This window comes from Rhipicephalus sanguineus, chromosome 1 (genome assembly GCF_013339695.2).
Source record: "Rhipicephalus sanguineus isolate Rsan-2018 chromosome 1, BIME_Rsan_1.4, whole genome shotgun sequence".
Lineage (NCBI taxonomy): Eukaryota > Metazoa > Arthropoda > Arachnida > Ixodida > Ixodidae > Rhipicephalus > Rhipicephalus sanguineus.
In genome coordinates this window covers 260,220,731-260,292,819 of record NC_051176.1, presented here as the reverse complement: position 1 = coordinate 260,292,819, position 72,089 = coordinate 260,220,731, and the positions used below count along the sequence as shown (strand labels likewise).

At 43.1% G+C, this 72,089-nt stretch overlaps 3 protein-coding genes and 1 non-coding gene across 4 annotated transcripts; 2 read left to right on the top strand and 2 right to left on the bottom strand.

Annotated features, from left to right (window-relative positions):
* Positions 1–331: 331 nt before the first annotated feature.
* On the bottom strand, positions 332–2,031 carry LOC119378832 (E3 SUMO-protein ligase PIAS3). Its single transcript, XM_037647854.2, has one exon. The coding sequence runs from the start codon at positions 1,947–1,949 to the stop codon at positions 444–446; it is 1,506 nt and encodes a 501-aa protein (XP_037503782.1). The 5' UTR covers positions 1,950–2,031; the 3' UTR covers positions 332–443.
* Positions 2,032–13,576: 11,545 nt separating this feature from the next.
* Positions 13,577–62,643, bottom strand: LOC119378830 (GDP-mannose 4,6 dehydratase). The gene is made up of 11 exons (XM_037647852.2): positions 62,518–62,643; positions 62,327–62,403; positions 57,237–57,369; positions 39,697–39,806; positions 39,415–39,607; positions 39,127–39,231; positions 38,928–39,055; positions 31,531–31,649; positions 29,960–30,056; positions 24,032–24,100; positions 13,577–13,786 (listed from the first exon to the last, which is right to left on the bottom strand). Exons 2-11 carry the CDS (start codon positions 62,387–62,389, stop codon positions 13,724–13,726), a joined length of 1,080 nt encoding a protein of 359 aa, XP_037503780.1. The 5' UTR covers positions 62,390–62,403; positions 62,518–62,643; the 3' UTR covers positions 13,577–13,723.
* On the top strand, positions 54,383–54,456 carry Trnal-cag (transfer RNA leucine (anticodon CAG)). Its single transcript has one exon. It is a non-coding gene; the product is annotated as a tRNA-Leu (tRNA).
* Positions 62,644–62,876: 233 nt separating the features above from the next.
* Positions 62,877–71,261, top strand: LOC119378831 (cytochrome b-c1 complex subunit Rieske, mitochondrial). Its single transcript, XM_037647853.2, has 4 exons — positions 62,877–63,171; positions 63,350–63,493; positions 67,774–68,058; positions 70,971–71,261. Exons 1-4 carry the CDS (start codon positions 62,961–62,963, stop codon positions 71,150–71,152), a joined length of 822 nt encoding a protein of 273 aa, XP_037503781.1. The 5' UTR covers positions 62,877–62,960; the 3' UTR covers positions 71,153–71,261.
* Positions 71,262–72,089: the final 828 nt, after the last annotated feature.

Genomic DNA, 72,089 nt, shown 5'->3' with positions numbered 1-72,089 from the left:
AGTCTATCTTGCAATATGGCATGATATTCATTTTATGCAAGGGCCATTAATTTCGAGAAGCTAAGGAAACTACAGTTACAGTACTAACCCCCCCATACATGAAATGGGCAATATTTGTGCTGCTGTATTGCGTCCAAGCTCTCACTTTATGTATGCTCGTATGTGTGTATGCTTGTGTAAACATACAATCGATATTTCAGGAAATGGGCTGGTGACTGGCTACACCAGTGACGTCATGACTTGAGAGGGCATATGCCTTAGTTTCACTGGTAGTATATTCAGATAGAAACTTCCCCATCAATTAAGACAACAGTATACAGAGCATATTTAAACAGTATCAGCCTCCTGGGCTTACCATTTAATTTCAATTAAAAGGGTTGAAACAAGAGCCGCGGTAGTGTACCAGCAGGGGCTTGGGTACTAAACTGCCGGCACAGTTCAGTTCAATCCTCGTCGCTGCTCGCTGCTGTCAGGTCTATGATCGCTACACGAGGCTTCTTGGCGGCTTGTTCAGCCTGTTCCCTTAATGGTGTTGAAGGAGGTGAACTTCCAGGCATAGATGCCATTGCTGTAGAAAAGGGATTTTTAACAGCATGGGTCTTCTTCGGCACCAAAGGTGACCAGGAACCATCTTCGTGCAATTCAACCTCAGTACAATTGCAAGGTTCCTTCATAGTAATTTCCATGAATAGCCCGTCTATCGCCAAAGATGAGAAGGCGGCCGGCCGGTTACAGACTGGGCAGGTCCACGTGGGCTTCTTTTCATTCATTTGCAAGTACAGCAAAGCATCAAAGCACTGTAGGTGTGGGCACGTTAGTGCTCGGCACGGAATGTTCATTCGCATCTTGCCCAGCGGACAGATTAGGGACCCATGCAGACTCATCATTGTAATCTCTGAATCGGGGTCACATCGCAGCTTTTCTTTGATCATTGCTATTGTGTTGTTGCGATTACTCGGGCCTCTTTCTTTCAGCCGTTGAAGGAGAGTTGTTGCCGTCAACTTTCGCACAAGGTACACACCCAAGGCATAGGCCAGGCCATCCTTGGCAAGCCAGGTGACGGATATGTGATTGGGTTCTGTAGAGGAAAGGCGGCACATGTAGACAATGTTGAGCGGTCGGCTTGGCCGCTTGGGCTCCATGCCAGGCTTGTTGGTGGGGATTATGCTTGGCAAAGGACACATGTTAGAGTTGACCTTGACAGTCATCATTGGAGGATAGTTGTCATCCTGCTCACAGCTTGTTTCCAGCAGACAGAATCTGAGCTGTACTTGAACAGTGAATTCTGGCCTTGTTCCCAAGTTGTATTCCCTTGAAGAGACTATGTCCAGCACTTGCTGTGGTGTGAAGTGGAACATGAATCTGGCCTCCTGATACTCTGCATTGCTTTTAGGCATCAGACTTGCTGGTGGGTGGAGTTCAGCCAGGATGTCATAGAATGGCAGCCTCTTGAAACGCACATCTGGGTGGATAGACTGTGTGCGAGGACCTCCAGCCGCGCCATCGGGACCCATGAGTGGCGGCGGAGGTGGAGCCACGTGGTGCAGCTGGGACGAGTAGTCCGAGTGTAAGGGTGGTGGCCCTGCCCCATCTGCTCCGTGGTGGCCAGTCGTCAGGTTGCTTGCTCGGGTGGTCGCACTGGGGGGCAAGTGCGAGGCGGGATCCTTCTGGACACTGCCAGGGGTGGCACCGCAGGGCCGCCGATCGGCCGCGTCAGCTGTTGCATGCAGGCTGGCGCCCAGCGACGACGACGGGAACCTGCTATTGTGCAAATCCCTTATCTTCGTCAAGATGGGCATCGAGTTGCTCTTCAGCAACTCCATGGCCCGACGCTGGAGCTCTTGCTTCTTGCCATACTTTTTCTGACCGGCGAAAGCTAGAAGCACTCGCAGTTCCTGCTTCACCCTAAATCGTAGAATCATTTGCCGGTATTCTTCCAAATCAGACATTTTTCTCCTCCGATTAAAGACCAAGCTAACTGAGAAAAAGTACGCTGCTAACCCTAGGCATCAGGGCTCAGAGGTCGTACAGAGGTCGACCTTGTCTTGTCTTGTCTTGTCGCCTAGATCTTGGCTCATACCCACAAGGGGGATTGGCCACACTGTACTTTATAATGTAAATGGGCCCCCTGCGATTCTCTTTTTCCTGGGCAAGATGATGTTTTCATTGAAAAATGTAGCTCGAATTCACTGCCACTATATAATTTTCATTAAAATTTTTACACAGTTTAGAAATACTGGCCTTGCATGGGTTAATCGTAACTGAAGCCTGCCTTATGCACTTAAAGGGCCAGTAAACAACCCCGCGGTCCAAAATGTGTTATGAAGCTATAACTGCGCACTTGTACAGTACGGTCCACTGTTAAAGGGAACACTCGAATGAGCAACTTTAATTTTGTTGGCACCCTAACGGCTAGCGGCTGAGCAAAGATTGTTCGTGCACGTTATTGATCTATCATAAGGGTTCGGAAGTGTCAACCAGCAGCAGTGTTATGCAGATCTAAGCCACTATACTTTTGCAGGAGAGCGAAATCCGGATATACCCGAATACCCGAAACGCAAGTGTTCCCTTTAACAGTGGACCCGTCTGTACGTTGTGAGCATGCTGCCGCAAGAATTTTGCGAAGAAGTGCAGTAACAGGAAAGTTACAGGGTGTAGAACACCCGCTTCGGCTGGTTTCGGTTTCTCGTTCGGCCTTCCTACCCTTCTCGGCAGCCAATTGGGGTAGGCGTAGCCCGCTGTCTTGACTACGCCTACTTCGGCGACGTAACACGACGTCAATGATTGCGTCATGGGCACGTAGCCAACGACTGAGCAAGCCTTCCTCCACGTGTCGCTCGTGTCAGAGCTTGTCAGAGCTTCCTACGGTAGCAGAGTTGCGCATAGGTCCACCTAGCAACCACAGCCATGCGGCGAAGCCGTACGGTGTTTTTGCCTGGCGTATCGACCGGCGATGAAAGAAGAAACGCTTCATTTCAGGACTGTTCCACGGGAGTATAAAGGCTGTACAACTTGAGAAGTCCGCGGCATTTCCCTCTCAAAGGCGGATGCTCACAAGCCTGCACCAATGAGCGCGCACTCGAGACTGACGTCATAAGCCGGACTGCCGGTGACCCCGCCTTCGGAGAACATTGCCGAGTGCGTGAGCGGGACTATTTCTTTTCTGGCGCCGCCGAGGGAGCACTCTTGTTAAACCGGTTCGCTGCAGCGGCGGCGGGGAGTACAATAATTGGCCAGCGCATCAGCTTCTCCGGTTGCTAGCGGCGCTTGGAAAACAGACGCGCAACTCTGCTACCTAAAGGTAGCACATACAGTAACTATAATTATAGCGGGGCTAGCGGTCACCCGCTAGATGCCTGCCGCGTGAGCCAAAAACCTCCTGTCCTACCCTTTCCCTCCTTCACCGTTTCTACTGAGGGGAGTAGCTAGCGATCCTTGCGGTGGCCGCTTGCAACACACATTTGCGCATGCGCACATTACCCCCCTCGACGTCACACCACGCCAGCCCCATTGAAAAGAATAGGGGAGAACGTGGCGCCATCTCTCGACAAGCGACCACAACTCAAGGCAGGACGGCTACAATGGGATAGCCAGCGACTCCGCAGGCATCTTTCTAGAGGAGGCGTTGCCCTAGCGGAGCGGTGCAGAAGCACGGTAAATGCGCGGCCGAAACCGCTTTACCCCAGGGCCGAGACGCCGTTCCGTAGTGCAGAGGACCAATCGACGGTGGCCGTGATACGTAAAGTTGCCCATGGGCAAGATTACGTCACTGCGCGTACGAGGAGGATTGGGCAGGCGCAGGAGATGGGCGCAGGAATTGTTTTTCGAAATGGAGCGCCTGCGCGGAGCGCAGCGCTGTGGTATTCGCACAGCCTAATCGCCGCGGCCTTCAGCACGAATTAGCGAACTTGTCTGGGAGGTGTAAAAAAGTCCGAGCCTCTTTACTGGCCCTTTGACATGACACCCAACTTTTTATCATAATCTGTGTCACGTGGGTTAATCCTTGTGCGTTCGCAAATAAGCTGGAGAAACTGTAGCGCATTTGGTCGAGCACTTAATTTATAATTGAATATTCTTATAGTGGCCCGAGTTTGGGAACATGGGCACACTTGCAAGCCGCGACATAAGCTGCTTGCTGTGCAAGCGTCTGCATTCCGGTGAACGATTTTGTTCTGTGGTCAGCTGTGCATGCAATCGAGCTATTTCAGCTTGGCAGTAAAATTGAACTATTTTCAGCGGCTGAAACTTCGGTAGAACGTGACAGCTCCGCTCCATGCAGCACGACATCACACACGCCATGGCAAAATAGCAGTTGCCAGTGGTGGGCGGAGTTTATAGCCAGCGACTTCTACGGCTTATTCTGCACGGACATATTCTTATCATTTTTTATATATGTAAAGGCCATCTACTTCTATTTTTCATTGAAAAATAGAAGTTGGGTGACCATGTTACGGCCCCTTGATATTGACAAAGGAGTACTGCTATCTGCATTTGCAGTTTTAAGAATGAACTATTCCCCTATATTCTGAACTTTTTGTGTAAATATGCACATAGCCACATGCACAATTGTGAAAAATAATTAAATTTGCATCGAAGACGACATACCAACTAAACATTTATACTTAAAAAAGGACGTTCAAGGGACGTTACGATGAGTGGAAAACCTACGTATTCACACGTAAGGTATAATCATAGCTTGAAAAACAGAATCACTTTTCTCTAAAATTACTCACAACAGAATATGCAATCAGATTACACTGAATGAAAACAAATATTGAAGACACAGAGAGATTTGACCTGACCTCTGGCACAAATCACTTCCCTCCCCATAGCGTGTGAATGTGCCACAGCCGAAGAGATGCAAACTTGTTAAAGGGCTACTGACACGAATATTTTCAGTTGTCGTTTTTTTGCGTCAAGTGAAAGATCAAGCCCTCAAGAGCCTAGAAAAGGTAGTGCTAAGCGCGAGTGCGCACTGAAAAAGTAATTACAGCGTGTTTTTAAAAGCTATTTTCGGTTCCTACTGTACCCTGACGTCACAACACTGTATGAGCTTCTCGTCACGTGCTCGCACAATATATAGTGACGTTTCCAAGGCCGCTCCGCACCGTGGCTCTGCTGGTGACGCACAAGCGGCCATCTTGGAAGTTTTGGTACCTAACGTCATCACAAGTAGCCAGACTGCTGCGTGAAGTCACCAGAATTTGTACTGTAGCCTGACGTAAAGCTAGTGTCGATGTCAGTAGGTGCGCCATGGAAAAATTGACTTTAATATCAAATTAAAATATCGTATCAGCCTTTGCTGAGCTTCACACTTGCTGAGAGCCGTCTCTGCATACGGGAGATTTGTATGGCAGAGTAAACTCTCCTTCGAAAAAAGGTGTCAGTACCCCTTTAACACAAGCTGTTAAGCTCATGCTCGCAGCTGCATACCTGCAAATCTAAACTTTTGGTTAGTCAGGGTTTCCAATGTTCTCATAATGGTTCCCTTACCTGGTGTCCAGAAAAGTAGTGTTGTATTGTGCTTAGTAGCAAGGCGAAAAGAAAAAACAAAAATGTGGTGAAAATAAAAAATACTGTGCAAGGTTTGTATTCCACTAGGCAGATGTAAAAGCTGTTTCTAACAACAGCCCCATGTTTGAATGCAAAAATATCTGCAATTTTCATAATCTATTTTTATTAGTATAATTTATGCTATCAGCATGATATATAATGTGGAGAGTCCAATTATACAATAGTATACAATTCCTCTGATCATTTTTCTAAACGTGTTTTGGGCAGATTCAGTGATAGGGTTCCTCAATTTCATATTTGTACAATTATGGCTGCTAGCAGTAAAACCAGACACCATCACTAATATGGTCGTTAAGCTGCCTGTACTCAGCCTGCTACACTTGTGTTGTTGATTGGTTTTATGTGTGTACACACACACACTTTCATATAGGCTTCCTAGAGCTTGAGTGCAGTTATAGTGCATATTCAACAACTTAAGCCAGACATGCACACACAGTGCGTAAGAGCAGTGCAATGAAATTACAAAAGAAAATAATGGTTCTTGAGCTGATGTTTAACGTAATTGACTTTTCACCTCAAAATCATGCAACGTTTCCTAATTTTTCCTGTAGTCAATTTTTTCTTGGTCATTCTGATTATGAAAATATATTTCTTGATTGATTACTAGTGATAATTAATACACGTATTAAAGGGGCCCTGAACCACTTTTCCAAGTGATCATCAAATGACCTCAGTATAGGAGTTTATTGCCTCACAGATTGATAGCTGCAAAAATATCTCGAATCATGAAGAACGAGCGGAGTTACAGGGATTTGTCACATGCTTTAAGTGCTTCCTCTCATCCCGATGAGTGCGCTGGAAGCTACAGGGTAGAATGGCAAGGGGGAAAGAAGTTGCGTCAGCGATGGTCATGAATTTGACAGTGTGTGATGAAACGTGATCACTCTCTCTCTTTGTCAACCCCGTGCTCGCTAGTGTGGCTAGTATTGCAAATCCCACAAGGTGGCGGAAGGGTTAAGAAAGGGAAAAGACCAGGGAGATGCACAAAGCGTTGTCACGTCACTCGTCTTTCCCAGTGGATCACAAGCCTAGCTGCACCGCTCGATTTCTTAGTGCGGCTACTCTATAATGCTAGACTATGGAGCGCAGTGGCAGCACCCCATGGCAAGAAGCGCATCTGATTCAAACACTGCTCTCGATTTATGTCAGCTATCGGCCAACAGCATGCTGTCTGTTGCTAGACGTCAAACAGCAGGTGCTGGGAGCTTCGAAGAGAGTGAGCACAGGCCTCTCTATGAAAAAAGGGTGCCTGAGGAAATGGCAACTTCGCGCTCGGCTTCCAAAGTTTCCTTGCCACGCACGACTGAAAGATTTGGCTAAGCTGTTCATAGCAGTGTCTGCTTTCAGTGTGATGTGCCTTCTCTCCAAGCCCAAGGGGTGGTTCATGACACCTTTAAAGGCAAATAAAGATGCTCCTCAGGAGAGCTTCCCTTCAACGCATGCCGTAGTAATAGAATACAGAACACTCAAATGTCCTATGTGTCCTTAGTTACTGGAGGGAAAAAGAACCCGAGAAAAAGTTAAGGACCATGCAGCACACAACGGAACTGAAAATGGTAGATATAACATTAAGAGATAGGACAGTAGGATGAATCAGAAAAAAAAAAAACAGGTGTAGCTGATTAGTTGATATTAAGCGAAAGAAGTGGACCTGGGCTGGCCGCATAATGCATAGGACAGACAACTGGTGGTCTGAGCAATGGAGTGGCTGCTAAGGGAAGGAAAAAGAAGCTGAGGGCAGCAGAAAGTTAGATGAAGTGATGAAATTAAGAAGTTTGCAGGGATAAAATGGAACCAGCTCGCGCAAGATAGGGCAAATTGGAGGTCACAGGACAAAGGTAGACTGAGAATGGTGATAATGATGAGCATTGTATAGGGGACATTGGATTATCACCAGCTCCCTGGTGCCTTTAGCATGCACTGATATCCACACATATAGACAATACATTGCCATATTTACGCTTCTTCCACTGTGAAGTGTGGTTGCCGTAGCCAGGATGTGTTGAACATCCAAAACACAGAGAAAGACTTACTAGCTGGACAGGCAGTGTGGTGGGCAAGTCAAAAGTAATGTCTTTAAACTCGCAGCAGCAAAAGATGGGCAGTGGATCAAGGGGCCCGCTTTTGTTGCACACAACCATATGAAGCTTATAGATAAAGAATCCAAGAAAGGTAGTATAGGGGACTTTATGTGAAGCTTTTCAGTGAAGTTTACTAATTATGCAAAAAAGTGAAATGAAAGTGGACGAAAAAAGACTTGCTGTAAGTGGGGACTGAACCCACAACCTTATCAAGGGGTATCACAACAAAACATGGGCACAGATGGGATAGTAGACAATGCCTACAGGAGAGTACACAAAATGACAGAAAAAGGAAATTTAAGTTCCAGCTTGCAGGCTTATCCTCGTAATCTCAAACAAGCCTGGACTAAAAGTTTGTTCTTCGCTTGATCCAGTTGAGTAGAGCACCGTTACTCGGCTAAAAACGATGCAGTGCTTCTCCAGGATTGCTGCCGATTGTCATTCATACGCAGTGACCACTTCTGCCGAGGGGCAGTGCTGACATCAACTTTTTCGAGTTGAGGTGAAACAGCGAGTCATCACAGGGGTCAAACACAGGGGTCATCTCTGTAGCCTGTAACTCACTCTTCCCTCATTTTACCAAGTTGAGCACAGCACCATAATTTGAATAAAGGAGACATTACACTTCTCAAGAATTACTGTGGAGTGTTCAGTGACTCAGAGTGAACACCTCTGTTAAGGGGCAGTGCTGCCATCCACTTTCTTGAGTCAAGGTAGTGTGTTGAGAAACATCTTATAATAATAATAATAATATTTGGGGTTTAACGTCCCAAAACCACGATATGATTATGAAAGACGCCGTAGTGGAGGGCTCCGGAAATTCCGACCAACTGGGGTTCTTCAACGTGCACCTAAATCTAAGTACACGGGCCTCGAACATTTTCGCCTCCATCGAAAATGCAGCCGCCGCGGTTGAGAAACATCTAGGATGGAGTTTAGAAAGGCATGTGCCCTGCTCTTGCCAGTCATACTAAGAAACTGAAGTACTTAAGCAGAATATGGTTGGTTATGGTGGTTATAGAGGTGAGAACACCTCTTGTTTATCTTCAAGGCTTGTCGCAATGACCAAACCTAAAAATTTGGTGAGCTCAAAGCAACTTGCAATGGCTGCACATCGTGAACAGGAAAAAGCTCCAAACACAGTAGCCAAACTTCCTTCCTCTCCTTGCTGGTTTAAGACTGCATCACATGGCATGGCGAGGGCTATATCACATTTTGCCATTCTTGTTATTTCAGCACCTGTTATCCGAATCTTGCCAGTACCACTTAAAGGGGTCCTGCAACACGACGTCCAAGTAATCATCAAATGACTTATCTAAGTTTAATGCCTCATGAATTGATTGCCACAAAAGTTTTTTGAATCAGTCAAGTACGAGCGGAGTTACAGGGCTTTGTCGTATGCTTTCTCTCTCCTTTCATTCCAACGCGTGTTCTGAAAGCTACACAGGGGCATGACAAAGTGGCAAGAAGCTACAGCAGCATGCATCATGGCCTTGAGCACTTTATATTCGGTTTTTCTTTAAATGTGTCGGCTCACTTTCGATGTGATCACGAGCTTCTAGCAGTACTAGGTACTGCTAGAAGCTTGTTTTTAGGTTTAGGTATTGCATGGGTACGTGGCGGCACTTCGTAGCGGCTGTGGTAAATATGCGGCACATGAATGCTCAAATCGGCCAATGGCTGTGTCCCTTCACCTATGCCGTAGTCGGGCCAGTTTATGGCATAATTTGTGAACAGTAGAGCGAGCGAATTCAAGCAGACTTTGAAACGTAATTGTAAATTCCCTGTATGTGCTGTGCTATAATGTTTGGCTCCCACGTTCACCGGAGCCTTGACTTCCGATCGGCAGTGTTTTCTGACCATGTTTAAAAAGTGTTGCAGGGCCCCTTTAACTTCTACAAAAGTACATTTTTACTAGTACTTCTACTAAATACTATACAGACACAGGGAACACACTGCTTCGCACACAAATGTGTTCTAGCTCCTAGTACCTGTGCAGTGCCACTAAGCAACAAAATTAATAAGGCAGATTCTTTCATCACCTTCCAGAACTGCCCAATGACATGTTCCCTACTTTCGACCTGTGCACACAGCGACTTACGTCGCTACAATCCAATCTAAAATTAATTGAATATTGCCTTTGTTCACGGTAAAATGTACTACAATACAAGCTGCAGAAGCAGCTTTGCAGCAGAATGCCACTTTCCCTCGAGGTGAAATTATGAGTGCAAGATTTGTAGAATTATCAGCAGTTAGGTATTTTCGTTAAGAGCGTGGGGGTGCTGAGCTGACACCAGGCAGCACAGATTAGCATGCCGGCAAAATGACAGGCTATCGGGGGAGTGTGTGAGAATAAAGAGGAAGAGATTGAGGTGAACGCACAGCTTTGTCGGCATGATATATGCATGAACTGACGGACAGTGCAAATGAAGTGGCCTCGGCAAAATGAAGCACATGCAGTGTGGCAGAACTGAACACAGACAGCGTGCATGAATCCAAAAATTCCAATAGACTAAAAAAGACATATGGTCCCTTATACATTTGCCTACGATGATTTGAAGGTGAAAGTAATCTTTTTCTTCAGTGTTGATTGTATAGGTTCCCCCCCCACGCACACACACAAAAGAAAAAAAAAAGCTTTCTGCACCTAACGTGGTTTTGCACTGCCTCCAAGATCAGCCTGCCCTTGACCGATCGATGATGTCAAATGGTGACATGTGACGTCATGTAGCGATGTCACAATGTCATTATGCGACATGATCGTGGAGAAAGGTCACTAGGGTTCTCGGGCGAGGCCTTGCAAGCCTCACAAGGTCTCGCAAATAGGAGTGGCAACATAGCCACTTAAAGGAGTACTGACACGAGTTTTAGTAATTTTTATATTGTTGCTCTGAATAAAAACACAGGTGTCGAGAACCTTAAAATGAGTATTGTCGTGCCTCAGAATGCATTTATTATATTTTTAATGCCGCTACCTTAAAAAGCACTTCCAGTTTCGATACTGAGGAGGTTGTTTCACAGTGATGTGTCAACATCACTGTGAAACATCTAAGTCACGTGGGGAAAGCAACTCATGACTTACTAACAGCAGCTCTCATCTGCTGTCAGTTACACGTGGTGCACATAAACGATGAGTGAATTGTCATTCAGCAACTCAGGCAGCGATTATGGTCGCATGGAGGATGCAGAGTTCGCAAACTCAGCGAACTGTGTAGACTTGTGATGATGATGTCCATTTAGTGCTGCTGGCTTGCAGATGCTGTGCGACAAAAACTTTAAATCGAGCCAAAATATTTTATATGCATTTCCTGGCTCAGGTCTGCGGAAAGTGTTAATGCTGCATGCCAAGAAAATAAAAAATGTCCCTTTTGCAATGCCTCAAAATAGTGTCAGTACTTTATTGAATGAGCACAACTAGCAGCTGTGCACAGCATACTTCTCTAACAATGAGACCGCAGCCACACTTGTTACAAGACAGGATGACTGGTGGTAGTGAGGAATCAACACCACTACCTACTGCAGTCATGGTCTCGTGGTAAAGTGCTCACCTCAGCCGTGTGAGGCGGCGAGGCCAAATCCCACTGCCCCCAATCACCCACTGGTTTGCCATAATGTGCACTAGCGTCCCCTGGCTTGACACTTCGCTTTCTCTGATGGGATAACACTTGGGAAAAGTCTGCTTCTGAAAGCCTGCCAAAATACTTGTGAGCACTAACATGATGTGTGACCAACTGAATTGGAAGGAAGCGGTGGAAGAAAGCAGGGGCACGATTTTTGTGCAGAACGGTACACACTGCGAGTGAAGTGGCCTAGGCAAAGTGACCCATGTGTAGTGTGGCAGAACCGAATATGCAGTGTTGTGCATAAATGCATGGATACTGCCAGGCTAAACAAATATACTCGACAAGGGTGCTGGATTTACAAAAAACACGCGAACAAAAAAAACAATACAAATCTGCAAGCCTTATTTGTATCAGACCAGAGCAAAGGCAAGTGGCAATGGTTACGAGGAATGTGTGCATTAATATACTAATGACATAGGGCCAATTCAAATATCATTCCTCACTTGAGCACTTGAAAAGCTCAATTTTTGTACTAAACAAAGCACACCTAAAAGCAGTTCTTTTTGGAACACAAATGTAAATTTCTTTTGCTTTATTTTTTGCATTCAGAAAAGCAGCTAGAACTTATATTAGGCAAACTTATACCCTTCCCCTTTTGTGTCCAGCCTACAGAATGCTTTCAATCCCTGGCTGGGCACCCAGATATGACAAAATTCAGTTTCTCATGGCAGCTCCTAATTAGGCAGACATGTCGGCACATGAACAATAAGCCTTTATTCTGCATTGAATGTTGTTTCCGTACTTGTCCCCAAATATATCTTCCTCTAGCTATCGTGACAATGAATGGTGCGAGATGAGCTTTGGTTAAGGGGGGATGCGGGGCTAAATGTAAACTTTTGAACTGCTGAGCTAATTTTGATGGAAATTTCAGGGATGGCTTATCTTCTTGATATTAGGACATATTTAAATTTTCAGCACCCTAGCATGAACACAAAAAAACCTACAGCTGTTGTAATGATAAATCATGTATGCTAACTTGGGAACTTTATCATTTCAAAAATAATAAAAATGTACGAGTTATCATTTTAAGCAAGGTTTGTAGTGCAGGATAAGGCCAGTCACGTATTTTTTATGAAGTTTCTGCAAAAATGCCATTGCTCTAAAAGCGAAGATTACTTTTTCCCTTGTCACTGCATGTCAAACTAGTGAATTTTGTTTTGTGTTAGAAACTACTTAGGGCTCACAAAAGTACCTTATCTTGTTCCTGACAAAATTTCAGTCTAAAAACAACCTTGTAAGCAGCTTTTGGCAAAGCAGTTTGGAAATGATAGGTTTCCTAAGAGGCTCGTCCCCCCCAAAAATGTGAACTGAAAAAAACGAGTTAAAAGATTTCACAACATGCTATTGATTTCGATGGTCAAAAAAACTTATCAAAGTGACCTCCTGCATAAATACGGCCTTTCTCATCAACATGACACTGTTCTGTGACAATTTCATGCAATAGTCTTAAATTTTTCGCAGCTTTCAAGCTGTGAATGTTGCTGACAACACATGTTGGTCACAAAACGGACCATGCGCCGATCGCAATGAACTCCCAGGAAAACTAACATATAAGCCGAGTGGCACACAAACACAGCACGAGTAACTCGCAACTGGCGCGAAAGCAGCGGTGGATGGTCACGTGACACCGTTTCCGACAATTTGAGCTTGAGTTCCAGTTTTCCAGCGACTCTGCTGACGGCGCGCAGCTCAAATTTTGCCTTTTTAATTTGTTTGTCCTCTGATGTACCCTTGACAAATGATCTTCTGCGACAAAAAAAGCACGAAAAGCAAACAATCGAACACGGGCAATTGCGTGTCTATCACTTTGCGTTCTGCTTTTTTGCCCGCTTTGCAGCTGCGTTTCAGAGACTCTCTCCCTGGCAAGTTCATGCCACCCTCTTGTAAAAAGATTTTTTTCTGCTGCACAGATGACAACCAAACTTGGCAAGCATGTTCTTTAATGAACCATTCATCCAAAACAACTCAAATATGAAAATGGATATTTTTTTTTTAAATTGTTTTTAGCCTCGCATCCCCCTTAAAATAAGATCTTAACTGTGTGAAGATGAGCATACACAAATGTTTCTCAGTTTTTTTTTATTACTCAGTAAAAAAAATTCGGCACAAAAACATTTTTTTGTTCCCAACATCACAGGTACCAGGATCCCATTCTTGGTTTGCAACAACCATGTATATAGTAGGATGTAAAAATAATGCCCTCCCTTGTAACACGCAGAACAAGAACGCAACCGAAAATCCCCATATTCGCTCACACAATAAATGAGCACCAGTATAGTGGATGCGAAGTTCTCCAAATAATGGTATGAAAAAACACTTTATAAAATGACTGTGCCCTTCAAAGGCATGTGAACCGTGCCTACTATCCAGTTTTCTGCAGGAATGTCCTTCTGAGGATCCACATAAAAAGATCACATTCTGGCAGGCACAACTTCTGAAGAGGTCCTATGCAGATGGGTTCTTCTTCATCAAGGCAATGTCAGAATCGACCATTTCTTTGACTAGCTCCTGCAACATTTTATAGAAAAATATGGTGATTGTAAGTATACTGATCAGTTTGCTCATTTACACTGGGCTAAGCAACTTCAATGCAATGCAGTATGTTCACAGAATAGATGTAAGCTACAAGAAATTAATTAAATGGTGAAGTATTTAAGGGTCTCTGAACCACTTTTCCAAGTAATGATCGAATGACCTCAGTACCGCTTCATGAATCAATTTCCACAAAAATGTTTAGAATCCATCAAGTATGAGTGAAGTTACAGGGACTTGTCGCACTCTTTATGTGCCTTCTCTCATGTTTCGTCCTGACAAGCGAGCTGGAAGCTACACAGGGAGGCATGACAGGGGGGAAAGAAGTTATGTCATGCCCTTGAGTGTATGCCATAAAATGGGATCTCTCTCTCCTGGTGTTATTATGGTGTGCGCTAGTGTGTAATTTTAGCACATGGTGGCATGCCATGGCAAGAAGCATTTTTGATCTAAATGCCACTCTTGGTTTATGTCAGCTATCGGCCAATGCAGTATTATGTTCTATGGCGAAAAATCTATTGTATGACAGCCCTCTGAAGAGAGTGCACGGGCCTCTGTATTGCCGGGAGCAATGCCTTCTGGTTCATGTATTTAGTTGCTGGCGTCTGGCAGCGCCCGGAGTTCTTATCTATGTTCGAAGTGAAGCAAGTGTCTCTCTCTCTCTCTTTTGTACACCACACAGACTACCTGCTTTGATAGGGAGAGTGCCCTGCCCTGTCATAACTAGCGCAGTGTTGTCAGTATAATTCGATGGACCCAGAAAGAATGCCGAGGCATAAAAAGCCTGCCAGAAAACGCCGTGCCATTCGCTTTCTTGCCGACACTTGCCTGTGCATGTCGCTTTTTTGGCTGCTTCTTCGCCACTTTCATTTTCCTTGAGTTAATTGCGGAGCATAAGTTCACTCCAATAAACCTTGTTTTCTGAAAGAACCCTGGATTGTTCTTGGCTACGAGACATCTGGTGAAGGTGCGGGGTACGTGAACCCTATACCCTCTGAAAGTCGTCAGGCAAGTGCAACTCCTACCAGCCGCCGACAGCAAGCTCTTCAGTCGGAGTTTGGGCTGCTTCCGGAGAAAGTGAAGAAAGAAGACGTCGTGGCCACAACCATGAACAACACTACCAATTCCCGTAGTTCTTCAGCAACCCTGGGAGCCGAAGACTGGTTGGAGCCAGTTGAACGGGTCAAGCTGTTTAACCGCTCGGATGACGAGGAGACAATGAAGCACGCGTTTTTCTACGTTGCAGACTCGGCTCAAACTTGGTTCGAAAACCATGAAAGCTCCCTACAGTCCTGGCACGGATTTAGGACGCAATTTTTAGCAATGTTCACCACGGTTGTGCGGAAGGAGCGGGCCGAGGCCTTGCTGCAGATGTGCACGACACTCTAACAAAGGTGTTGTGTTCATCGAAGAGATGAAAAGGCTGTTCAGGCGACCTGACCCTGAAATGAGCGAAGAAAGAAGCTACGCCTCTTAAAGTGTATTGTCAAAGAAGAACAAACCAGAGGCAATGGCTTGCGGCATTGAAGAGTATGGAGATAGGGTGCTTGAGAAAGTGGCAACTTTGTGCTCCACTTATAAACTCTCCTTGCCACGCATGACTATGATTTGGCTGAGGTGCTCACAGCAACGTCTGCTTTACGCTGTATGTGTTTTTTCACCAAGCACTTAGGGTGCCTAAGGACTCCTTTAAAACTTCCCCTGGTTCCCATAAATGTTCTTTGGGTAGTGTCTATTGAAAAAATCATCATTGAAGAACTTTTAAAGGGCCCCTTACACAGCACATTTTGGTTATGCACTGGAAGTTATATGCCCCAACAGAGAGCATTCTACCACAATAATTTTTCAAAATGGTTTAATACAGGTAAATATTTTGAAATGGCGTGAAACCGTGGTGTAAGGAGGCGAGCTCCGCACCCTTGCCCCTTTCCTTGTCTAGGCTTTGCAATCCAAATTCCTTCCCTGCCTTTTCCCATATCAGAGCCAGAGGATCATGTCACGTGCATGCATCAGCATGGCACGCACGCATCATGCTGCGCCTGTGTGACGCACCTTTTTCTTTCTCTGGATTTTATGCTGCGTGGCCTAGCGCTGACACCAAATATTCTTACCAATTCAGTTTCGCAGCACTCCCTCAGCTCAGTGTGGTGAAAATCTAGAACGATTATGCAAGGAAGCAAGCGAGCACCGAGCGACATGTCGGAAATGGCAATTCCCTGTGTCGCAGCTCACGGCAATGCGTTCTTGAGCCGGCACGCACAGAGCTGTGAAACTACATTGATTTTAGAAATGTCGACATTATCTATGTAGACGCACTCTGTGTTGTAGGTCACCTCTCCATCACTAAGCGCGGCGCATGCAAGAAGGGCAAACGACGTTCAGTTGAAAACTTGCTCTTTTCGCAGCGCATAGCATTGCAAATCTTGGCAGACGTAATCATGAAATGTATGCATTACACTTGTCAGCTCAAAATGGCCAGACCTGGTGAGGTGCCCTCTAAATTAGATTTCAGTGACAATTACATAATCAGACTCAGACTTTTTTTTATATTTTATTTTTTATAGACTATTTTCTTATTTTTTGTTGGTATTTTGTTGTCGATTTACGCTGCTTGTAATGAAATGTATGTGCTCACTTGAAATCCCCTTTCTATGTAATGCCCAATAGAGCCTTTAGGGTATTGAAATAAATAGAAATATGCACAGCTGTATCAAAAACCATACGCAAAGCACCACCACTATGGAAGAAGTGTGGGACTGCCAGTGTTCGTGGCATAATTATATTGTGTGCCTCAAGGACTACTGGCTCTGGAGAAGCAGGTCATAGAAACAATGAACTTAATGCAATGCATTTGTGCAAATATACATTATCAGAACATCTGTGTTTATTTAGGAGTCCCATAAGATGTGGCAATTGCATTGTTCTTCAGTCACCAAGAATGGCATGAAGATGAAAAGCATGTTGTGGTGTAAGCATGAAACTATCGTATTTAATCGCATAGCAAAGGCATTAAAAAATGTAAGCAATGTTAGAGGGAGTGTTCAAATGTGCGAGGTAAATTTTAAAAGAACTTTCTCACAAGACCAAGTACAGAAATGACAAACGATTATTTAGCTTTACATTAAGTAAACACAATTACAATTTGCAGATAACAATGACTTTCCAATCTTTAGCTTCCGGAAGGCGCAATGCATCTCATTCAAAGCAAGTAGCTTCTGCTGCGTTTGTCAGTGGCACACGTGGACTTTTTTAAACACCAAAATGCCTTCCAACAAGCTCCACCACTAATCAATTACAGTCGAACCCGTTTATAACGAACTCGAACGTGTTGCGAAAAGTGGTCGTTATATCAGTAGTTCGTTGTATATGGACTCGCCCTTAAAAACGTGCGCTTAGCGGCCAAGCAGTTTTTTTTTCTTTGTGCACTTTTATTAATGTGCTAACAACCCCTTCGGTGACAAGCTAAGCCTTTTCGCGTCGTGAAGCGACGCCCGCTGCGTGCTCACGAGTGAATTAACCGCCTTAGCAATGAGCTGACACCGTTTCACCGAAGCGCGGTACCGCGACCTGGAGCCGATCATCCCTGGCTAGTTGCGTGCAGCGCGTCGCCTACTCGAGTCGCGGAGTCACTGCCGGGCCGCTTGCTGTATGCCGTATGCGCGCGTTTGTACGTTCTCCGTGCTTGCTTCACTCCTGACCGTGCACGGGTGCGGCGACTAGCCTCTTTGTTCAACGCGGCGAAAACAAGCATTTTCCAAGCAACGCGCACTCTACGTGTCCGCGATGCTCTCGCGGCCCTGCACGACGATGCGCGGCGCACTTCAGTTGTCACCTAGTCAAACACGCAGTATGCGCTCGCTGTCAGTGCATCGACGTTTCTCGGTGCCCGCGCCGCTCAACAACAGCGAGCTACTTTCGTTTCTACAAAGCGCACTTTAAAGCGGTCTCGCACGACGCGGCGGCGGCGAACTTGCGAACGGCAGCATGGCTAAGCATGGCGCGCTCGTACCGCCGTCAATCCGCACAGTGTACGGCGTACGCCACACGCGCAGCCGAGCAGATATCTACAGATGACTGTGATAAGGTTGTCGGCTATGGCATAATGGCACGTTGATCGACGGCGGCCACCTCACCTTCGCTCTTTTCTGATGCTTATCCGCGAAGGCATCGCCGCAATCGCGCGGAAGTCGTAATCACCGAGCGACCGGTCTCTGCCGTTACCGAAAAGACAGACGACTTTTCGCGGCACATTGTGGCGTCGACGAGTTTAGGGACGCAGTGAACCTTTCTGCGATGGAAAGTTATCGCGGTTATCACTTCTTGCATTTATGCCTTCTTGCGTCCCAAGGCATTGTTTGGTTCATCGTAGGCGGCCGTAGCTGCAGAGAACGGCGTCAGGAAAGGTTACCGTGCGAAAGCTGACCGCAAGGCTTCATGCTGCCTACTATTTTTTTTTCCCTCACTGCCATTCTACCACTGAAGAAACGCCTGGAAAGTGAGCGACCTCGCTCACATCGTCCGAAATCTGCGTGCGGTGCTCGCCGATCTGGGTATCTTAGTCGCGAGTAAACTGGAGCGGGGCACGCGCGAGCGCGCGCCCCTGTCACGCTTTAGAAGGCATGTTTTAACTTTTTTTTCGCTTCGTATGCGCCATATTTTTACCGCGACCATGTCCGAAGTCCTCGTTGTAAAAGGAGGCTTTGAAAAATGTTCGCTATATCTGGACGCAGCTTCAATGGTTAACATAGGAAAATCGTAAGTGCACTCAAATATGGTTGTTATAACCGATAGATCGTTATATGTGGGATCGTTATAAGTGGGTTCGGTTATAAGTGGGTCATGGCCCCTTTGACTTAAAGGCCAACTCCGGCGATTTTTCGAGGTCGATGGATCTCAGTGAAATTCGCTGGGTACGTTCCTTTGCACGTTTCCGTCATTTATGCCAAACTACAGGCTTGAGATATGCGCAGATTGTTTGCAAATGAATTTTAAAGATTGTCTGCAAACGCCCTCCTGGCTTCCCACAATTATTGGCAACATTGCGTCTGTGACATCAGTGTTGGCAAGGCGGCGGAAGTGACGCAGCCGAGGGCACCGCTAACTTCGGCGCTTAGGCCGCTACAGCGAGCGTCTGCTGTGCACAAGGCGACAGACAGCGTTGGTTTGGCCGGCGCTTCGCTGGTCGTCCCGGCTGTCACAGTTTTCATACTCCGCGCCGCCGTGACCGGCATGCCTTGCACGACTTCCGGTTCGTTCGTAACAACGTCTACGTCATACGTAGACAGTACACTCGGTTGGGTTTCGGTTTTGCGCTTTTTTGCTTATTTAAAATTATTCTCCAATTTGCCGAGTATTTCTGCTATCGGGCCCGTAACAGGAGCGTCTCAGGAACATAAAAGCACCATTACTTTGACATGGCCAAAAAATCGCCGGAGTTGGCCTTTAAAGGGGCCATGACACCCAATTTTCGAACATAATCTGTGTTATGTGTGTTAATCCTTATGCATTCGCAAACAAGCTGGCAAAATTGTGGTGCATTTGGTCAAGAGGTTAATTTATAGTTGGAATATTTTTATAAACATGCGAGCGGCCTTAGAGTTGGGCAACACTGGCGCACTCGCGAGCCGTGACATAAGCTGCTTGCTGTGCAAGAGTCTGCATTCCGGCGAACGATTTTGTTCCGTGGTCAGCTGTGCGTGCAATCGAGCTATTTCAGCTTGTCAGTGAAATTGAACGATTTTCGGTGGCTGCAACTTTGGTAGAAGGGGAGAGCTCCTCTCGATGCAGCACATGACGTCACACACGCCATGGCAAAATGGAGGTTGCCGGCCATGGGTGGGGTTTATAGCCGGCAACTTCTAGGAATTATTTTGCACTGAAATACTCTTGCACAGTGCATTTTTCATATATGGAGAGGCACAATAGACCCTCTACTTCTATTTTTCAGTGAAAACTGCAAATTGTTGGGTGACCTTGTCATGCACCCTTTAAAGGTGACCATGTAGTAGCTGGAATTAAGGCCCATAGCAGAACACAAGACAGGCAGAAAAACCAGCAACAGAAAATGCTGTCATGGAACAGTTGTTTTTGAAGCAGAAAATAAAGTGACAGTTTCACCGCAAAGGCGAAGCAATGAATGTGATAGCAACAAATTGGAATGTTATATGAAGTAACGTTAGCAGCAATATCAACTGTAGTAAACATGAGCTTGCTAAGTAAGCAGTGTGCTGCAGTGTGGCCAGACCCATATGAAGAGGGAGATATGACTATGACAAGGCATGTGTAAATGGTGCTGTTGATGACAAGCAGCTCACATGGGCAGAACATTATTTCTTTGTTCCTTCTTTGTGTCCCGTCTGCTGCGCAGTTTGCTAGAAGATTAAGACTTACCAGCTCGCCCAGCTTTCAACGCTTGTTACACATATCTTAGGTTGTAAAGCATAAGATGGTTTGCACATGTTTGAAGTGGACGCTGTACTGGTGCTCCAACATGGTGGCTATAGGATGATGTCAGTATCAAATTCAGTGCCACGGAACGCCACTGGTGCGTGTACGAGAACTAGCAGCAGTGCCACTGCCACTTCAGTAACACCAAGACGCAATAAGAATGCTGCTGGCGTGTGTACGAAAACTTACAGGAGAATCACCGAGCCTGACCAGCACAGATGCAACTTTCTGACATTGCTGGTCCTCGAAAAAGAGAGTGCCAACGTTCTCACTGGCACTTACTTGAACGTGAGCCGAGTGGTAAGAACACATCATGCACAAACTTATCAGCCTTCATCGCAACTCACTTTGTATTTGTTGCTTCGGAGATCACTTTCAAAATAGGGCCCGCGAGGCTGTGCTAAGCCGCACCCTAAAGCCTCACCCTAAAGCCTCTCTATCTCAGAGACGTGCACATTGAAAACTCTAAAGGATAGTGTGCTATTAGCACAAAGCTGTGGCGAGGGTCAAACCCGCGACTTTCGGGTCAGCACCAAGATAGCTGGTGCCTTTGTATGCAATCTTTGCACGCGTGATCAGCGTTGGAGGTCACGTGACCTCAGGGTTTCAAACCCGCATTGAAGTGAGAGACGATGTGATGCCTTTGCTCACTTCTGTCTGTGCTGCTCATCATGCCAACATTGTGCCAGCGAGTGTTTGTGGTCATCAAGTAAGATATGTTCATGTTTGGTTGTTTGTGAGAGGCATCATGCTTACTGTAGTAGGCAAATGTTTACTGCAATATATCCAGCTGATAAACATACAAAGCTTACTTTGTTAATTAGAACTAACAGACAAGAAAGCCAAGGAAAGTATAGGGGATGTTATCTGTAGCAATCATGATGTAAATGTGAAGAAAGTAAAGTGGACGAAAAGATAACTTGCCGCCGGCAGGGACCGAATCTGTGACCTTCGAATCCCCTATACTTTCCTTGGCTTTCTGTTAATTCTAATTAAAGTTGTGTCTAGCAAAGAAAGCAAGCCCCCTAAAATTCCCGTTCTTTCGTACAAACCTAACTTAATGTGTTTTAATGCATTGCTATCGCTCTCAATGCCATGCTTTTCGGGTGAAACTCAATTTCTCCTTTGCAGGATAGAGAGTGAAAATATGACACAATGTATGCACACTTAAACCGTGTACGCAGACTTAAAAGAGCACTCAGAATGTGAAAAAAAAAAATGTCTAACTTATAACTTCACTGAGCTGTCATCAAACCCTGATGGCCATCTGTCAGCTAAGTTGCTTGAACACCACTAGATTCTACTGGCACTGTCAGATCAAAGGTGCCTACATTCCTGAACATCTTTACAGGTGCAAAAATAAGCTTGCCAGGCTAGATACTGAGATGGTATCAGTAAAAAAAACACCCAGCACGAAGATGAATTTCATTAGACCATTCCACACTTTTCATTTTGAGGACAAGCTCGTAATTATGTGTAATTACTAGAGACCGGATTTTAGGCAAATGCCTAATTTGTTCCTTGCGTACCTACTGCCCCACTTTGATATATGAGCGTGAATTAGAGGTTAAGAAGGGCTATTATAGTGTTTTTATAGTGCCTATAAATGCCTATCCTTGGCATTTGTGCCTAAATGCCTATTAGTGCCTATAAATGCCTATTTTGAAAATCGGCGCCTATATGAACACCAACTTGAAATTTCGCTTTCGAGTGCAGTTCGAGACTGTTATTCATGTTCCCGGGCAACAGTGACTATCCGGAACTCTATGGGGTTCAACCTAGTGCTCTAGTTCAACTGAATTCCTGACAACAACCGCTAGCAGCAGTGAAATGGGACGCGCCGGTCACCATACACCGCTGCGCTGACATGGCACGGGTGGTTGGTGAATTACAAACCGTGGAGAGCCGTCAGGTGAAAGGAGAGTGAAGAGCAAAAGAAAGAAAAATGTAATGTGCACATAGCTTTTGTTTTGTTTGTAATATATTTCTTGAGGTCAGTGGCATAAATCCAGAAAAATCGCAAGGGGGACCATAATGTCAGACCATGACACACACGTCAGACCATGACTGCCATTTTGTTTTTATACATAAGGGTTGTATTGTTAATTACAAAAGAACTGACCCATGCTTTGAAACAAAATTTAAAAAACGAGCATGGGGTCCAGCTCAAACAATTGCATTGTTCTATTCAGTCTTATTTGAACCGGTAGAGCGGCTTTTGCGATTTTTATAGTCTGACACAGCTGAGGGGTACTGAACACAAGTTCACACTAAAAAATAATCAGCTTTTAAGAAAAAGTTGAATGCATTACACTCAACTGTCAAGTAATTCAAATATATGATGTTCTAAGCTAAATCTCAAGGGGGGATCAGGGGCCCCTGAGCCCCCCATGATTTACACCAATGCTTGAGGTGTTCGCCGACAAGGGAGAAATTGACCCTATGTGATTAGACCTAGCCAACACGAGGCATCCCTCCCTGCTAGTCTTTTAGCGGTCTTCTGGCTGTCTGCTCCTGTGCTGCCCTTCTCAACCATGCCATAAAGATACCCAGGAATGTGTTGATTCAACAGTGAACACTTGACTCACCATGCTACAGAATAAAAGGAGAGGACGTATTCTGCGAACCATGTGGGAAAAATTGTGTAGAGATTGGTATAGTTCTAAATCCTGCGCTAAATGCAGCTCCACTACTGCGAAACCTGAGGAAGTGCATAGCACTGGCATCCAGCAATTCCCATTCATAGAGTTCCCACTGCTCCATTTACCAAACCGTCGATTGTGTCAGTGTTTGAGGTAAACATGTTTGCCCGGCATGATTGCCCGGGCAAACATGTTTGCCCGGTTTGCCCGGCATGAATAGAATCTTGTTAGGGAGATTCGCAAACTGTGTGCGACATGCGTGCTACTTTTTGTTGCGCTTTATCGACTTCCTGCTTGTTACGGCAGTTGAGATATGTGTCGTCTGCAGCCAGTTCCGCCAGGTTGTTTCCCCCTTCAGATGTAGTGACGAAAACGCCAGACAAGTGCCGGTGGGAGGGGCAATCGCATGCTTAGCGAGGCGGTTGACCCCTTTCTTGCGAGGCATGGGAGTCAGCCGCTCGTTTCCGAAGCGTTTTTAGCGATTTTAAGTTAATGATTGCGATTACTTGTTGGTTATTTCTGGTAATTGTATGATTTTAGACCTTCATTTATTGTAACCCAGCTTTGAGCTTTGCTAGCCTTGTTTTAGGCCTGTATTGACCACTTGATTTTGAGCGTGATCACGCAACATGAGAAAAACATACAACAAGCCGGGCCCTAAAGTGCTATACGCTTAAAAGGACAATTGCGCGGCTATGTTCAACTGTTGGCACCTTTGTGCCATCATAAACATTAACATTTGTTGCTTTCGTGTCTTAGACACACGTTTCGCATGTCTTTGTTCTGAAGTTATTTGCATTTATGTAAAAATTTATTGTGCCTACATTTACGATGTTGGAGGCCTAAAACGTGTTTTGCCTGCCTATTTTTGGCGCCTAAACGTGCTTTTTTAATGCCTAAAAATCCGGCCTCTAGTAATTATTGATTAGCAGCGAAGAAGAAAAAGAAAACGCTGCGATTTCGAATCGCTTCCGTAACTTCAAATATATAGCAGTTTTCCAAAAAACAAGCAAACATATTCTTAAGCCATAAATGCTCTAACATGCTCGGCTGGCGATCTATGTCTTGACGGTTGCAGCAAAAGCACACACTCTTGGGAGTAAATTAACCAGAGCTCCTCTGCAGAACAAACCTGAAATGAGATCCTCCTTTCCCAACCAAGTTTCTCTTTGGCCTTGCTGGCATCTCCAAGCAAGAAGTCCTATAAAACAAAAACATATTACATGTTGTAATACACTGATGGGTAGTTAAATGTGAAGTATGATGCTGTGTACGGACAATGCCTATCTTTCCAAATTTCCAGCCATGTTTGTATTAGGTATAGAATCATTCCATGCCAACTGCCCCAACCTTGGTGCTAGACTATCTGTGATTTCTTTCTAAAAATTTAGGTGCATCAGTTGAACACAATACTTCTGCCCCAAAATTTCTTCACCAGCTCAAGCACCGCCGGAACATTCTCATAAGGCACAGCAACATGCCCAAAAAAAGTGCCGCTGAAAAGAAAGTTCTGATAAATTCTAGAACAGTACAGAACGGGCAGGAGAATACTCCCTCCTCCCCATAAACCTCTCAAAAGAGGGAAGAAGTAATCTGGCGAAAGCTGCAGACTGGTAACTTTCGAAACCCGCATACCCTAAGCAAATGGCATCCTGAGGTGCACTCTTCCAAATGCAAAAACAGTGAAGGCATAGCGACCCTAGATCACATGCTCTGGGCCTGCCCAGAGCTAACCAGTCTAAATGGGAATGATGAGTCAAGGGAATCCTCCCTTCACAGCCAGGAAGAACAAGACCAAAAACAAGTCATCCTTTAAGCCCAGGCTGCTGCCAGAAGCCAACTGGTTTTGGCAGACGTTTAGGGGGGAAGCAGACAGTGAAAGGGGGAGCTGCGTCTCACCCCCATCGCCCATATTCCCTGACGGGTGCAAATAAAGTGCTATCTCTCTCTCTTCTCTAAGAAATTAAGACTTACTTTTTATACAAGACTGGCGACAGATTTCCCACCTACAATTGTACTCATATGCTATTGGCCATTTCTTCCTTTCTTTTATAAGCCATTAAAAATTAGTATTCCATATTTTTCTCCAGAAATTATACTTCCACAAAAATTTAAATATTGCCTATTTGGTGCTCTATTTCACAACAGAAATAGTTTCAGATGGATATGTTGTGCAGCAGGGCACACAGGCAATATAAATATGCAAAAAGAAACAACAACTAATTCTCGGTCAAACTCGATTCAACACTGTGGGAACACCACAGTGTTGAATCGAGCCACCGATTCAACACTGTGGTGGTCCGATTAAAAATGCAGTAGATAGGACATCATATGCGGAATTGTATTGTTTCTAAATTGAGAAAGCCTTACCAAATTATTTTTTGCTTTAAGGGGAAAAAAAACAACTGAAGGGTGTGTCCAGATAAGACCGAACACGAGGTCCCGGTCACCATTCCAGATTTTGACAAAATTTACTGTAGGCCTAGGCAATACAACCAAAACAATGGTTTCGAAGTTAGTTTTGTGAAAAGAAGTTCTGTTCACCTGAAAAAAAAGATATATAAATTTTGGCCAAAAAAAAAAAACACTTTTTCCGCCAATTTCGCGATTTCTGAAATTTGAGCGCACCTAGGAAAAAAACGGTGCGCTTCTTGGTCACAATATTTATTCCCCTCAAAGAACAAGTGAAATACAATCTTATGAGTCTATTATATTCCTTGCTTGTCGAAGCACTTTTGAAGAAAAAAATCACAAACATGACAAATAGCACAAAATACCTGTACTTCAGGAATTTATTGCTGCAAGCTAGTTTAACTGATGATAATAAAAATCTGTACATATTAACTTTGATGTTTGCTCTCTCTTTTCAAATAATTTCCATGGTTTTATCACACTCCATTTCATTCTATAATTGTGCTGAAACGTAAGTGGTTTACCATCGCCGAAGTTTGAAAATATTTCTCAAAAAGGCCATTAATTTTTTTTAAATCCCTCTGATTTAGGCCAAGGATGTCATCCACCATTCTGTGTAAAAGCATGTTGCATTATTTTGGTTGCTAACAAGTTATAATGCGTCACAAGTGTCAAGTCAGCCCAGCGGCTGCGCCGTTCGTTATGTGCTGAAAGTCTGATATAAGTTGTTCCAAATAATTGTACGTGACATAATCACAAAGCAGCAGCTCCACAACAACAACTGCGCAGCCAGGTGTCACGTGCAACAAGCTTTGTCTTGCGATCAGCCGCTTGACAAACCCGCAGCAGCGACGCTCGATGCTGTGGGCGTTCACATTACACGAGTGCCGCCTCGACGGTGGACGAGCTCCACTTGCGCGCCAAACACTCTCATAGGACGAATGAAATCAGGAATTGCAGCTTTCCACATAATAGCGCAACAGCACGGCCTAATCTTGCTGCCCATTTTGATCTGTACTCTGGTGTGCTACTTACTCTCCACCATTGCAGCAAGAAATAAATGGTAAAATTAGCCTCTGCCTCATTTTGTCTCACACTGGAGACAAAGTATTTGTGATGTTTTCTTCTTGCCAGTTCGATCAGCTGTAACGAACTACTAACCTGAATAACAGTGTTGTTAAGGCCAAGATGCTGCCAAGAGCCGTGAAACTTATTTCTACCTACCTAATAATGCCACAGTAATTCACATTGTTTATGCAGAATACATTTTTACCGATGATGATGGCTTATGATGTTAAATAATTAGATTGCATACACTTGAGCAGGTAGCGAAAAAAACGAAGACACAAGCAAGAAACAGAGACTCCAGACGAGCGCTTTTTAACGACATCAGTGTTTTACCGTAACCGTAACAAGGTGTCCAGAGAGGATGTGGAAGTTTTTTTTTATTCAAAAGAAGCCTCATGTGTGCCAGCCAGCCTTCCTTGAACCTTCACCCCTATGAGTTAGCTTTCCTTGCAGCTAACCTGGCACCTTCGTTTTTCTCGTGATAAAGGCTCGAGCCAGAGCATGCATCATATAATTGCAAGCTTACAGTTTTTAGCATTTGTAATTGTCACTTTTTGCTTGTATGGTTTTCGTTATAGGGGCCGATTAAGATGTCGCATGTTATACGTTATTGCTGTGGGAGTGGGATGAGGTGTTACTGGGTGATGACTTGGTTTTCTGAGCTGAGTGGTAAATAGGCGTGGATTCCGAGAATAAACTTCAGTTTAAAGTTGGCGCTCGTCTTGCGTCTCTCTTCCTCACTTGTGTCTTCGTTTTTTTGCGCTACCTGCTCAAGCATACAATCTTACAAGCTTGCCCAGATTTCAGTTCTTGCAAGCTGGATAATCAGATATAGTGCACTCTAGTAAAAATGTCAGCCTAAAGGCACGGTTAAAATTTTTCCTGGACGTGCCATTGCATGAATTTGGACAACATGACAATCTTCTGCAATATTTTAATGCAGAGATGATGAGAAAATTCAAACTGATGAAGGAAAAAAATTGTGCTGAATTACTCAGCGTTGACAGTTTTCAACAGCACAATGGTGCCTACGTGCCATTTTATTCAGTCTGTCGAGTATTTAATTCAGCTTTATATAGACTGTTATTCACACAGGCACCATTAGAACTGCTTGCATCTGTTATGCACTCCACTACTATGCACACTATGTACAATGCACACGTACTATCAGCAGAAGTTCAGATTCGAGCAATACCAAAACTACATTATAATAGGGACTTTTAGCTTGTATGTATGCTTCTTTACGTTTCCGTTTTACTGGATACCGGATGGAATCTGTGCATGCGCGAACCTTTACGGAACGTAAACTACTCACCGGATAGGCTTTACGCTTACGGCCCTATCTCGCAAATCCACCTTTGTTCGTAGCTACTCGCGATATCCGCTTCGCGGAGACTCCAGCCACCGAGTCAAAATACGCCGAAGTGCGAGCGCCAATTGCGATCATCTTGTTTCAGCCGGTTTACCGAGGCTAGAGCGACCTAGAATACCGAATCCGTAAACGTGAGAGGCCTAAAGCCCCCGACAGGCTGGATAGGTGGCGCCATCTAGCGGGGCCAAGGTTTTTTTTTTTTTAATTTGAGTTTATTGGTTACATAAGCATCAGTTACATACTACTTGTATACAGATGAGGGTCCCAGAGTATAAATACTGAAAACAGTACCCTCAGTTAAAAACAACAACAAAAGTGAATTTTAAAAATTAGCAGAATATTAGCAGGTGGTGAACAAGCGAGAACAGTTGAAATAGGAGATGAAATAACAGGAAACCAATAACATAGAATGCAAAATGCTAAATACAGTATAGAAAGCAATAATAATAATAATAATAATAATAATAATAATAATAATAATAATAATAATAATAATAATAATATACAAGGCAAAAATAGCAACAGGCAAGAACAGTTGAAATACAAGATGACGTGACAGGAAGACGATAAAATAAAAAGCCAAATGCGAAATGCAATATAAAAAGCAATGCAATGCTAACTCAATTACAATGCAAAAATAAAAATGGAATGAAAGTAGAAAAAGGCACAAAAATAAAATAAAAATGAAAAGAAATGAAAACAATTTATAGAAGAAAAAAAAATGCAAATAAAAGTAATGTGGACAAGTCCAAAGAATTATATACATTAACTAAGGTGAGCAATCAGCAGTTAAAAGGAAAGATTTTATTGATGCTTTGAAATGTGAAAATGAGGGTGAACCAGGCAAGCACAAAATTGTTATTGCAGAAACATCGGGCATTCTACTTCCAATGTAAATGCCTTGCAGTGGCCTAATAACGAATGAGTTGCCTTTCTAATAATTTTTTTCCTTAAAAAACACTAAGCAAAAACAAACGTGTCCATGACTGGTTGCACGAAGCATCACAAGATGTCGACACCATCGTCTGGTAACCCGGTATTGCTACACTCCTTTGTGTGTACCGGGATACTGCACATGCCTCTCTTATGATTTTGCCGCAGCAGTAATTCAATATTATCTAAATTAAATGTAGTTTAATTGCAGTTATCGCCATTTAGTGGTTAGCACAAACTGAAAAGTATACGTTTACATACATTCGTAAACGTTTATGTATGGCAAGCTAAAACTTTTCTAAAACGTGCGTTCCGGTAACACGGTTACATTAAAAAGTATACGTAGAAGCTAAAAGTCCCTAATGATTCTTTTTCCAGATTCACCTCCAACACACCCTTTTCATAATTGTAAAGCTAGCTTTCCTGTGATGCAGTTTGCCCAACTAATGGCGGCTAGTCGCTTTAGCAAACAGCGTGTTCAAGCGCAGTTCGCTTGCGCTATGACGGGGAAAATGTAGACTCAGCTCTCTTGATGTAAAAACACATAATAGACAAGCCCCAGCACGCTCAACTAGGACCTCCCCCCCACTTGAAACACACCAGGTGCCACCATTAGTTGGGCGAATGTACAGCACAGGGAAGCACATTTGCGGATTATGAAAAGGGTATGGTACGAGGCTAAACCTAGATTCCAAAATGCGCATTTGCATCTACACCTCGCTTGAAACTGGCTACAGAAAGAGTGCACATCACAAATCCATGTAATTATGCATAACGGCATGATCAGTTATTTACTATTACCATTTGTACTTATGCTAATTATAAGAAGATTCATGCTCGTTCCAAACCTCTACATGGTAATCAGTGCTTTCTGTTTCACATCTCTAGAGTGGTACTAATAATAACTGTTGGGGTTTCATTTCCCAAAACCACCATATGATTATGAGAGATGCCCTAGTGGAGGGCTCCAGAAATTTCGACTACCTGGTGTCCTTTCTAGAGTGGTACTATGCAAGGTTTAAAACTAGCAATGCGTGTTGCTCTTTAATGGACTTTTGCGCAGCACCAATGTCCGGGCATAAGCATGGACTGGCACCACAAGTTATTTAAACTGAATGAAAGCACAGTATTGATGAATGTATTTCAAAAACAAACCTTAATTTTACCGTCTCATTATTTTAACCAATCTTACAGCACACACCATGGATTACCTAATAGGTAATGTTTACTGCACACTTATGTTGCAGATTACAAGAAGAAACCTAGTCGACTTACCACTTCTGCAGGGCGAAAATACTTTGGGTTGACCTTTATTCTTACAGCACCACTTTCCTTTTCTTTTCCAACTTCATCCAGGCCTGAGCCTTCCCACCTACGAAGAGAGGCCATTAGATTATTTTTATGACATTTTTATGACACTGGGTAATTAAAGCAAAGGAAGAGATCGAAAGGGAACACATGCAATTTAGGTTATTGTATAGTAATCTGGCCATGCATTGGTACACCTGTAAAATGTACTTAGCACAGTTATTATAGATGGTATTTCATCGATGTTCAATATTTATCAGTGTTGTATGCCTTTCTTTTCTTTCTTTCACTGAAGGGCAGATATTCAATGTTTGCTGAACAAGCTTTCTGTACTGCCCTCCACTTCTCACTCAATAACTCCTCTAGGACCTGTAGTGTATTTTTTAATAAATAAATAAATAAATAAATAAATAAATAAATAAATAAATAAATAAATAAATAAAAACTTATAACAGACTAGAAATAAAGTGCTCATGGCCACACAAGATGGTGTAAAAATACCATAAGAACAAACTAAATTAAAAGACGCCATACTCTCTACACATATCACACAAGTGAGATGCTCGACTTTCCTATCTGCTCTAACAAATAGCAGGTATGCAAGAGCATAAAGCTGATCTCTTAGCATGCATTCATCACAATTTACCCATTAGGCCTCTGAAAACCTCCAATGTCATCGTGGCATTTTTTACAGAAACTTTGAAGAAGTGAATTGTTGCAGTTGCGGCAATACTTTAGTCACATGCATAAGATAAGAAGGGTGGAGTATGGTGGGGTATGCTTAAGATAATACAGGTAGGCAGATAAGTAACAGCAACAAATGAAGGCACCTGAGCGAAGCTTGCATCTGGGCAGTCCCAGTTATGAGAACAGCTCACTGTTCTACTATTATGATGCAGGGAAATTGAGTGGTTCTATAAAGATGAAGGCAGTTACAATGTTAACAATGAAGATAGCGCAAGTTGGTATAACATACTTGCTAATAAATGTAACACTTCATACAGCACAAAACGGTTGTATGTAATGCTTGCTATAGAACCACTCCTCCTATGGCTCAATAGGAATGACCGTTTCAGACTTATATCAGGGAATCGCCAACAGACTTTTTTTCAGATTTTATTACAGCTTTTATTTTCAGCTTATTACAACTGGTCATTGTGCACTGGGAAACTAAAACTGGAGGGTGGCCAGCACTTCTGGACACTTTCCAGTTTAAGTTTGCCAGTGCACAATGACCAATTGTCGCAAACATCACCACCACCGTTATATGGTGGCTTATGCTTAAAAAAAAAAAAAAGCTATAGCCAAATCGAAGCCATAGGGAAGACAAGCTGGCCTATAAGTGAAACTGAAACTAAACGATGTGCCCATATTTGTAGCAAGATATCCTGTATGGCGCAGCGTGGCACAGGGCTTTATTTTTGGTGCAAATGGCAGGCGATGGAGCAGGAATTCTACCCTTGAAATTACATTTTAGAGTAGTGCTCCAGATCTCACAAAGCACAACAATCATTAGAAAAGTAAGGAGAGACGCTTACACAATAGTTCGGCCAATGTGCTTGAAAGCCACTTCAACAAACTCGCGGACGCTGTGGTATTCACCGGTGGCAATCACAAAATCACTTGGCTCCTTTTCTTGAAGCATTAGCCACATAGCCTAAACAAGAAAAATAAATATATACCACAGAAATACATGCTTCAGCCCCCCTTGCCATTAAAACACATAGCACTCATGCATAAATAATGAGAACTAACGAACAATCAAGCCAAGGAAAGCCAAGCGAGCAGGCAGAAATAGAGTGTTCTACACTTGCTGTCATGGCTACGAATGGTGCTGATAAACACTCCTAGGTTTAAATGCACAGATATACCCGATAAAGTGGACGGGAGGATGACCGCTGCCATAGCTCAATTGGTAGAGCATCGGACATGTTATTTGAAGGTTCCAGGTTCGGTTCCTGCCGGTGGCAAGTTATCTTTTCATCCACTTTAATTTTTTTTCACATTTATATCGCAATCACTATAAATAACATCCCCTATACCTTCCTTGGCTTGATTGTCTGTTACAAACTGGAGAAGCGGCGAAAGGCAGGCTAGTTGGTACATAACTCAAAAGTTGAAAAAACGGCGCAAAGACAGCCTCGTGTCACCTTCCTTCGTCCTGTCTTTTCGCTGTTTCTTCAATTTTTGAATTGTCTGTTCGTTCTTATTAATGTTGTGTCTAACAAAGAACAACGAGCCCTTAAAACTCCCCTTCTTTCGTTCATTCATGCACAAATGGTGAGTAATAATACTGATCCTTGGCACCATCGAAGAGTTAGTGCATCTGTAATTTGGAAGTCTATTTCTCCAATGAAAAATAAAACCAGCTCTGTTCTGAGCTCAGTTTTCTCAGTGCCAATTTTGTACAGTTCATGCCAATCATCCCAGTGCCACTTCACTACAAATGAAGATAAATTCATTCCGTCATACACATTTAGATCCCGAAACCTTGATGAATGCTATAGAGCTGTCTATTTTTGTCTGCACATCATACAAGTTTTTATAACTGGTTTTTTTGGAAAAGTTGGGTAATATGTATAGGATGTGCCAAAACTTTTTTTGATCCTTATTTGTACATCAAAAAACAAACCAATTGCTTTATAACACCAAAGAGACCTTTGAGAATATGCTTGTGAAAAAATCTTAAAGGGGTCATGAACCACTTTTCCAAGTAATGATCTAATGACCTCAGTATCGGAGTTTACTGCCTCCCGAATCGATTGCCACAAAAATTTCTCGAATCCATCAAGAATGAGCGGAGTTACGGGCGTTTGGCACACGCTCCCAGCACTTTCTTTTCTCGTGCCGACGAGCGCACTGGAAGCTAGACAGGGAGGGATGGCACGGGAGAACGAAGTTGCGTCAGCGCGCGTCATGAAACGCTCTCCCGATGTGATTCGCGTGCGCGAGTGCAGCTACCGTGTACTGAGGAGCACGGCGCCGGCAAGTGGCGGCACCCCGTGGCAAGAAGCAAATCTGATCCGAACGCTGCTCTCGATTTACGTCGGCTATCGGCCAATAAGCATGCTATGTCTCTTGCGACGTAAACAGGCAGATCCGCGACGTCAACGTGCAGACGCCCCGCCCCGCCCACCGACGAGAGTGAGAACTGGCCTCTGTTTGAAAAGAGGGCGCGCCTGAGGAAACGGCAACTTCGCGCTCCGCTTGTGGCCTTTACGTGGCGCACTCGACTGTAATATTTGGCAGAGCAGTTCATAGCCGTGTCAGCTTTCCGCAGGATGTGTTTTTTCAACAAGCCCAAGGGGTGCTTCATGACCCCTTTAATGAACTTGTGTCTAATTAATTTGGTGATGACTATGAGAGGCTATCAATTGTTGCAACTCAAAACCAAACAGATTGCTCAAAACTGATTTCAGTTAAGATATCAGCACAAGGAATTACATGTGCGTGACAAATTTCATTGATTTATCCCCATAAATAACAATTTTTATTACCACATCCTCTATTAATCATGCACACTTGTTCATGTCACCACCAACATTTTACTGCGTGTAAAGAAAGCACACACCAAGGCATAGTGGCAGGCCGTTGGTATCACACCCACAGAAGCCTACGCAGGGTGCATCATGTCCTCTATATGGTACAAGCTCATTGTCAATGTCTATGCACTTCCTCTTCGGGCTGTTGTAAATGGCTGCGAGTACGTTCAGCTTTTTCACAAGCAAACAAGGATTCACATTTCCTTGATGCCACCGACAAGAGACCAGTGCAAGTGTTACAAGTGTCTTTCTTTGTGCTGTCTATAAACAGTCTTTGTGTCCGTGCCATTTTTGGATGTGCAAGCGGCGCATGGCAACAGCACACACGTTTGCTAATCCAATGCATCAAATGTGGGCTGCAGTTCATTTCTGCAAGCAATGCACACTCAGACTGGTCCCATTCAAAGAGATGGCAGGGAACATTGATGATGTTCCCTGCCATAACTGATGATACATTATCATCAATTATTAAAATCCCCACTACCATTAATGCAGTTGACTTCCAACGGCACTACACCAGCTATGCTATGAGCAGTGTCAAACAGAAATGTGAAGATGCTTAGTTTTTCTATATGTTCTAATAAAAAATGGTGATTATAGTATAGTGCAACCAACCATAACAGTGCCCATAGAAACAAAATTGTTACTTGACGCTTACATTATTACTGTCTCTCTAATCATTACAACCACTTCTGAATGCACAGGAGTCTGGTAATCTGAAGTCACACAGAAGCAGTATCCCCACATTAAGAGCCATATACAGGTTACAGAGTGCTTGCTATGCTACATTTATGTTGGCTTATCTGTTACCAAGTTTACCATTCTTGTTAACAAAAAGGAAAGACGTAACTGTAGTTCTACAATGAGGGTGTTTCAAACTACATGCTTTGGGAAAATGAGAGCAGGCGGAGTACATTTGCTATGGTTCACTGCTTTGTATAAAATTTGCAAAGAGAAGACAGCAGATTGTGGAGCACATTCCAGCCTATCAAATACATTTCTGAAAAACAGATATGACTCTCAATGCACTTCACCATGATCAAATGCTAAAGTGAACTCTGTTTTCTTCTGCTAGCACGCCCATTATCTTAGCTAAAACTTCATTAATAAGCACCGGTAGGCCACAAGACCAATCTCACTCATGCTGGTAAATGCCCATAATGCATTTACATCAAAATACTGAAAGGTTCACTTTAGAAGTAATGGTGAATAACTTCTTTAGACTTCCACATAGCCACTGATCACAAACTGTACCAAATAACATAAGCAGCTGTGTTCACACATACTGCAAACTGGCATTTTCACTTGCGTTTGTTTGCAGAAACTGCACTTCCAAAGCATTTTTTTAAGGCAGCGTCTCCTGCGCCGCGCGGCGCAGCAGCCAGCCCCACACAGAAGTGGCTCCTGCGCCGCACGGAAGTGACGTCACTTTAAAAATTATTACTTAAAGCTATTTGAATGTATAAACTATTATTGTATAATACGTTAAATTTACAAAAATATTACTAAACAGGTGTTTCACGAGTCAATTAGCCTATATTTGTTAATTAAGCACATATCACAAGCATTTTAAATACAGGGGGCGCCATGGGCGCTGCGGCTGCGAAAGGTAGTGGCAGAGATGGTAGCTGCGATGTGTGGTGGTGGTAACAACCTTATTGAAAACTCCGGCAAATTCGTGGCCTGGGCCTAGGTTGCCCCCAAGGAGGACCGAAGACCCTGTATCGTTGCCTGAAGGGATTACTGGATGCCCAGTTGATCCTGGAGGTTGGAGCTAGCGCGGCCGTCCACCGCGCCGCAGCTTCATCCGAGTGTGTGCACCATAAAGTTTCTCAGTGTGAAGTGTGGATTATTGTTGTTGGACGTACTGCATTTTCTAGATTGCAATGCCAAGCGTGTTGTTGTGGAAGGTGAAAGTGTCCTTGCCGCCGAGTTTTGCTTGTCGCGAAGGGCAAGGTCGACGATGAAATAAATGCTTTTGCACAGTTCGCGTGTGAATGTCCGGACGCACATGCATGAAACCCCACTGCGTCTGCGAAGTGTACTTACGAAGCCTGTGATCTCCGAAGGCCAAAGCTACTGCATTGCAGGCTGTTTTGCTAAGTGAGAAAACGTACGGCCGTTCTCATCCGTTGCTACGGAAATGCTCCCGTGCTGTCACAGGCCGTGCGTGTTATTCAGCAAGGCAGACAAGCTGTTTTGTAGGTAGATGGGCTAATGCAGTTGGCACTTGCCCTTGGGTATCGTTTATCAAGTGCTAATCGCCTATAGCATTACTTTGGCACGTCAGTATTTTGAAGCGGCCTGCCGGTTACCTTGTCAGGTGGTGACGGTATGTTGAGCGACATAAAAAAAGTTTCCTGTTGCATATTCGGCGTGGCAACGTTGCAGTCCGCCTTTTTGTCATCAAAACTTTGATAAACCGTGGAAATCAACATTCCTGATGCGTGTGCCGGAGAAACTGATGCAGCCAGCTGCATTTGAACTTTTCGTGTCCTCCTGCGTCTCGCCGATTAAGAGAATTAATTCGCAAAACACTATCATAATAAATATAGCCAATTCTGCGAGGGTCATCATCAAAGGGCCCGTGGACAGGACCACCAGCAGCAAGTCAGGCTGACGGGAGGCCGATGAGAAGGCGCAAATGTAAAAACAATAGTAGCGCGACCAAAAAAGTAAATAAAACAAACTGCGAAGGGGCTCGAACCAGCGACCTTACCCGTCCTTTATGCGCTGCGCTAGCTAACTACGCCACAGCTGCCGATCAGTTCGGAGGGTTTAACAAGCCGGTTTTGTATTGTAGTCACGCTGGACGTAACTAACATTTTTCATTTTTACGTCTGGACGTAACTTTCACAGCTTCTATTGTTACGTCTAGACGTAACGCTAGACACTCCCGACTATTCAAACCATATACTATTATTCAAACGAAGCGCCGAACCGGAAAAGTGCATGACGTCACATCCGTGCGGCGCAGCAGCTGTTTCTGTGTGGGGGTGGCTCGTGCGCCGCGCGGCGCAGCAGTCTCTGCCTTTTTTTAAATCATGCCAAACGGTGCTCTATATTACTACTTTAAATTTTAACCACAAGCCTACAGCTGCTCGCTGCAATTAGAGGATTCCATTGTACTCAGATGGAAACAGTACCAGGGACACTCATACCTTCTCTTTTACGCATCACCATGGATTCCCGTGACTGCACCACATAGCCTTTGTTCTGGCTACCACAAACAGAGCTTTTCTTAACACGAGTGCATGGTTTTCAATGTTTTTCTGCGTGCAACCATGCAACACCGCTAGCCGACTAATGTTGTATGCAGTGGCTGGGACTGCACGCAGTTTACTCTCAGTTTAGAAGTGTGCTTGTCGTGATTCGCACTTCTCCTGTGCCCACAAATGATGATCATGACATGAAAAACCTATCAGAAGAGAAGTTTATCAGGCCCCTTACTGACAAACATTTCACGAAACATGACAGACAGAAGGAAATAAGTGTTAATTTCAAGGGCTCGCTTTCTTTGTTATACACAACATTAAAGAGAACTAACAGACAATAATGCCAAGGAAAGTATAGGGGATGTTTTCAGTAATAAATGTAAGGTAACTGTGAAGAAAGAAAAGTGGACGAAAAGATAGCTTGCCGCGGGCAGGGACCGAACCTGCGACCTTCGAATAACGCGTCCGATGCTCTACCAACTGAGCTACCGCGGCGGCCATCCCCCCGTCCACTTTATAGGGTAAATGTGTGCATTTAAACGTGGGAGCGTCAGTCAGCGCCGCCAGTAGCCATGACGGCGAGTGTGGCACACTCTTTTTCTGCCTGTTGGCGTCACGTAGCACGTGAACTTATTACGAGCTGGCAGCTGACCAATAATTAACACTTATTTCCTGCAGCTGACCTTGAAATTAACACTTATTTCCTTCATTCATAGCGAGGGTCTCGTTCTGGCAGACTTGATGCTTTCAGGTAGTATGCGAGGGATTATTGGTCAGCTGCCAGCTCGTAATAAGTTCACGTGCTACGTGACGCCAACAGGCAGAAAAAGAGTGTGCCACACTCGCCGTCATGGCTACTGGCGGCGCTGACTGACGCTCCCACGTTTAAATGCACACATTTACCCTATAAAGTGGACGGGGGGATGGCCGCCGCGGTAGCTCAGTTGGTAGAGCATCGGACGCGTTATTCGAAGGTCGCAGGTTCGGTCCCTGCCCGCGGCAAGCTATCTTTTCGTCCACTTTTCTTTCTTCACAATTACCTTACATTTATTACTGAAAACATCCCCTATACTTTCCTTGGCATTATTGTCTGTTAGTTCTCTTTAATGTTGTGTATGACAGACAGAGCAGCACACGCACAAGAAAAAACTGCTCTGAAAGCAGCTGTGCCACAAAGTACTTTGTGTACAGAAGCAGCAAACATTCAAATGTTGCAATACTAGAATTATGTAGTTATCTCATGCCTGTATTATATAAACATCGGTTGCATCACTGAAAACCATCTTGTGTGACCATGTCATTAAACTACCATTTTACATCTTAACTAGCTTGCAGAACAAGCCTGTGAGTAGCGAAGGCCACACATCTCTCTGAATAGTGGAACATTCTTGCTTTAACACATATGCACACACACCGATAATAATTGTTGGGGTTTGTTGTGTTATTCCACCTAAGATAGAACATGTGTTAGTTGTGCTCCGACGTCACTCTATGCTTTGCATGTCGTACCTAAGATAAGATGCATGTATAAGTGGCTGGCTCTCTGATGTCACTGTTCAGTTCTCTGTTAGCTTATAAGACTGCCACGTGTGTGCATTGTGGGTCATTCCATTGTGTTGCAAGTTGCAATAAACGTGTGTGTTGGCTAGTAGGCTCCCGAGTCATGAAGATATTACAGGGTTTAACGTCCCAAAACCACAATATGATTATGAGGGACGCTGTAGTGGAGGGCTCTGGAAATTTTGACCACCAGGGGTTCTTTAACGTGCACCTAAATCTAAGTACACTGGCCTCAAGCATTTTCGCCTTCATCGAAAATGCGACCGCTGCGGCTGCGATTTGATCCCACAACCTTCGGGTCAGCAGTAGAGCACCATAGCCACTAGACCACCGTGGCGGGGTGCACACACACCAAGTGCTCCAGCTTGTATATGGACTAAACTTTGAAAAAGGATTGAAGTGCATTTGTAATATTTTATTGATATTCAATAAGTCAGTGGCAATCATAGAACTCATTAACTACTGTCCTAATTAAAAAAAACATCAATTATGTTGTGAACAGATACAACAAACAATTGTAAGGAAGAGAATGTGTACAACACATTTGTGCTAACACCTGTGGCTGCTCTTTATTTTTCCACCCTAATAGGAGAGAAAAAAAAATGATGGAGGCCTCACCTCAACATAATCCTTTGCATGGCCCCAATCCCGCTTTGAGTCTAGGTTGCCTAACTCAAAGCATTCCAACTGGTCCAAATGAATCTTTGCAACAGATCTACTGATTTTTCTTGTGACAAATGTCTCACCTATAAAGTAAGGCACACACATGTCAACGGTTACCACAGTTAAACATCCATAATCTAGACAGAAAGCTTACCTCTCCTGGGACTCTCATGATTGAAGAGTATGCCATTTACAGCAAACATGTTGTAGGCTTCCCTGTAGTTAACAACAATCCAATATCCGTACAGTTTTGCAACACCTTAGCAAAGGGGGAAAAAAATATTACAGAAAGATTAGCCCTGATTTTCAACTCTCTATATGAAACTGTACTGAGTAGATCAGAAAAATCCAAGGCATGCTTGTTTTCACAGATGGTATTTATGAAAACCTATACAAAAGAAAATAATTAACCAAGAAAAGCCAACTGATTTAGCTGACTTACCATATGGTGACCTAGGATAAAATGGAGTAGTCTCCTTTTGTGGTATCTCTTGAACTTTTCCATATAGCTCACTAGTTGAAGCCTGGTAGAACTTCACCTTGTGTTCCAAACCACACACCCTGATTGCTTCCAAGATACGCAGGGTGCCGATTGCATCCACATTGGCCGTGTACTCACTCAAGTCGAAAGAGACCTAAGAAAAAAGCCACACAACACATTTTTCCTGAATGGCAAGAGGTTGCAGCTCTCGAATACATAAACAGAATGAGACAAGGTACTCACTTTTACATGACTCTGGGCACCTAAGTTGTATATTTCTGTGGGATTTGTCTGCCTAATAAGCTTCACTAAACACAGGCTGTCCGTTAGGTCACCATAGTGGAGTTGCATGGCTAGAAAGACAGAAGCAAAGCCAAAATAAATTCTCAGTGCCATACTTCACAGTTTAAGGAATAGGGAAGTGAAGTCGAGATGTAGTCCGATATAGATAGAATAGCTCCAGCTGTTGATTCATATTCTACTTAAGGAACTATTATGAATTCTCAAATATTCGTATTTGATTATACATGAGGAATAACAACACAGTGTCGAGGGAGAAAAACCAATGAAAATGATAAGTGTTCTGGATGAATCTGCAACAAGAGAGCTGGTTGGAACCAGTACATAAGTAAGATAGGCAGATAATATCTGCTAAATGACTTGCAGTCTCAATTTACAAAATGTAATTCTGCATTAGCGTCATTCTTGTACGTCTTTTTTATTTTTTTAAAGAATTTATAGTGCAGTAATACAGGGTCTGTCTATAAAGTAGTGAGACTGGGTGTGGTAAGAAAATTGTTGATTCGATTGGTACATATTATTAAAATTCTTCAAGATAGTTTTCTTGGGCATTGATACGACAATTGCAATGAAATTCCGTTGCTGCAAAAGCTCCGTGAAAGTCAGAGAATGTAACAGCGCATTGGATGGCAGGAACACCGTTGAAACTTATTTTGCTGGCTTCTCTTGAGCATTGGGAACAGGAAGATGTCTTCCAGGCTCCCATCACGGCTGCATCAGGGTCGCATCAGCCCTGATGCAGCCGTTAAGACTTTTTCCTGTTCCAAACGCTCAAGGGAAGCCAGAAATGTCACCGTTTCAACATTGTTCCCGCCATCCAACGGGTTGTCACAGAGTCTCTGAAAGAGGTCACGGCAGCTGTTTTTCAGGGAGCTTTTGCAGTGCGGGAATTGTATTGTAAGCAGCGTATCGACGCGCAGGTAAACTATTTTGAAGAATTTAAGGGCACAGGGGAAACGTGCAGCACCTACAGGTGGCGCAACAGTCCACCGCACCACTGTGCCGCCAGCGCCACGAGTAGCCACTTGCAGCCACTTCATTTTCAACGGCGTGCCACAAACAGTCGTCTCTCCGTCTGCTACACCCGCATTGCATGCAAGTGCATTCGTGCGAAGGTGACATATTTGATAAAATGGCTAGGCTTTCAGAAACTTGGCAGTGCAGGATTCTTTTAGTGCCTCAGATGAACAGAAAGGACAAATTATACGGAATCAATCATGTTTTCGATATGACAGCAAGCACGGACGTGCGACGGAGTGTTTTGAAAGGGTGATTCATGCGGCCGGCCAGCGCAAACCTCGAAGCATAGGTCGTCACCATCGATTTCGATGTTTATATGCATTCTTTCTTGTCATTTTGCCTGCTTATTGTTGAGTAAACGATGACGTTTGTGTCTTACGCGTGTTAGACAAACCCGTGCAATGGGCGCAAGTAAAATGTACGATCACCGAACTGCACGTGTTGCATTTAGTAATGCGTGGCAGTTCCGCGAAGTTTTCTGTGCTGTAGTTCAGCTTCATTCGTAGGCATTGCTCGGCCTGCATGAGTCATTGAGTAACTTTGTCACGTGCTAGCCTTGCGTGTGATATCTTAGCTGTCATGTAGCGCAATAGAACAGCGTGGCGTGGCTTTGTCTCCACGCACAAGGGCAACGGCAGTACAAGGGGAATCAATTTTAAAATTCTCTCGGCCCGCGACGTATTTTTCCAGGCACGAGAGGCTTCTTCCTAACTGTTCCTGCTTATGAACTGCGCGGTCTGCGAACTGCGCTGCTAGACTAACTGCGCTACGGTAGAAAAACAGCAGCAGCGTACGAAGGAAAATTGCTGGATCTGTCTATGGCTTTCCCCCAACAAAATGTAGACTGTAGACTAGAGATCACATTGCCAGCTGCCACTCTGTTCCGTCAGCAGTATAAAAATATCGGTTAACTTGCGTGGAGTGTAAATTCACAGCGAACTAACTACATGCACTTCATAAACGTGCATGCAAGATCACTTGCTTTACACGGTGTACACTACATTCCCGCCTGTTTCTGAAGCATGGTCACGGCGGAAAACTGAAGTTTATTCCAGGTGTGTAGTTCTTATAGTTATTGGCACAGTTTACGACACCCCAATTTATACGTGACATTGCCAAGCACCGCTAACAACCTGACACGGCTACGCTCATGGGTCGGCTGCTGCGCGGAGCATGCCAGTAGCTTTCGTTCACTCCCGCACCGCGGCGCCACGAGCTAAGTTCACATTTCCTATACCTCCCATGTACCTTGAGGCTTCTTTAAGACCCATTTTTTCTGAAACTACTATGCGTAAAGCGTTCGGGTTTGTTTTATTTTATTTGTCTGCGTGTCTTTTTGCAATGGAGCTAGAATTACAATTATATATAAAGTGTTGACATTTTTACAATTTTTTTAGCAAAGCAAGTAATTTTTGTACTTATTTTGTAAATAAATTTAATTAATAGCAACCTGCCATGTAGTCATCACACGAATCAGCTTTTTGCTTCTTTTCTTGTATTCTTGGTTTCCCGACTTGTTTTGTCAATCTTCTGCCTCTCTATTGGGCAAATACTGTTGATGACTGTCGATCTCACCCAACCATATCACAGTGTTGCGCCTCAGTGATATACCAAACAGCCTTGAGAACGTTTACTCGGGCCATGCAGACCTTTCTGAAAGCTAGAACGGTTTAAAGGTGGCAGTTCTGAGGGTCTTCATTGCAAGGAACACGATCCACTGTGTGCTCTATGATAATATAATAATAATATCTGGGGTTTAACGTCCCAAAACCATGATATGATTATGAGAGGCGCCGTAGCGGAGGGCTCCGGAAATTTCGACCACCCGGGGTTCTTTATTGTGCACCTAAATCTAGGTACACGGGCCTCAAACATTTTCGCCTCCATCGAAAATGCAGCCACCGCGGCTAGGATTCGATCCCGCGACCTTTGGGTCAGCAGTCGAGCACCATAACCACTAGACCACCGTGGCAGGGCTGTGTGCTCTACGAGTGCCACAGTTCCTCCACATTCTGTGCAGACGCAGTTACTGGTACTCACAGTTTGTAGAAGCTCCACATCAATCAAAGCATAGCCATTGTCACTACAGGTAACATTTTGTCCTCGCGGCGATGCGGAAAGAGGAGAAAGCTTACTTGCTGAAGTGCTAGCATGAGTGCTCCTGGTCTCGTTTTTGTTAGTAGCCGAAGCGTATAGATTTCCAGTTATACAGCGCTTTCTAAACAGTTTCTTTGATTTGTCAACATGAGAATATCTTTTTCCGCCACAACAAAATCAACAAAGGCACAACTAAATTCAAAATAAATGTCCAGAACAGCATCTGCATGTGCGTCTCACACACACAAGGCAAGTAAGTGGACTCTGTAAATGCCTCGTGTTAAAAAAACTGTGCTATGTGCCTTTAAGTAGCCCGAATACTTTAATAACCTGCTAAGCTCAGAGAATCTACCAGTTTCAACTTCTTTAACATTCACTTGAGACAGAAAGCTCAGGCTGTGCACGGTCTGAGAAAAGGGGACTTGACTGTTCGTCAGTTGGTCTTGAAAACCTGGTCCTTTTGGCTCGATCAAACGCGCGAAGATGTGTGGGGCACTGGATATTGTTAAGGAAGGCCTTATTCCAAACACGCAAAAAACCAAATTTCGATTTTTTTTTTAAATTTTACCCTACCATGTCCTTAAACTATATGTACAGATTGGATCAATAAATTTTTGTACCACACCCAGTCTCATTATTTTATGTATAGACCCTGTATAACGCCTCTTAAACAAGTACACCTGGCATAGGTCTGGCAACATGTTGTTGCCTTGTTTAATTGCTGTCATCATCATGATACAGCAGGTAACAGAAAGGGGGAATTTCATTCACAAGCCAACTTAACCTCCAGTCGTGTACTGTACATGAAGTCTGTAACGCCAAACTGTTCAAAAAGCTAGAATCATATGGTGCTGTTGGAAATGCACTTCAATTCATCCAGAGCTATTTCCACGCATGTAGACAGCAGGTAGTAATAAACAAATACTGCTCTGCCTTCACTGATATCATATGTGGGGTACCACAAGGATCTGTTCTGGATCCCATTCTCTTTTCCTTATAAGTGAATGAACTACCACGCACTTCAAAGCTTACAAAAGTTAACATATGCTGATGACACAGTGCCACTTTACTCAGGTGATTCACTTTTGTCATTACAAGAAGTTATATCCAGTGAAATGGCAATAATAAATAAATGGTTTACAGAAAACAGGCTAGTCATATTGTATTTTTGGACGCACTTGAAAAACAACAACTAGCCTAAGAAACAGAACTCCTGAGACTAGTCATAAATACTGAGAAAATTATATACGTCGTATTTCACTCAAGCAGGAAAACACTTAGGAGTTTTTTCTGACCACCACTTGCATTGGAGACCAAATAGACTGTGTGCCCTCTACACCCCCTTTCTTGCCCATATTTCCCCACCCCAGTGCTGGGTAGCAAACCAGATGCTAATATCTGGTTAACCTCCCGGCCTTCCTTTTTTCATCTCTCTCTCTCTCTCTAGCTTTTAACTGTTATGGACTGGTCTGTCCCCGGCAATATTTTCCTCAGTCTTTACTCCATTGAATATAATTTTCTCTCTTTCATACACATCTCGGTTATAGCTGTGCAGTATGGGGCCTAACATACAAAACGTAAAGGGGCCCTGCAACACTTTTTCAGCATGGTAAAAAAATGCTGCCGATTTTGTTGAGCTAATGGCGCCAAAATACGATAAATACACTTTGAAATCTGCGACGTCACACGGGAGATTTTGGCGCAAACTTTAAAAATGAAACCTTGAACTTGATTTTCTCCCTTATTAATAAACCTATGATGGGGAAATTAACGATGTTATAGTTCTCAGAGCACAATTTATCGATCTAAACAGATTCATTGTTTCTCTTTAGTGTCCCTTTAACCTTGCTTGCAAATGCTATTTCTTGTCTTGTGAATTTTAACACCTTTTTCTTCATAGACAAACTTGCACATAATAATAATAATAATAATAATAATAATAATAATAATAATAATAATAATAATAATAATAATAATAATAATAATCGTTGGGGTTTAACGTCCCCAAACCACGATTTGATTATGAGTGATGGGCCGCAGTGAAGGGCTCCGGAAATTTTGACAATCTGGTGTTCTTTAATGTGCACCTAAATCTAAGTACACGGGCCTCAAGCATTTTCGCGTTCATTGAAAATGCGGCCGCCGAAGCTGGGATTTGATCCCACGACCTCAGCACTCGAGCACCATAACCACTAGACTACCGTGGCGGGTTAAAAATCTTGTACATCATTAAAACTTGCATATGTATAAAACTCATAGTATAGTATCTGGGGTTTAACGTCCCAAAACCTATGTATAAAACTTATCCTTCCATGACCAATCATGTGCGTTGCTAACATTTATGTACTTTCTAAAGTACGTAGGCTATTGGTCCAAGTGTTTTGTACACATTCTTTGTAATTACGCCTCAATAAAACATTTTGATTTGATTTGATTATGATACATAAGCCTCATTTTTTAGAGAAATGAATTCTGCATAAATTTTACACTTTATTAGGAAATAAGAAAATACATACAGTAGACTCATGTTAAACGGGATCTGAAGAAACCAAGAAACGAATTGTACCACAGGTAGGAACACCCCAAACAATTATTATTCCTCACAAAAGAATGTTATCTGAAAAACAAGTGGGACAACACCTGTCCCACAGACCACTTGAGGCCATGAGCCAAGGTGGGACACACGCTGTCCCTCTGTCCATATAGGGCTTCAGCTTGTCAGTGTGTGACATGATTATAGCTGCACATGAAGGGACTGAAAGCATGCAACACAAAGAGGCACTTGCCAGGCTTTACAAATAAGCTTTGTGCGTTTTTCCTCCGAAGTTTTCGAGCGCCATCAGCACCTTTCGCACGTAGTCGTGACGCATGCGGTGAACTCCTTGCCCTCATGCAACATGCTCGTGCAATGTAACTCTTGCAACACGCTCTGGCAAATTGTTTGTCTTTCAGCATAAAATATGAATGAGAATAGTTAAATTGAAGAGTAGCCTCTTTTAACCCTTTGGTGGACACAATGAGGCCACACATGCTATCATGCTAAAAACATTTCTCGTGAGGTATTGATCACTTCTTGTTGCCGAGAAAACCAATCCGAAAGTTGAGAAGTGTTTTGCAAAGAAAAGAGGCACCCATACGTCCCGCTGTCCACTTAGGCCACTTTGATCAAGTGGCACTCATATGGCCCTCTGTCCGTTTGGGACAGTTTACATTTTCTTGTGAAATGGTGCGAAGCAATTCGCACGTAGCGGAACGTTACATGCAATGCACATGCACTTCGTGCGGACTTCTTTTTCTGCTGGTTGAGCACCAGCGGCACTGCCGTCGCATGCCAGTCAAGTTCGGGTTGCAAGTGTTTCCAGAGAACTGATGCTCGTTCAAAACACCAGTCATTGCGTCATCATTATTGTTAGAGTTCTCTGGAAAGCTCCAGAATAGCTCAAGTGCTTCCTAAGCCGTGAGATGCCTCTTCTCATCTTGAGGAAAAAGAAATTGGGGCAGCTATGCAGTAGTGGTGCGAAGACTGAGGAAGCAGCGGAGCTGGTGGCGTTGCCCTCCTCCTTTCCCTAACTTTCCATTCCCACCCTTGCTATACTATACTATAGAAGGCTATACTATGCTTTACCCTTTCACTTCCTCCTCACTCTCGCTTTCCTTCCGCACCCCTTGCTATGCTATACTATACACGACTATGCTTACTCTCTCTTTTCTGTGTCAGTTTCTATCTTTTTATCTCCCTGTCTACTTCTTTCTCAGCCTTTATCTTTTTTCTCTCTTTCTTCTCTATCTATTTCTCTCTTTCTTTCTATTTCTTTCTCTCTCTGTACTCATTCTCTCACCCATCGGAGTTATTGCATACCACGCAGAAAAAATTAGGCGCATGTGTTCTGCGAGCGAAGCAGAACACAAAGAAGAGGACAAAGAGAGTGCATGCTGGTTCATGATAGATTTCTGGTGTCGCCACACGACAAAGCGAAAAGCTGAACAGCTCCGCTGTAAAACGATGCAATCAGTACAGACCGAACAGCCCCCACGCTATCGCCATGCATGCGAAGCCTAACATGGAGCATGTGAATCACACTGCTTTTCGTAAAACAAGTACAATTTAGGTATCTATTTATGCTTAAACATCACAAAAAACAGCTGACAGTTTTTGCTAAGTGGTTACTGTAGAGTAAGAAAGAAAAGATTTATTCACCTGACATCTTTCTCTTGCTCTAAATTAGGCCACAAAAACACACAAAAACTCAAATGCGGACACGAAAAAAGAAAAAGTGCTTGTCGACTTGTTGCGTGTTTCCACCTGACGAAAATGTCACGAAACTGCATAAATAATGTTGTAGTATGCTCAACAGATAGATTTAGTGGCTTGGATGTGGTAGCGCGAGCTCTCTTAAGGAGCTACAGCACCGAAAACAAGGAATAAAAAGTGGGACATATATGTCCCGCTGTCCAACAAAGGGTTAACAGGAGTTCCGTTTACCGAGAGATGAACAGGGGTGTGGAATTCAAGAATGAAACCAATCATATCAGGTGCAGTAGTTCCACTTAAGCAGCAATTCCGTTTTAAGAGAATTCCATTTACTGAGTCTACTGTACTTAATAACTGATTCAATATTTTGAGGTCATTTAGTTAGTGAACTGCAAAGGACTGTTTCCCAGACAATGAAATGGTCAGAAACAGAGGTACAGAACTGTAATAATCATATGAAGAGTGATAATTCCTTTGTGTTTCATAGACTGGTTTCGGTCTTTCATATTTCCGCTGTATAATATGTTGTCTGTACGGATTTAGTGTTTTAAACAGAAGAATGTGCAGATCAAAGAGCACACTGAAAGAGTTCCACTTACTTTGCAAGCACAAATGGCCACTACTTTCCACTGTGACAAAATTAAATGGCTCTGCACTCAGCCTTCAACCTGATAACAAAGTGAGCTGAGGGCTTCCTGATGGGAAACACTAAATCCCCTTCTTTAGCTGTCAAAGCATTTTTAATAACTAACATAACATGATATATCAGTTCCCAAAATCACCTGCTGCTCGTGATTCAGCCAGATAACATCAGCAGAATTTGTTCCCATGCTCTTACATCTTTGATAACTATGATACTGGCACCATGGTGCTCTGCCACCTTGTTTCAAGTCAGGGGAGCACAACAAAGAACAAAACAGACATCATAGGAACAGCAGGAGGATTTCAATTGAAGTTGCATGTTCGACACTTACATAGAGCTGTCTCATTTTCTTATTGTAAAATTCAGTAGTATTCAAACTTGGACAATTCTTTGCTAGTCCAGCTGGTCCATCAATATTTACTTTAAGATTTGGTGGGTAATTCTAAAGATTCCTCACATCAGAACAAATTGAACTGCTTCAATACTGAAAGCTGGGCGAGTTGGTCTTTGGAAAATAACAAATGGGACGGAGAAACGCTTGTGTTGAGTTTTTCCTTTTCCGTCCCGTTTGTTTGCAAGCTGTAACTTTCCTAAGCTGCTTCAGCAGGTTTTATACCATAATCACTGTAGAGCTTCCAGAGGATGTCGCATGAGTTTGGGCTCTAAATTGTCGAGTGCATACAGTTCTTTGCTTGTTTCAGCATTTTCTACAGCTATTCTCTGTGACATAAGCTAACCATTTGCACTTATCTTAAGATTTAGCAATGTTGTGGAACATCCAGCATTATTACTTTCTGCACCAGCTGGCACTGCCTCTTTTTTTTTTTAATGAACGGAGGAGATGCATTCTCATCTACAACCACCACCCCACACACAGCTGTTCCCACAAATTCTGGGAAAAGTGCAATGATGGCAAAATATCTTGTACACATTTCAAACTAATGACTGCTTCACCGCGTCGTATATATAATGTTCACTTCCCAGTTTATCGCTGTAAATATGCCAGGTGCAAGTAACTGGCAGCACAAATGTTCCATGAGCAAGGTGTGCACTTCGAGGCACATGGAAGGACTTGTCAAAATAGTGCCCTTCTTTTAACATCTCTCAACTCTTTTCTTACTGTCAAAAATGGGCTACAGACAAGTTGTAACATACACTGTGACACACAAAACTGCAGCCTATCCATTGGTGTTTAGAATGGAAGTAAGGCAGAAATAATTGCTAAAGGTTCTAATCTAAATGTTCACAGAAACATAAGAAGTAATAACAAATATAATAATTAATGAGTCATCAAATCACTGGAAGCAAAATATTTTAACGACACTATGTGTGCCCTGCTACAGGTTTTACCTTATCTATTTAAACCAGACCGTGCAAAAAGTTTTACAGCCAAACCTCGTTATAATGAAGTGGCATCGGGACCATAAATTAGTTCGTCACATCCGATATTCTTTGTGACAATAGAGATAAAAATTGGCTCAAACAAATCGACAATCTGGCTTGCACAAAAATACTAGATACAAAAATGCATGTGCTGCGGAGAACAAATTTTTCCACAGTGTCCATGTACGAGAGAGCCATTTCTACCACAGGAGTTTGAGTCGTGGGGAGTTTTTCCCAGTAGCTCCTCAGTCTCCTGGCCATGTCTGCAGCAACTGTGCTGCTTATTTCAGCGGACATTTCCACAACTTTTTAAACCAAATTTTAAACCAAATTTTTTGTGTCATGCCCACATTTTAAACAAAAATGTGGTTGTGAATTCTCTTTCAATATTTGTTCTGCTTTTTATGCTACTTTAGAATTTAGAGCCTCGCGCAAACCAGATATTTCTTCGTCATAGCCAATATTGTCGCAGCTCTTGCATTTTACGTTTTGTTATACGAAAAATAAATGCAACAGAAACCAAGCATGACCAACCAAAGTTCATACTTAGGTCACTGTAACTGATAATTTCGCTATATCAGTATTCGCTATAACGAGGTTCTACTTTAGTACTTATACTTGGTGCCATGTATATTAGTCAATGTCATGCCAGTGAGATGCCCATGGTATGGGGGAACGTTCGCAAATGCGAAAATAAGTACATGCCTACTGTGCAGGGGGCCTTTGTTTTGACTCCCTGCAGAGAGTGCCTGCTTAATTTTATTTTTTTCCTCCATTCTTCAGGCTCCGAAGCAATAGCTGTCTGGTTGGAGAGCATCCATGCTCGATCAGCTCGTCTCTGCATGCAAGTTTTTAGCCCTGTACCTTGAACCGATAGTGGAGCCTTTGAATGCTTCGTACAGTAGTATTGTATAGTAATGAATAAAGGCATACGCAGTGGCTAAAAAGCAAGAGATCAAACTACTAGTCACGCTCTTACAAAAGGTTCGTCTGAAATCAACTGTCTGCACTGGTACTACGAGTCAAACCCCCCATGATAAGCAGGTTGGTTTATGCGGTTTGACGTCCCAAAGCGACTCACGCTATCAAAGATGCCATAGTGAAGGGCTGTGGATAATTTCGACCCCTTGGGGTTCTTTAACGTGCACTCACAGCGCACAGCGCATGAGCCTGTAGCATTTCACCTCCATCAAAGTGTGACCGCAGTGGCCAGTATTGAACTCCTGCCACCATGGTGGCTATGACAAGAAGAGTAAGTTGTACCATGGTCCCTCAATACTTTTACTGGTCATGAAACTCCCACGTAACTCAATGGGAGAGCTTAATACACCGCCCGCACTTTCCGTGCCGCGGCGCTGGCGTAGCTAGAAGGGGGACGAGAAAGCCGGCTGCTGCTGGCCGCCGTTAGCGGAGTGTGGGTGCGGAGTGGTGGTGTTTGTGCTGGTTGCATCCTGTTTTTCTTTTCACAGTCACTTCGTCGTGATAGCGATGCCCAACACCTGCTGTGTGCCGGGCTGTCGCTTGAGATACAAAGGCACCGTCGAAAAAGTCTCCCTGTTCTGTTTACCAGCCGATGCAGAACAACGCGACAGGTGGAAACGTGCAATCCTATGACAGGAGACTGTCGGATTTTCGTTAGACTCCAAGTACGTTCGCGTACGCGAAAAACATTTCGATGCAAGTGACAATGTACGTGTGGACGTGTGCACAGTGAATGGAAACATCGTTTCACTGCCTCGAGATCGACCAAGACTGGTGGAAGACGCCGTGCCTAGAATTGTGTGTGTAGTGTGTATGAATGTGTTAGGAACTTTATGTGAAGTGCGGTGTTCGGAGTGTGTGTGTGTTTGGTTTCTGGATAATGATAGAAACTAAAAGGTGATGCTGTGGGCCAAAATGCAATATTTTGTTTTACTTTGATAGTGCTGTTTGCTGGTGCTGTTGCTGAATCGCGAAATTTTCTAAAAAGGTTCAAGAAGAGTCATGCAGTTTTATGTATAATTGATCAGTTTAAGCTGAATAACTAAGTTGATGGAATCTATGGGTTGATTTCGATCTGCGCTGGTGTTTACATAGAAGGAACAGGCTGGCTAACTGAAACAACAACTTAGAACTCACGGTCATTGCGACAGTATATGGGAAAGGATAAAAAAAAAAAAAGAGCCGCGTATATTAGAACTCGGCAGAGTTATGAAATCTGCAGGAGTAAAATCAAAACCTTTTGCTTGAAAGTTACACATAGTGCCTATATCTAGAAAAAGCAGCTCATGGCAGTTTCACCTCCCCCTCATTTTTTTTAAATCTTCAAAATCAAAAGTGCAAATTATGACACCAAAGGAAAAAAAGGAAAATAACACAAGCATCCCTCTCCGTTTTGTGGTAACTCAATCTGCGCTTTTGATTTTTAAAGCTATGTTTCACTAACAACATCCCCCAAGAGGTACTTCAAAGCTATTAATACCAAGTTAGCTTGATATACAGGCTTGTTTATTGGCACACGAACTTCTATTTGCAGCTTCGTGATGCCCTATAGAATAAAGTGACAATTAGTCGGAAAATGAGCATTACGTGCAACCAGAGCACGGCTACTCCGCAACCTCTAGCGCAAAATATGTTGACCTGTCAGTCATCTAGAACCAGTCACATTGTTCGGTTTAAGCCCGAAAGCGACTATGAGGGAATCAAGAAATGTAGGAACTTCACGAACACATGCGTCACTTGACAGACACCCTCAGTCAAAAAGCCAGCAATCAATGACTGGCAATCTGATAACACACAACATGTACCATATTGACAATACTAATCACTGCTATGATTTGTCAGCGAGAACACAGAGAAGGAAAATATCTGACGAAGTGTATCTGACGGCAAATGCTTCCACGAACATGCGACTGCCCTACCAAGCGCGGCAGATCAATGCCCGGCGGCTGCTACGGTGGCGCCTCTGGTGGCCACTTTTGTCCCAATGTGAAACTTTCTTGGGCGTTTCATGACCAGTAAAAAGTATTGAGGGACTATGGTTGTACATATGCTGTAGCAATGCTATTGAATAAAAGCGACTCTCTGCAGAAAGAAAATAAAGTTGCATTTGACTTTAGTTGAACCAAATAATCAAAGCACTCTAAACACTTAACACGCACCCATGCTTAAGGCATCGTAAAAGTAGTGTAAAAGTAGTGTATACGTCAAAGCAAAAATTATAGAACCAGGCAGAAGCCCCCGTTTTTTCACTATTGCTATCATTTCAAATTTTTTTAGCCGAGTCAACCGAAGTGCAAATATTTTGTTGCTTAAGTGGCAAAAATGCTAGGAGCATCAGATGCCAGCTTTACTGATATCTCCTGTCCACGTTGTACTTCCAAGATTTTCCAGTGCATCAAAAATTTCCACGACTAAAAGGTCAAATTTAGTCTGCATTTCTTATAGTTGCTTATGGAATATTTCTGACAGCAATGTTTACCGGCATGCAGAAAATATTTTTATCATATTTATTGAAAAGTTCCTTGGGTGCTCGGAAAGAGCTAATCCTGTGATAAAAAAAGTGAGGACATTCATACACACTATAATTAAGCAGGCAGAACAAAGGGACTACTTTTAGCAGCAGTAAAAAACATTCATACGGGTCTATAAGCAGTCATCACTCAGCATGCAAAATTGCAAACACATGCTCTCTGAATACTTACAGGCAGGATAGGCTAGAACAAGGCATTAGAAAAAAAAACAAACATTATTGCATAAGAAATGAAAATCATGGCTTAAGAGAACAGGAAATGGCCAAGCGACTCTAGGTTTATAAAGAAATAAGCCCAGGCATGATGGGGCTATAATTTGCCGAGGGTCACTCAAAGGAGAGCCACCCAGAAATGCAACAGCAGGGCCTATGCTGACAATGATAATATAAAAAGATTTGATTGATTGATGAATAGTGTTTCTTGGGGCAAGGGCCAGATATAGCCAACGAGTGCCATGACAATTGGTGATGAATGTCAATCTACTGTCCTTCCAATAGGGACATGCAAACAGTGGATCCCACATGACGATACATTGGCCTAAAACCATATTCTGTGAAAATGGAATAAAATATATCTATGTGGCTAATGTCTGTGACTTCTACGACCACTGAAGTTGGTTGTGAAGGAATAACTAAAATAGGTTGACACAGTAGCACCAGTGCCTCAGCCGAGCCATTGAAACCAAGGGATGGGAGGCATGCCTTCTATAATCATGATTGCATTGCAGCTACAGCCTGCAAAGGAAATGCTGTGCTACATGCCTGGCCAAATAATTTCTAGCATGTCTGTTTCTGCAAAGAACTTTAAAGCTGTCCTAAAATTAAACAAATAAAAGGCGATAAAAATGGCGAGCACAACAGCAACTGTCCAATGGCAACAGTGACAGTACAACAATGGCATAAAAAAAGGACATGGCAGGGCCACACGGCAGTCAAGGCATGAAACCCTACATGGGGACAAATACAATAGTAAGAGATTTTTTTTTTTTTTTCCTATCCCTGCCAAGAAAACGTGACAAACAATGATGCATATGGCTGACACCACAGAAGTTCAAATAACCTTCACGACCATCACTGTTTTTTAGCCCTGCCTGAGCACTTGTGAAATACGCAGTAATGTATTGAAGCACGATAGTGGTCCCCAGAGTTTACGTGATTAGGCCGGAGTAGAGTAGACAAACTTTTTTTCTTTTTCTAACCTATACCTGTCATGTTCTTTCAAATGTGTTAGTGTTTGCAACGAGTTACAACTCTTTTTCTTTCAATTGCTTTTTTCTTCCAGTTTGAATGCATTTTTCTTCCATCCTTGCATAAAAGGAGAATGCGAAATTAGGCACTAGAGCCCCTTAAAAACCTACCAATAAGCCATTTAGTCATGGGCTGCTTGCGAAAATTAAAAATTAAAATTTTTAAATTAAAATTTGCCCTCGCGCTGCCAATTGCTAGCTTTCTGGTTAGCTCGGTTGGTAAAGCGACCACCCCAGAAAGGCGTTGGTCCCAGGTTCGACTCCGGGACCAGGACGAATTTTTCGGCGACTATGAGGCTTTCTTTTGGAGAAATCCGAATGAATTTCCCTGTGGCTTCGTGCTACAAACGGATAGTTGTGTATTTTCCCTTTAACCCTTTCGCCACATTGTGGGATTCCGCAGAACTTATTTGCAGTATGTGTCCAGTTGCTTCGAGTTGTCAATGAATTCGCCCTCACGCTGCCAACTGCTAGCTTCCTGGTTAGCTCAATTGGTAGAGTGACCGCCTCAGAAAGGCGTTAGTCCCGGGTTCGAAACCCGGACCAGGACCAATTTTTTGTTGACTTTGAGGCTTTCTTTCTGAGAAATCCGTATGGGATTTCCTTGTGGCTTCGTGCTATAAATGGGTGTTCCTCTATTTTCCTTTTCTTAACCCTTCCACCACCTTGCGGGATTCCGCAGAAGTGATCTACAATAAAGTTGTTTATATTCCACAAGTGCGATGACAGGGACAATTTTTTTTTTTTGCATCTCCAATATTTAGCAAACATTAGATTCAGGGAATCATATTCTGGGCACATAATGCAAGTAAAAGGCACCTATGATGTCCAGGGGCGGAACCAGGTGCCTACATTGGGGGGAGGGAGTACACAGGCTGACATCGCTGCCTCAGCAGCGCATTTTAAGGGGGTCACACATATTTACAACAACCCAGGCGGGATTATGGTCGGTGCCTAAGATGCCTTCGTTGGAAATTGCATAGGGAAGCAGAAAAGGGTGGAGAGATGAGAAGAGAGGTAGAGGGTGGGGACAAGATTCTCCTTTCCTTCCCCTTTTTGGGCAGTGGTAGCTGAGGCAACCTGACAAAGGAGGTGGACGACAGGGGCACTGAAGAGAGATGGGGGGCGGGGGGGCGATGACCCTTACCACCCTTCCTTTGGATCCACCACTGATGGTGCCATTTTTTTCCTCCTATTTTGCTTTTGTTTACTGTCACACTTCAAAAATAGGCAGTTCTATACATGCTTCTACTTCTACTTTTTGCAGATAAAATTGCATTCCAGATCAGCTAGTTTCCTTCTTACTATCCATATTTAAGCACATTGCATGCAATGTTATGATTAATATCCAAAAACATTAGTACCACAGAGCTCCGAACTATTGCTTGGACAGGAAAGACAACTTGGATGCCTGAAATATTTATGTTCACAATGAGCCCTCTTGTGCATGTGTCTGCCTGGTCTGTCCGAATAGAATGAGAGTGCAGAACCTCTTTTCGTTATGACGTCGACCATGTGTGGGGAAGAAAGTGACATTTAACACCTGACAATGGTCCAACATCATTGCCACAGATAAGTTTAGAAAACAGTTGTTAGCAGCTAAGAAGTCTAAGTGGTGTTGGTTCCTTAGACATTGGTACAACTACTTGAAACAAAATTACATGTTTATTCACAGTACATTAGGGAATGCTCGTTACATGTGACCTTAATAATGAAGTGCAGTGTACATCTTTTAGGGTCAACATTTGCCAATTTTGTATAAATTGATAACTGAACTAATAATAATATCTGGGGTTTAATGTCCCAAAACCACGATATGATTATGAGAGGCGCCGTAGAGGAGGGCTCCGGAAATTTCGACCACCTGGGGTTCTTTAACGTGCAGCTAAATCCGAGTACACGGGCCTCAAACATTTTCGCCTCCATCAAAAATGCAGCCGCCACGGCCGGGATTCGATCCCGCGACCTTCGGGTCAGCAGTCTAGCGCCATAACCACTAGACCACCGTGGCGGGGCGGATAAACTGAACTGCAAACATGCCAATTTGGCCTTGTTTCAAATTGAAGTGTACTCTACAAAGACAATTTTTAGGCCCCATTACAGTGCACACCTACCCTACATAATTCATTGGTCCATCAACTTGCATGTTGCACTGCGGTCTGCACCGCTTGCGGGCAGGCCGCTACATTAGCGCACATGCTTTGGGAGTGCGGGTCGCTCGGCCCGACTTACAGCAAGGCCGAGTGGGATGCGCTTTTGCGCAGCCCAAACCTACAGGACCAAATCCTGGCCGTCCAGTGCGCCCGCGACAGGGCCGTTAGGCTAGACCTGCCGGTCCCAACGTGGGAGTAGCCGGGTGGCGCGGGGCAACCTCTGCGTCTGCACTGGACTCTCAATAAAGTTGTACTCTCTCTCTCTCTCACATACGGCTCTTATGCAGAGACACATATCATCATCATCATCTGTAATGCTACATAAGCAGGTGGACAGCAATTTTTTTCCTTTCATCTTCATCATTTGTTTTGGAGGATGAGAACGTCAGCCATTGAAACAGATGGTTATTAAAGCAAATCACTAGGCACTAGGTGATTTTTAATTAAGTAAATCATGAGGTGTACTTGCACAAAAACGAAACCGCTTTTCTTTGTTTCATGTCATATTTTATGCATGGTAAACACAATCTTGGCATTAATGTACTGCTACACATAGTGTGGCCGGTTATACAAGGTACTGTCGGCGTCAAATGAAATGCGAACAGCTGAGAGTGTGGCCCAAGTGTTAGCAAAGGTATAGTGAGCGCACTCGCACTATCACACCTGACACGAGTGCACATCAGATTCGGCAGCACTGCACGATTCCCCTGCAGTCAGATAATTTTGCCTTTGTTCTAGTTCCAATATTTGAAATGAAGTAAATAAATATAAAAGAAAATAAGGACCAAAAGCGTTCGGCATGCCTACACTGCCCACCATTATCATTATATTAGAACTCAAACACAAGTAAAAATATTGCACTATAGCAGGATCACGCAGTCCTGTCGAACCGAATGTGCATGCCTGCCAATGGTGATGACTGGACGGTGCTCACTATAGACCTTTGCTGATGCTTGGGCCATGTGCTGCGCTGCTCGCGTTTCATATGATGTCGATAGTACATATACGAGATAATCCCCTCACAGAGTGACTATACACAAAAAAAAGTATATATACATGGTGTGTGGCTTTTACTAAATAAAATATTACTTATTAGTCATAAACTAACCTCCAAATTGGTAGAGGTTTACAAATATGTCAGCACAGCTACAATGCACCTTACACAAGCACTACTTACATCCTTGCTGATGGGTCTTGGGGTCCTTGTACAGATGCTCAATTCGACCTGTGTTGAAAGAGCTGGACCTACGAATTATTCCATGAACTTCATAGCCTTTTCCAAGAAGAAATTCCGCAAGGTAAGATCCATCCTTCCAGAAAACAAGAATGCAGAACACGTGAAAAATGTTCACATTATCTCTAAGTATTTCTAAGAACCACACAGCTTAAAATAAATATCTCAGGATAGGATATCATCAGCATTACCATGGGTAATTCAAATGCAATACTCGGCCCAGCTTTTAGTGCCGATGGTGAGTGCTAGGGACACCAATGTGAGGCATTATGTAGAACATGCAATGAAAGTGAGGGCCTTTACGATGTATTGCAAATATATCTGGTACACTAGCGATCACCTAGCATTCACCAGTGGAGAAAAAAGTACCAGATACCCTGTAGGCCGACTATTATGTTTCAAGTGCTGAGCACTATAAAACTGACGCAGCAGAGCCCGAGAGTATCATGGATGCCAAAAAAAGAAATATTTTCACATTTAAAAACTCGGCACCTGCATTTGCACGTATAACTTACGCAGCACAGGTCCCTATTTCAGGTTCACACAGGTAAGTCACTAGATATTAATTGATCTTTCTATACTACTCCTGCAACACTGGACCAACTCCCGATGGCATGTATTCAAGTTTTTTTGTTTTTTTTTTTCTTTTGTGATCGCTATGAACCAAACACTATGCACATGTGGCTTCCAAAATAAGTTCAGTGAAACTTTTTTTTATCTACACGTACTGCAGTTGATGTATACTCGCCAAGACATCAATCATATTGTTGTGTTTTAGCCAATTATAATTATTATAATTGGCCAATTAGTTCATTATGATAAAACCATGTGACTGCACTCATGCAAGTGTAAGAGCCGTGTGTATGGACAGGGGCGAAATAAGCGGCCGTGGCTCTAGGCATAGACTTCACAGCAAGTCAACGTTTTTGACGGCAGCACACGGCAAGGAAGCACATTCGTCCTTGATAAGCGATAGGTTGACGGTACGTGCACATGGTTATTTTGCTGGAGGCACGGTTGAGAGCACTGTAATACGGTAGCACATGAGAGAAGTCACGCGGTTTCATTTCATATTTGGCGGGCTTTCTTTAAACGCCGAAGATCAGCATGCAGCATGCACGTTGCCACAAAAAATTGGATCACTCATTTTGAAATGCTCTCTACATCGCAACGAAATGCACTTGAACATTAAAGATGTTGCATAATTGATGTTAGTTAAAATAAAGCTAAACATAAAAAAATATCTTAAAGAGCATCAGATGACAGCAACCTGCAATTGATGGTTTCATTAAACTGCAGTTAATTACTTTGAAATCCTTGGTTCTTGTTATGCGAAACACCCTGTATATAACATGGTCATTCCATATCAAGTGGGCCCAGTGGTTTTTCGACCATCTCCAACCCCGCTGAAAAAAATTGTGCTAGTATGTGTGAATGTGAGAGGTAGTTATTGAAGTGGTACTTTTCGTCAAAAATTTTGTGATGCCTAGAGGGCGCTTCGAACCCTTCAACATAAGAGTGCCTCGATGTCCTCCTCGCCCGCCGCTTCATACAGAATGGGGACATCCTTTGACAGGGCTCTTGCCGCAACACACCCGTTTTCAGAGCACTGTCTGCCATTTTCATGCCCTGCTCGCGTGTCTGGACGTGGCAGTAGTTGGCAGGAATTTGTTGCAGGTGTCAGTTTGCCGTTCACCGAGTGTTGTCGGGTGAAATGTCCAGTTGTTGTGTGCCACTATGCTCAAAACATTCCAGGAATGGTTGAATTTTCCGAGAGACTCAAAAAGGAAAATTTTTTTGCATGGCGAAGATTAAGCACGACAAGTGACGGCCTAGAAAAAAACCTCATATCTATGCAGTGGAGTTTTGTGGCATACAGTGGTGAGTGAAACATATTTTCCCTTATACTTTATGTTAATAATAATAATAATAATAATAATAATAATAATAATAATAATAATAATATCTGGGGTTTAACGTCCCAAAACCACGATATGATTATGAGAGACACCGTAGTGGAGGGCTCCGGAAATTTCGACCACCTGGGGTTCTTTAACGTGCACCTAAAGCTAAGTACACGGGCCTCAAACATTTTCGCCTCCATCGAAAATGCAGCCGCCGCGGCCGGGATTCGATCCCGCGACCTTCGGGTCAGCAGTCAAGATACTTTACGTTCAAGAGAATGTTATTTTTCTTGAGGAAGAACGATGTGGTACGAAGTAATTTATCAGTTAGGCTAATTACCAGCAGCGAGTTCAAAGCGACGTTAAACGAAACGCCCGGCTGACGTGTACAAATTAGTCCAGGAATGGTTGGACACTGCTACATTTTCCAACAGATCCCTAAAAAATGTCTAGGTGGCAAGGATCAAACGCGACAAATGGCAGCGACACAATAACTTTTATCTACACTCAAACCTCGATATAACGAACACGGATATAACGAATTATCGGTTATAATGAGGTAAATGAAGAATAATCTTGTCATAGACAGTGTTACAAATACACATTTATAACAAATTTTCGGATATAACGAAGTTATTTTCATGGCAGATGTGACTTTGTTATAATGACGTTTGAGTGTATATGCATTGTGTTGCTGTCAGCAACACGAATACACTGCTTAAAAGCAACCGATTTCAAACTACGCGAGGCTGCGCATACGTGAACCTGCATAGTCGTGGCAAAGGGACCTAACAGGCATGCAAGCAAGACATGTGCATGATTGAGCTACAGTGAAATAGTGTCTTGATGTAGATAGCCATAATTCAGACATTTTGTTTCATTCTTGTTGCCTATTGAGATGTAGATTCTGCTTTTGTGTTCTTTTTCCTCCCCTGTCAAGCTGAGCCACGGAGTGATATCGTCATTTGCTTTGTTTAAACATATGACATGATAATTTTCCTAGTTTATGCTCTTATGCCCCAGGAGGTCTGCCAAAGACATGCGAGAAATAACGGTCTATAATAAAAGCATGGATTGTAGTCAAATACTCGAGAAAACAATTACTTATTCATCATTTATTAATGGTTATTTTTACTATATCAACAGGTCCTCAAGGAATTTCATTATCATTGCTGAATAATGAATGTTTCGAAGCAGCACCGCTTTGCCGTGCAAGTCTTCCCGAAGTGCAGCAAAACCAAGTAATATGGTCATTCGACCTTCGATTATCTATTGTTCTGCACTAAGGCCTGAGCAAACGCATTATTTTCCACCTGCAGAGCAAAATCAGCCTGTGTCAAATGACCAAGTTTGAAAAAATAAACTATCACACCACAACAAGCGGTTGCAGCACGTTCAAAAGTGGTTTCAGACAGCAGCATAAGATGACAGCGTCAAGCACCAAATTTCATAGTGCTGTTGGAGTGTAAACCATTCAAAATATTTGTTTAAACATGATCACGCATTAATGCCTTTCCGCAGTCTCCACAAGTCCCCATACTGCCTGCAAACTGCTCACACACGTGCTGGCAACGCACCCGTAGATCGGAGCAGGCATGCAAATGGTGAACACTGTAGCAGACGACGCGGTTGTCGCCATTCTGTATGGAGTGGCTGGTGAGGAGGACATCGAGGCACTTTATTCAACATCACGGTTTGCATAATGGATACCTGAATACACAATTAAAACAAAATGAGGAGGGGTGGCATTTTTGTTGATGAATCTCAATACAAGGAAAACTCATTTTACCACACAACTCTAAAGCCAACTTCCACTTGCACAAAAACAAATGTCCTTTGTATTCACATTTTTATTTTGCTTTCATAAGTTCTACAGGTAAATAGTGCCCAATGGTGGAGAAGACATGTACAGCATAAATACTTGTGCCATGACTCACTTTCGTGTTCAATGATGATTTGCAAAAATCTGCAAGTCTGCTTTCCTGCAATGTGTTTGTCTAACCAAACACTCATTCACAGACTGCTTTTCTCGCTCGTTGTGCTTCTGCTGCTCCCAATTTGAGTGAAAGTGCGTACCCCAAATGAAAGGTTCTTTGTTCACCATGCGTAGGCTAAGGGGCAACAAGGAGGCGTAACAATCCCGTAGTAATTTTTTAAAAGCATTTGTGTGGTTCGATCGCCTACTTTCACTAGAATGGGGTGGGGGAAAAGCACAAAGAGCAAAAAAGCTAGTCTGAATGGGAGTTTTTGGTTTGAAAACAAAGAAAAAAAAAAACTTGCAGGAAAGCCTACTTGCCGATTTTCGCAAACCGTCAATTGCTGTCAAGAAATAAACAAGCAACTGTTCGCTTGCGAGTGTTCACCGAGGAACACACATTATAGTGCCGGCAACCGGCACATTATTGTTTGGAGTAATTGTGCCGGCACAATTGTTCAACCATCCAAAGAATGCAGCTTTTTTGGCCCTTTCGCTGCATGGGTTTGGGAGGCGCAGTGTACTAACGCATGATGCATCCCTCGGGACTGAAAATTTCAATGACCTTTGTTCGAATCAAGCGAGTTTTTTTCTTCGGTGCTTCCTTTTTGTTTTCACTGTTTTAACATTACCATTACTGCTCTGGAAGACCCGTAATTTACTATTAAATAAGAACCGCGTTGATGTCAGCGGCGGGCGCGGAGCAAAGTAGTGAGAACCGCGAAGCGGCACGGCGTAGACACGGGCGAACCGCGGACACTGGCAAAATAGCGAGAGCCGAAAGGACAAAATGCTGGACGTAACTTTAGCAACTGCTGCCGGCACAATATCGGGGAACGGTAAAATGCCGGCTGCCGGTACAATATCCACGGTCCATACAAAACTATGTTCGTCGCAACACAATTTTTCGGTTCCATGGATATTCCTGGTAAATGAACAGGTTAGAGAAACAGGGGCGGTGCGTTGTGCTCTGTCATTTCGAGGTTACGGCGTTAAGGATATTCAACACTCTACGTGGCTACTGACGCGAGCGGCAAGTGTTCGCGTACGTTTGCCACGTATTCGCGAGCAATGGGCCAAGGAAATGGACAGGGAACAACACAAGAAAGACAATCGCGACTCTAGGTTCAATTAAATGATGACTGCTTACTTACCTGCCCAGTAATTCCCGTAATTAACGCCACTTTTCTTTTGGAACCATCCTCCCCTGATGCCATGTTGTGAAACTTCGCTGCACGCATGCAAGCAGAGAAAAAAAGATGCTGATGTAGTATATTCTCCCACAGTAAACAAAACGAGAATCGGTAGGATAAATTGTCAAAAAAAAAAAAAAAACCTTCGTCACCTGAAAAGCGTCCTACTGGAGTTTTTGAGCTACTGGTGATACAGGGCAACGGCGCCAAGCGAAAAAGTTTCGGCTGCTATGATACGGATGCCGCAGACGCCGCCCACATCTATGTCTCTTCTGTCTATGCCTGCCTCTAGCATAGCGAGCTTAGCCACCCTACCCACACAACGGCCCGCCACGGAATACGAAACCTTGTGGACGAGGAGGATCAACCAAATATCAGCGCAAAGTAATACCTCGTAATTTGTCACATATTCTTTTTTCAAAGTGAATTTAGCATTAATATGAATAAAAGTTAATTTTGGGTACGTCGTGGTTGAATATGACGCGCGCTTTTCCGGAATGGGCGCTCCGGTCGGCTCCGGTGTCCGGCACCCTTTTCCGGTGTAGTGGCTGGTGGGTCATTCAGTGCTGTCGGCGGGTTTGGTGCTTTAAAAAAGATGATCTGCGTTAAAGGACGCGCGAGTAACCTTGCTAGTTATGTAAAGGCTTCATCAAAAGCCGTAGCGTCACAAGTCCAGCCGATAAGTCCAGTTGTTGAGGTAAAAAAAGAACTGAAGGTGCCGCCGTCGCCTGCTAAGCTCTCGCATTATGCCCTTGCGAAGTCTTTGCCAACGAGGGAACTGCTTGCTTGCTCGGGAAGCTTTACAGGTTGGTTTTGAAAAGGTTTCCATTCTCAGAATAACTGAGCTTTGCTTTAAATCTTTGCTGCTCAGGAGAGTTGATCTGCATGGTTTGTTTCAATCGTGAGCTCCGTGTTCGTGACCTTGATGGGGAGTTTCGATCGCCGTGTGCTGTATGGCTCGCGGTTTTTATTTCATTAATATAGCCCCAGCCCAAGTACGAATGGCTCACACGGACATCAAGGTGCCCGATTTTTCTGCCTACCGAAGGAAATCAAAGTTGGATCCGGCCAGCTCGTCGCGGGATAGCGAGGTGTCCAGCAAAGTGCAGACCTACCTTATTCTCGGCGGTAAGTTAGAAGCACAACCCTTTGCCATACTGTAGCGTTGCATGCAGAAACCTAAACCAGGTGCCTCATCGAAATTTATTTGCCAGTTTATTCACTTCACGTTTTAGTACATTGCCTCCAGAAAAAAAAAAGAAAAAAACATGCTGTGAGCCTGTCTCCCACATCGAATCGAAGTAGGTATGAATATTGCAAAAATAAATACAATGTGAGAGAATAGCGAAATCCTAAAGCAACATATTGGTGCTTACACTATCTGTCACCGTTTAGTTCACCATTAAGATTAAGTGCAATGCAGCTGAAACCTCGGAAAAGTGTAAGGTGATGTGTTTCTCACCACGAATATGTTGATACTTATGTACAGGCTGTTTCACACTAAGGGGAAAACTCTAAACACACTCCATTGTGCTCCGTACTTAATAGCATACACAGCAATGAGTGTGGAAGAAAATGTCAGCTGTTCCCCATAGATATTGTTTGCCCCATTCGCGTTAGTGTGCTTGTGTTACACTTATGAATGTGCTGTCATCATGGGTTGTTAAGCTGGCAAAAGAAAAGAAAACGCGTGCTCTCTGAAGTATTTAAATGTTGCTAATATCCCGCACAATTCTGGTTACTGTTCACAAAAATGTACCTGCGTCTGATATCATTTTTGTGAACAGGCACAAAACTTAATCATTTGAAAATTTTAATGTGATGTTACTGCCAGTGGTTTTTCACACAAGGGGTGAGGGTAGAAGCTGGCTGATTGAAACCAAAGCCAATACAAACTGTACCATTTATATGAAGTAAACCAAGTTTCATGTTCAGAAGAGTTCAGTGGCATGCTGCTATCTGCCTGTTATGGTAGTTCCTAGGTTTGAAGAGCCTTGGGGGTCTCACTGCATTGTCTCAATGGCTGAGCTTGAAGCTGCAGGTTTGGTTCGTGGCTGCATTCTGATGGAGGGAGTATGTAAACCCACTCATGTGCTTAAATTTAGGTGCATGTTAAAGAACTACAGTTGGTCAAAATTAATCCATAAATTAACCTTCCCTTTATGGCGTCTCGCATAATCCATGCTTGGGACATTCAGCTCTGTAATAGACATTATTAGCAGATCGTCTGCAGTCTTCTCCACATAGGTGGGTGTATCCTGACTATTTGCTTAGAGCCACTTAGTGGGAGCAGCACTAGTGTGCATGGTCACAGCCCGGCAGCAGTAAGTCGAATGTTGCCCATGCTCCACTACAAAACCAATTGTATGGCATCTGCTTGGTTCCTTTGTTGTATTGTAGCCAAGCTGACTACACATCTGAGAGACGTGCTTGCTAGAAAGGCGAAATCAATACAGTTCTGTGTCTTCAGAGCTTACAAAATGTGAGAAGAATGGAGCTTACGCAACACTCTGCTAAAGCTGACTTATTTGTGAGACTTATGAAATTGTGAGAATTGGGGACATTACAAGTTCCTTTCTTGTACTAAGGAAAACCTTTGTCCTGATAAGTTTCGTTTCAGGATACTTTGCATTTTCTTGCTGAATGAAAGAAACAAAGGAAGGACAAGGCAAAAGGCAGCTTCGTTCCAGTGTTGGACAGAGTGCACTGTCCCTTGTTTTGTTATTGTTCTCTTCAGTTCAAGCCTCCACCTTCCAGGCACCCTCTTCCCTACCTTTGTATTCTGTCTGTCTTTGCTCATGTGCATTTCACTGTTATTAAAGTTCTAAATACTAAGCTATTTCCTAATGAGTAGTTTGTAGACATCATGCCTTAGTAGTGACATAGTGCACACTAGTATGACGACCACTGATAATCAGAATTTGGCTGCACATCAAAAAAATTTGTTTAGCTTGTAAAGTCCAGTTTATATAAGCCAGGTTTCTTTTTGGTTTGTTTCCTTAAACAATACAGAATTTTTAAAAATTTCCTGTGGGTAAATAGCATAATTGTAGTCATTGAGCTTGATTAGTCCAAGTGGCAGACATTACTGTGCACTTGTGCAAGAAATCCTAATACATAATTAACCAGTAAAAGAATAGTAATTAAACTTCAGGTAATTACTCTACGACACCTTGTGATTTACAAATTGTTGCCCATGAATTTACAAGGCGACACTTGAACAAATTTTCAGGGTGGCATCAGTTGAGATATTGAATTCCAACGTCTGCAATGAAGTACATAGATATTCCAGCAACCTTTGTGCTTCAGTGCACAAAATAAGATCTTGTTAAAAAGGTAACTAGAAGAACAGGGCATTTTTGCCGCAAATTTGATGGAACATATCTCGAAATGTGCTCTACCCTCAGATTTCATTTCAAGGGGATATGCCTTGCAAACTCACTCGAAAAATTAAATTTTTTTTGGATTGAGTTAAAGAATAAACGAAACTGCAGAACTCAACTTGTTCTCAGTGAAACTTTTATTTGTATTAACGATAAAAAAATTTTAAATAAGAAAAAAAAGGAATTCAAAATAAAAATTAAACAAGGATGTAAAGACAACTACCTAAATCATCTTTGCGCTTATAATGTTGAGGGTAAAAATCCGTGCTCTAAACAAAGGAATGCATGGCTGAAGGGCGTATGCTGTGTAGGCATTGACAGATTGGTGCAGCTATCAAGAACAAATCTTATATTTTAGCTGGTGATTGGCCAAAACCATGGGATTGGCTGGTGCAGCATGTTTGTATTGTGACAAATCTCTTAATTTATCAATGTGGTATTTTAGACGACATTATATTTTCAGTTTTCAATAAGTCAGCTGCATGTTTGACAGTGCACACCCATGCTATATGGACAATGCATGGACGACAGGCCCACAAAAAAATTGCCTACTTTCTCCGTAATTCAACGAGTGCCTTCGAAAGTTTGCAATGCCAAGTCTGGAGTACAGTGCTCAATTTCAAGCTGTGTTTATTGTTAGACAAGAAAATTGGCTTTATCATGGAATCCCTGGTCCGTATGCTTTATTTTTTTGCTCAGGAGAATACACGTTAAACCTCAGCCAATGTAGAAATTTTTTATTACTAAAGGCTGAACAGTGATAAAATATTCTGATGTTACATTGAGCATTGCATATATTCTAGGCATTTAGTTTCATACTAATAGAAAAAAGCACCTAACAAATTTCCTGCTTGTTAACAATAGACAAATGTCACCTAACAGCTGAGAGCAGCCTAGCTTAAAGGAGTACTGCCACAAAAATTTTACATCTTGTTTTTTTATGTTGCAATAAGCAGCTAATGACCCACTTATCGTGGCTGGAAACCTCGTTTGCTCAAGCATGCAACAGTTAATTATTTAAAGACATTTTTGTAGTGCCCAGTCACAGTTTCGGTTTCAGAGAGTGCCGAGAGAGGCAGGACCTAGCAGTGTTTTTATGTAAACATAGCTGGCTACATGAGCGCACAAAACCGCATGCATGTGAGCACGGCTTTGACAACTTTTTTTAACAAAGGCTCCCTGGATGCTGCCATAATCAGCTCTAGGATGTTGTAAATATGCATGACCCCCCAAAAATGCACGGCTAAGGCAAGGATGTCAGCCTGCGTACTCTCACACAAGTCTATAATGGAGGTCCCTCTTTCCATTGAAAAGGTCTCTTAGGAGTGAGCGCTTGCAAGAAGCATGGCAGCCAACACACTCGTGATGCCGGTTGTTGTCGGTTGTTTACATTCAAAACAAGTTGGTGTCAGTGTCGTGAGGTGGTGCGTTTCGCATGTAGTTGTGTGACACGCATCTTAAAATTGGTTTTAAGTATGTTCTAGGCTATATTAGCTGTTCTTATTTTGTAGATGATGAGTGTGTGTCCACACAAATCTATCCCACAAGTTATCTCTCCTTCAAAACTTTGTGTCAGTACTCCTTTAAGAACGCATTCTACAAAATAGCAGTGCAATGTATCATATTTTTTCTTATTCTTGACATGGTTCAGAATTTTTTCTAGTGTATTGTCATGTATGTGTTGCACTCTTTTATATGTTGTACTTAGGTGTTGTACACGTGTGCCCACACAATTCATACTGCATGGAAGCTTGAAAACTCTGCATAACAACTGATTCTCAACTTGAAAATGAATGTCCTGCAGAGCAAACGGAAGAGATGCAATGCATGAGTGCACTTGTTTAGTCTCGGAAATTGTCTGAACTAAGTGGGCATTCCAGATTCTTATTTGAGTCGATTTGAATGCAGATTTTTGTTTAACATAGCTTGAAGAGAGATTTTATTTGTTGGGAAACTATTTTCAAAAATAACAGTGCTATGCAGTGGCAAAGGATATTTGCAATTTGTAGTTGCATCTGTATGCAGCTGGAGCTGTGGGGGGCACCTATGCTGCCAAATCCCTCGTGACGAAATTTGTGATGGCCCTGGCTGCCTCGGCTGATGTCCTGGCCATGGCCAAACTCGAGGTGAAGCTGAGTGATATTCCGGAAGGCAAGAATGCTACCTTCAAGTGGCGTGGAAAGCCGCTGTTTGTACGTCATCGGACAAGTGAGGAAATCAGCAGGGAAGCTTCTGTCGACTTGGCCTCTCTACGGGATCCACAGGATGACAAAGAACGGACACAGAACCCAGAGTGGCTGATTGTCTTGGGTATGCATTTTTCTTGGAACATTTCTCGCACTACTTCAGAGACATTACAATAGCTAAAAGTTGAAACCTTGGTGTGCAAGAATGCCATACTTTTTCAGTGAAGGCTGTGTTTACTTGCATGTTATAATTGTGTTTGGCTTCTTTGACAACATTGCCCCATTTGTGCTTTTTTTTAACAATTCTGATAGCTTACAAGATTTCTTAGCACTGGGAGTGTTGTCTCATATAGTTGACATCCTTAACTTTTTTTTTAATAGCAGTCCTTGCTGCCATTTAACTTGTGAAAGAAGGTATGGTAGTCGAGCATATTAAAGGATTTTCTTGCATTACCCCCTTACGCAATGCCTCTAGGGGCCTGTAAGGTACTTTTTTTAAAATAAATAAATAAATAAATAAATTAGCACTGTAAAACTTGCCTCATATTGTCAATATTGTCGTAGCCTTTCATGATTGTTTTGTTAATCAGCACTTATGTCATATACATATTAGCAGAGGTGTGCAAATATTCATATTGAATTCAAAAACCACATATATGAAAACTGTAAAATATTAGAAGTGATTCAAACATTCAGAAAGATGGGATATTTGATTCAGATAACTCACTGAAAATCACAGACAACCCTATAACATTGAGCATCTTCTTCAAGCAACTATCTGCTCAGCAGCTTGTGTGGCTTGGTGGTGTTGGCGCTAGTGTAAGCATATGTACTGCACACTTCCAATAGATGACAATGAAAACACACCGTGCAAACGTTCACTTCACTGCTGCTGCCATGTGCTTCAAGTGCATGTTGCTACCATAGCATTGCTTTGCAGAAACAAAAGCAGCTTGCCATTGTTAAGTGAAACAAGATACTCACAGCACCCGTGCATGATCAGGAGCAGTGCGGGCATGAAAAAGCCTCACTGTGCACGCACTCCCAAGGGCAAATGCACGTGTACGGTACATCAAGCATCCTGGCAGTGACGAGTGAGCTTAGTAGGCAACATGCTGCACAATGATAGCTAGGGACGATTGGCTCTACACAACAGCGTGAACTGCATTTCGTGAAGTGGTGCCGGTTTTCGTTCATAAGCAGATCGCTCTGCAAACGAGCGCACACATTGGGGAAAGCTGGCTGACTCGTCCGCTCTGGCTGTTGCCATGTTAACTGCTTGTTTTCCCTGTCATATCTACAAAATGCTTCAATGGTAGTGCACGGTCATGCAAGCGAGTCAGAATTTTTTTTGGTAAAACTAAAGACAAGGGCTTGCAGGTTGGTACTTTTGGCAACACTTATTAAGGTATCATCACATTTATTTCTATGTTGTAGCAGTGGTGCATGTCAGGAGATGCTAAACTGCCCTTGGCAATTGATTATTGCATAGTTACGCTGCATTCCTGACAGTGCTTTTACATCCCTTAGAACGCACATCACATCTAGGCATTTTGTACGTGCAGCGTTGTATCTTTTCAATAAATGCTCCTTAAAAAGCTTGTCTTCCATTCCTGTCAGGGCAGGTAAGGCTTGTGGCTTTAGTGTGCGTTCGTAGACCCTGGCACTGCCAGTTGTGATGCTGGCAAAACAGTGAGAGTGCTGTAGAGGCACTGCAAAGGGACTAAGCGATAAACCCTCTGATAACATTGCATTTTAAGCCAGGGTTACAGCTCCTTCAACGGGGGAAACAGTTGCACAGCAACAAAAAAAGAGAGAGATCAAAAAAGAAAAGATAGTGGGGTTTTACGTGCCAGAACCGTGACTATTAGGTTTCACTACCTGACATTCTCTAATGTTCACCTTTAATCTATGTACACAGGTATGGAATTTTGGTATTTTGCTCACTATGAAGTGAAGCCGCTGTGGCTGGGAATTGAAACCCATGCCCTTGTGTTTACCGGCACAATATTATACCTACAAAGCCACCATGACAGGCACAAATGCAGTACAACTATTTGGAAAAAGAAAAAAAAGGAACGAATAGGTTTGTACAGCATGTGAATTGAGCCCAGGCTGTTTTATTCATAAGCCTCCCAGCAGGTATAGATAGTGCTTGACATGGTTATGTGCAATCACACATTTTGTATTAACAGCTTTCTAGTGTATTCTTTTCAACATGAAAAAAAAATCTGTTTTGATTATTCAGTGTTCATTTCAGTATTTGAAGCAAGGTATATTTACCCAATTCATATTAGAAATATTTGATATTTGCACGCCCCTACTTATTAGTCAACTTGAAATTCACCAAAGTGGTCTTGGCGTTGACAGAAAAATTTTTAATGCATAAGCGATTTAATCACTGTCTCTGTATCTGTGGTCGTGTGCCAACTGTGCTCTATTTAGTTGCACACCATTATGCTGCGCTTCTCTACTTCTGTGTGTATTCCTAATCTTGGTATAGACAACTATTTTACCACCTTTGACAGACATCTGCCCATCTTATGACTTTATTTAATCCTGATGTAAATTACAAGGAAGACAGCATTGGAGTCAGCAGCAGTGCTTGTGTAGCTCTGGTACGAGGGGATTCAAGTGAGCTCTATTACAATAAAACTGTGATCATGTTAAGGATCATTCGAAACAAACTAAGGATGAGTGTTGCTTAGGGGAGAGGCATTGCCTAGAAAGAATGCATTTTTTGGAAAGTGATGTGTGCGAGCTATTGAATTGCATAGATCTGTGGGATGTCTGTGCTAAAATTTTAACAGAACCACAAGTGAAGAGGTCATCAAGGTAGCCATCACCGTTCTCTTTTTCATCTGCCAGAGAAATTTTCTTGCTTCGATTTCTTTGGCTAGCTTATGGGACACAGGCTAAATACATAATCACCTTAAAGTGACACATTCCTGATTGATCTCAATCGGTCTGTGTGAAGTTTCATTTTTGGTTTTCATGTAAAACCGTGATGTTGATGAATATGTGCAATTTATGCAGGTGTCTGCACTCATCTGGGCTGTGTGCCTATTGCCAACGCGGGAGACTTTGGCGGCTACTACTGCCCGTGTCATGGGTCTCACTATGATGCATCTGGCCGCATCCGCAAAGGGCCGGCACCTCTAAACCTAGAGGTGCCTCCATATGAGTTTACCACCGACTCAACAGTTCTTGTGGGTTAGCACGTTTAGATGTAGATTAAAACTCCCGGCACAGCCACTGTGCACTGCATGCAGCAGCTGTGTTCTTGTACTGTAGGCACCTGCCAGTAAAGCTACATTGTTCAAATTCTGTCTGAGTACTTGTTCTTGCATCGACTTCATAGTTTTTGCTGATCTAAATGTTTTACTCACTGTGTTAGCCTTGGAAGCTACACATGACTGTGGCATAGTAGCTCAGCCATCTTTTTATGGAACAAAGGTAGTATTGAGTAAATCAATGAAACGGTCAGCACTGCAACATGGGCTGACGATCTGGATGTCCAAAGAAGATTGGAGTTCAGGGAAAGATAGAGGCTTGAAGTGATGAGAGGCTGTTTGGCAAGGAATGTTGCTGGAGCCAGCGTATTGACAAGTGGACTTGTCTTTGTCAGGGCACAGAGAATTTTAATTTGGAAGTGTAATATTGCGCATCATTCTTTGCATCCATTACTTCAAAATTTCTTTTGAAATGAGCACAATTTTTTTTATGCTCTGTTCCTGGTAGCACTTAAAACAGAGCGGTTAAGCCTTAGTTGAGGTACTCATTGCGTAATTTGGGCTAAGCATAACTTAATAAAATATGCATACATTGTTCCAAAATTTAAGCTGAAAATTGCAGTATGTGATACATGGATATGTACTCTTATATCTAATTAGCATATTTTAGTGTGAGAGTGGGAATAGCCCATAGCAACGAGCAGTTCTTTGATTGCAATTGAGCACAGAGAAGGGGCATCCACTGGAATGCTGAATCAGTGTACTGTCTGTTGAAGAGAAACATTGCACAGCCTTCTGGTTCTTCAGTTGCCAAAAATTTTTCTTGCTTAAAACAATATGTGCTCCTTCAAAACTGTATCAGTTGCCAATGAAGTACAGTAGACTCTCGTTAAACGGAACCTGAAGGGACCAGGAAAATGTG

What these genes read in the sequence shown, in the direction of transcription:
- LOC119378831 (XM_037647853.2), top strand. Translation starts at nt 62,961, where the DNA reads ATGATCTGCGTTAAAGGACGCGCGAGTAACCTTGCTAGTTATGTAAAG. An exon ending in TTGCTCGGGAAGCTTTACAG is followed by an intron (nt 63,172 to 63,349) that starts GTTGGTTTTGAA and finishes TCATTAATATAG; the next exon opens with CCCCAGCCCAAGTACGAATG. An exon ending in GACCTACCTTATTCTCGGCG is followed by an intron (nt 63,494 to 67,773) that starts GTAAGTTAGAAG and finishes ATCTGTATGCAG; the next exon opens with CTGGAGCTGTGGGGGGCACC.
- LOC119378832 (XM_037647854.2), bottom strand. Translation starts at nt 1,949, where the DNA reads ATGTCTGATTTGGAAGAATACCGGCAAATGATTCTACGATTTAGGGTG.
- LOC119378830 (XM_037647852.2), bottom strand. Translation starts at nt 62,389, where the DNA reads ATGGCATCAGGGGAGGATGGTTCCAAAAGAAAAGTGGCGTTAATTACG. An exon ending in TTATCCTAGGTCACCATATG is followed by an intron (nt 39,232 to 39,414) that starts GTAAGTCAGCTA and finishes CCCTTTGCTAAG; the next exon opens with GTGTTGCAAAACTGTACGGA. An exon ending in AAAGGAGGATCTCATTTCAG is followed by an intron (nt 13,787 to 24,031) that starts GTTTGTTCTGCA and finishes AAAATGTTGCAG; the next exon opens with GAGCTAGTCAAAGAAATGGT.